This window comes from Pempheris klunzingeri, chromosome 11 (genome assembly GCF_042242105.1).
Source record: "Pempheris klunzingeri isolate RE-2024b chromosome 11, fPemKlu1.hap1, whole genome shotgun sequence".
In the NCBI taxonomy this organism is placed as follows: domain Eukaryota; kingdom Metazoa; phylum Chordata; class Actinopteri; order Acropomatiformes; family Pempheridae; genus Pempheris; species Pempheris klunzingeri.
The window spans coordinates 136,736-208,824 of NC_092022.1; the positions used below are offsets into that span (position 1 = coordinate 136,736).

Genomic DNA, 72,089 nt, shown 5'->3' on the forward strand with positions numbered 1-72,089 from the left:
TATGGTGGAGATGAGAGCCTCTATATTGTACCATTATTTTCTTTGTAAATGTGCACATAGAGTTAAGTTGTGCCCAATCCCAATGGTTTTGTCGTGAATTAAAAAAAATTTAAATGATACATTTGTTGTAATGATTAACACTTAAGCTTCTGTAAGCACAGATGATAAAGAGAGTTACAGCATGATAGTGTTCATAACTGTTTTTCTGTAGCCTTGCAGGTGACTAGAAGCATTTTCAGATTTGGTGAAAACATGTATACTTTTATTAAACACACTGAAACACTTATATATATATATATATAGTATATATAGAAATACACTTTCATATGTCATAAAACAACAAAGAATATTTAAAATTAACACTCCTTGTACTGCCCTCGCTACGCGTTCTCTTTGGCGTGGCTTGACAGCCAGATAACAGCGTGAAGTCCAATAAACCAAACAAGACTGCTTCGTGAACTTCACAAATTTGTAAAACTGAAACATGACAGAAACATAAATCAGCATATTACATAAATGCACGTTATACACAAACACATATCAGCACGAGGAAAAGTTAGCTGCAACAAACCTGTAAGCTAACAAGCTAACAGAGCACGTTAAACACTTGGATACCATTCTCTAATTAGACCTTATTAACATACATCGGCTTACTCACTGTAACACACAATGTACTTACAGACAAATGGCTTCCAAGGCATAAGCGTGTCGAAAACACTCAGCACCACACGAATCATACACGTCTCTGCCTTTCTGCTTCACTGTACAATCTGACGGTCTGCCGGCTGAATTACCGCTCACCAGCAGGTGGCAGTGTTGTGCACCACGGCTCAATACAACTGTTATGAACATTTAACTGCTTTACAATTATTAATTCAAACTACTGCCATTAAAGGCAGCACACTCCCCGCTTGATATAATAACATTATATCACAACAAACACAATCAACTTAAAAGGCAAAGTCCTGTCGCAGCAACATACTTAAGAGTCACTCAGTCTCTGAAAGAAGAATCACAGTCTCTGAAACTGGTCTCAGGAAAACCTTGGCTGTTCCATCCTTCACAGTCCGAACCTCCACCTTGCGGACCCTCTGGTCACTGCTGGGCAAGACGTTAACAATCAGTCCCATTGGCCACTCATTCCGGTGGGCCTGGCTGTCTTTCATTAAGTCTTGTGTCCACTTCCGGCGGCTCTGTAGAGTTGACAGATACTCTCCTTTCCATCTTTTCCAAAAAGTGTCGGCCAGACACTGGACTTGCTTCCACTGTTTCCTAAACAACTGTGGTGTGTCCCAATTTCCTGAGGGGGCTGAAAGAGCGCTCACCTTCTGGGTGAGGAGCATAGCCGGAGTGAGTACTTCAGGCACATCTGGGTCAGTGGATACGGGCACAAGGGGTCTTGCATTCATGGTTGCCATCACCTCTGCCATGAAGGTGCTCAGGATCTCATGTGTGAGACGAGTAGGCCCTTTCCGCAGCAACAAAGCATCCAAAATGCGCCTGGCAACTCCAATGAGCCTCTCCCAGGAGCCACCCATGTGAGAGGCATGAGGTGGATTAAACACCCATGAGCATCCTTTCTCCTGCGGATAGTCCTTAACTCCTGCATCGTCTGTGTTTATATCCAACTCCTTACAAGCTCCTACAAAGTTTGTCCCTCTGTCAGACCGCAGAAGTTTTGCTGGACCACGAATAGAGAAGAATCTTCTCAAAGCGTTAATAAAGCTGTCCGATGACATGGTTTCAATCAGCTCAATATGCACTGCTCTGGTTGACATGCATGTGAAAAGCACAGCCCAGCGTTTGCTGTCCGTACTTCCTCCTCTTGTGCGCCGTGTTGTGATAGGCCACGGCCCAAAAATATCAAGGCCAACACTGGTGAATGGAGGTTGTGGAGTGAGCCTGTCAGCAGGCAGGTCTGCCATCTTCTGCTCCTCCAACTTTCCTCGTAGTTTGCGACAAGTAACACACTTGTGGATGACATAAGACACCAGACGCTTACTCCCAATTATCCAGTATCCAGCTGCTCGGATAGCTCCCTCCGTAATATGTCGTCCTTGGTGCGCTACTTGTTCATGGAAGTGTCTCACTAACAACGTGGCAACATGATGGTTGCGTGGGATGATCAGTGGGTGCTTTTCTTCCTCTGACAGATCCGCTAGAGAAAGACGGCCTCCGATGCGAAACAGACCATCCTTATCTACAATTGGATTTAACTTCCTGAGTTTGCTTCTTTTGAGACATGCCTGTCTATGTTCAATACAATCCAATTCCTCCTCAAATGCATCGTGCTGGACGGAACGAATGATCACGGCTTTGGCTTGTGAGAGCTCACTTATGTTGGGCGTTTCCTTAAAATATTTCCATCCTGTCTTTTCTGCGTTGTCTGACCTTCCCTTGAAGGATGCAGCGACATGAATGAGCCTGGCTATAGCTCTGTAGAGTTTTCTCCAGCTCGAACAGCGCTCCCAGCGTTGTGAGCTGGGAGCTGCCTTCGTTGCCAGAGCTGTGACCTCAGGACAGATCTCATCATCTGCTTCAGGGTCAACCAGTGTGAAGAGATGGAATTCAGATGTTTCTGCTGCTTTGTCATGATATAAGAAAGCTGGACCTGAAAACCAGTTGGTATGTTGGAGCTGGGTTGCTGGTACCGACCTGGTTGCGTGGTCTGCAGGATTTGAGTCTGTAGAGACGTAGTTCCACTGGTGAGGGTGTGTGGATCTCCTAATCCGATTTACCCGGTTGGCAACATAAACAGAAAATCTTCTGGTGGAGTTGTGAATATAACCAAGCACGATCTTACTGTCTGTGAAGAACTGTACAGAATCCACCACAATGTCAATCTCCTCTCTTATTAGCTCGTATAGCTCTACAGCCAGCACCGCTGCACAAAGCTCCAGACGTGGAATGGTGTGAGCAGGGCGAGGGGCTAATTTTGACTTCCCCATGACAAACCCAACATGGTATTGTCCCTCAGTGTCGGCAGCTCTCAAGTAGGCTACAGCTCCTACAGCTACTGTGGAAGCATCTGAAAAGATACACAGTTCTTTTCTCTGTGTTGAAGACAGTGAGACTGGAATGTAGCACCTCTGTATGTGAAGGTCTTCAAGGGCCTTTAAAGAATCCTTCCACAGGTTCCACTCTGCTTGCTTTTGTGGAAGGAGAGGAACATCCCATTCACTTTGTTCAGCTGACAGCTCTCGAACCAACACTTTCATTGTTATGGGAGCATTGTTATGGGAGCTACGAAGCCCAAGGGGTCATACAAACTGTTGACTGTAGACAGCACACCTCTTCGTGTGAATGGCTTTTCTTCACATGACACCAGATAAGTGAAACTGTCGGTTCGTAAGTTCCAGGAGAGCCCTAGGCTCCTTTGAAGAGGGAGAGGATCCACTCCAAGGTCCGGATTCTTCAGATCTTTGGCACGGTCCTCTGCTGGGAATGCTTCCATCACCTGACTACTATTGGATGCTACTTTATGCAGTCATAGGTTGGATTCTGCCAACATCTCCCTGGTTCGTGTGAGAAGGTCTATTGCCTCCTCTGGTGTGGCTACTGAGGTGAGACCATCATCCACGTAAAACTGTCTCTCAACAAACTGTCTTGCATCAGAACCATGTTCAAGCGCACCGTTTTCAGCTGCTCGTCTCATACAGTAGATGGCTACTGCAGGTGAAGGTTTGTTTCCAAATACATGCACCTTCATCCTGTGCTCAACCACGTCCTTGTTGATGTCATTTTCATCAAACCAAAGGTACCGCAGATAGTCTCTGTGATCTTCTCGGACAAGGAAGCAATAAAACATTTGCTGCACATCTGCTGTGAGGGCTATGGGTTCTTTTCGGAATCGCAGCAGAACTCCCAACAGCTTGTTGTTTAAGTCTGGTCCACTGATAAGCACATCATTGAGTGATGTTCCGTTGCACTGAGCACTTGCATCAAAGACAACACGTATCTGGTCTGGCTTCTGTGGGTGATAAACACCGAATGATGGCAGGTACCAGTGTTCTTTACCTTGGTCTAAGGGTGGGGCAGGTTCTGCTTGCTCATTGTTTACCATATTCTGCATGAAGTTGACATAATCATCCTCCATTTTTGGCTTATTCTTCAGCATTCTCTGCAGTGAGCGGAGACGATTTAAAGCTTGCTCCCTATTGCTTGGAAGGTGATGTCTAGGTAAGCGAAATGGTAAAGGTGCCACCCAGCTGTTTTCTTTATTCTGGGTTACCTCTGCATCCATGATTGCCAGGAAAGCCTTGTCCTCTATAGAGAGTGCTGGCTTGTCATCATCTTTGCACCTGTCGAATACTGAACACCCTATGTTTTCTGGGCTCATTGTGATACTTGTGTTCTCTTCACATGTGGGTGAGGTTGGAATGCAATGCTGTGTCACAACACTGTAGTTGTCCTTCACATGTATACTGTTTAGACATGGTCTGAGAAAGGATGTGCGTCCATTTTGTAATATGTTTGTTTTATAGATATTGACCTCTGATGGCTTGTGAGCTGTTCCCAAACACACTTCTCCCACAATCACCCAACCTAGGTCCAGCCTCTGTGCGTAAGGTGCGTTATGTGGCCCGTTGATCTGCTCACGTACCTTGTGCACCCGTAGGATGTCTCTTCCTAAGAGCAGAAGGATAGGAGCGTCTTGGTCTACAGGTTGAATCTTGTCAGCAACTCGCTGCAGGTGTGGATGATGGTGTGCAATCTCTGCGGTGGGAATTTCTGTCCTGTCATCAGGCACCATGTCACACTCAATTAAGGTAGGTAAGACTCGATCATGAAGTTAGATGCTCTTCTACCTGAAGTCTCAATTTTCCCAGAACAGGTTTTCAGGGTGTATGGTGTGTAGCTGGTCTTTAACTCAAAGAGGTTGAAGAACTCTGTCTTGGCAAGGGACTTGTTGCTCTGTTCATCCAACACAGCATACATTAGAACAGCTTTGGCCCTTTTTCCAGCAGGATATGCTTTTACCAGGCATATTTTGGAACATGAGCGTGCACTTCCTGTATTCCCACAAATCTCTGTACACTTGGAGGTGACAGAAGAATGTGAACTGTCACCTTGCTCCCCGCTGTCATCTTTGTTAGCCATGACTCTTTGTGTGGTTACAGGAGGTGGACCTGGATGCAGAGCTGCAATGTGCTTGTCACTGTCACATTCAAGACACTTAACAGTTATCTTACAGTCCTTTGCAAAATGCTGAGTAGACCCACAGCATCTGTAGCAGATACGATTCTCTCTAAGATATGTTTTGCGCTCCTCAAGGGTTTTGTCTCTGAAGAGCTTACACTTTTTCAGTGGGTGGGTCTTCTTGTGTATCGGACACTGACGATCTGGTTCATCCAACTTCATAACAGAACTTGTCTGGATGCCTGTTAATTCTGCAGAGATGTCTGTTTTGTGTGCAGTGATAGATGTTTTCTTACTGTTCCCCATAGGCTTTTCTGTCCTGAAGGAGGCATAACAGCTGGAGGTGGATAACATGAAGCTTGGGTCATTTTTTATCTTTGCCTGTTGCCAGACAAATTTGGAGAAGACAGTGAAGGGAGGAAAAGCAACTCCATAACCCTCCTTGTACTTGCTTCCAACGGTTGTCCATCGTTCTTGCAGGTTATAGGGGAGTTTTTCCACAATGTGTTTGACTCCACGAGCTGTATCCAAATATGACAGTCCTTGTAGAGCACCATCTTCCTTAGCACACTCTAGTTCAAGGAGAATGTCACCTAGCTCTCTCAGCTTAACATTGTCTTTATTGGTCAGTCTTGGAAAGTTTTCTATCTTTTTGAGCAATGCGTCCTCGATGACCTCTGGCGTCCCATAACTCTCTTCAAGACGTTGCCAGACCATGTTAACCCCTGCTGTGGGATTGAGGACATGTACTGCTCGAATTCTCTTAGCCTGTTCTGACGATTCAGGTCCAAGCCACTTTGAGAGCAGGTCCAGTTCTTCCCTGGGTGACAGGTTCAAGTCCTTTGTAGCACTACAAAAGGAGGCTTTCCATGACCAATAATTTTCAGGTTTGTCATCAAATTGCAGAAGACCAGCACTCACCATTTCTCGCCGGAGAAGATATTTTGCAAAGTCTTGTGCACCTTGAGGTTCAGGTGAGTGCCTTCTTTCAGGATTGGCTGTGTGCTGTATGGTAGGAGGCTCTATTTTAATGTCTCTGCAAGGCTGCTGTGTTTTGCCTTGGATAACATGGTGAGTTACAGGTTCAGTGTTATGTGCTTCTAAATGTCTTGTAATTTTATCAGGTGAGTATACAGTGTCCTGTTTTAGAGGCAGCTCCAAAAACAACTCTGACTGCTGCTGGATGTACTCACTTGTGCGCTGGATTGAGGTGAGGGGCTCCTCTTCAACACAAGGTTCTTGGCTTAGCTTCCCACTCTCAACATCCTCATAAGCTGTAAACTCAGCTTCAGGGTTAGGGTCAGTCAGCCTTTTGTTTAAGCATGCTTGCTTCTAATTCTGCCTTATGTTTCATCATGTTAGCTTCTTTTTCTGCATATGCTAGTTGAGCTTGGGCAGCTTTTGCTTTAGCATAAGCTTTTGTGGCTGAAGAGGCAGCTGATGAAGATTGCTGAGAGCATCTGGTGGATGCTCTAGATGACTGTGACTTAGCATCGAATGCTCGAGGGTGCTCCTGTCTCTCAGGTGCTGGCTCTGCAACCTCTGCTTGTTGCTTTCCACTAGCTCCTTGTTGCTGTATATAAGCGTAGTCCCTCATATAGCTCTTTCCTGAGCGTAGACACATGTTGACTGCGCGTTGTTTTCTGATGCTGTAGCCCGCCGAGCTCTTGTCTTTTTACTGTACTGCCCTCGCTACGCGTTCTCTTTAGCGTGGCTTGACAGCCAGATAACAGCGTGAAGTCCAATAAACCAAACAAGACTGCTCTTGACTTGACTTTACTTTGTGAACTTCACAAATTTGTAAAACTGAAACATGACAGAAACATAAATCAGCATATTATATAAATACACGTTATACACAAACACATATCAGCACGAGGAAAAGTTAGCTGCAACAAACCTGTAAGCTAACAAGCTAACAGAGCACATTAAACACTTGGATACCATTCTCTAATGAGACCTTATTAACATACATCGGCTTACTCACTGTAACACACAATGTACTTACAGACAAATGGCTTCCAAGGCATAAGCGTGTCGAAAACACTCAGCACCACACGAATCATACACGTCTCTGCCTTTCTGCTTCACTGTACAATCTGCCGGTCTGCTGGCTGAATTACCGCTCACCAGCAGGTGGCAGTGTTGTGCACCACGGCTCAATACAACTGTTATGAACATTTAACTGCTTTACAATTATTAATTCAAACTACTGCCATTAAAGGCAGCACACTCCTAGTGAAAGGAAATAACACAATTTAGTGTTAAAAATACACTTTCATGTGTCATAAGACAACACAATGAATGTTAAAAATTAACACTCAGAGTGAAAAGGAGTAACACAATTTAGTGGTAAAAGTACACTTTCATGTGTCATTAAACAACACTGACAGTGTCAGATATTTAACACTATTAAAGAGTTAAAATATTAACACTTTCCAAAGTGTAAATTTAACTCAAACTCTGTGAGAATTATATAAACTCAGAAGAAGTGTTGATTTTAACACTGTGTGAGTTATATTAACACTCATGATTTTGCTGTGCAGCAGTAGGAAACATTACATACCACTACCTCAGTCCATCCAGTCAGACACACAGAAATTGATTCATTCCAAATTCCCACTTCACGTCTAGTAGATACAAATGTGGGTTACAATTATGGAATTCCACATTCCAAATTCCAACTTCACGTCTAGTAGATACAAATGTGGGTTATAATTATGTAATTCCACATTCCAAATTCCCACTTCACGTCTAGTAGATACAAATGTGGGTTACAATTATGGAATTCCAAATTCCGTACAGTAATTTGGGACAATGTATTTTCTTCTAAAAAATGTATTCACCATTTTTGATCGTTGCTGTACTGATAATTGTTGTAGAGGTATTTTTGTTCAGTGAGGGCTCATATGGTCCTGAAATACTGAGTATGGCCACCACACAAAAATAATGATAACATGAACCCCCCCATGTGTTTTTTTCAATTCAATTTATTTTTTCACTTCAATTCAATTTATTTGTATAGCCCAATATCACAACAGAGTGTCTCATAGTGCTTTACAAAGTTCACTGAAATAAACAAGTGTAAGCGAACAAACAATCTAATAAAGAGTCCAGCAGTCGATGAAGCCGATGGATCAGTCCGATGGATCAGTCCGAGGCATCCTTTATGACCCTCCTTCTTCGGGAAGGAAAAACTCAAAAAACCCAGTGGGAAAAGAGAAACCTCCGGGAGCACCACAGTGAAGGAGAGATCCAGCTCCCAAGGACGGACAGGCTGTAGCCTTGGACAGACGCACATCCATTGGCTGATGGAGAACCACATCAGCGGGACCAGGACCAGGATCCATAGGAACCAGGGAACCACATCAGCAGAACCAGGACCAGGATCCAGAGAAACCAGAGAACCACATCGGCGGGACCGGGACCAGGACCCACAGGAACCAGAGAACCACATCAGCAGGGCCAGGACCAGGATCCACAGGATCCACAGGAACTTGAGAGATGAGAAAGCACAGAAATGCTCCGGGGAAGATAGCAAGTTAGAGGCAGACATTTGACTGACATGAGACATAACGATGGAGAGGAAGAGGAGGAGAGAGAATAGAGGAGCCCAGTGCACCATAGGAGTCCCCCGGCAGTCTAAGCCTATAGCAGCATAACTAGGGGCTGGTCTAAGGCCTGAGCCAGCCCTTAAATATATGCTTTGTCAAAAAGGAAGGTTTTTAGTCTACTCTTAAATGCAGAGAGGGTGTCAGCCCCCCGAACCCAAACTGGAAGGAGGTTCGACAGGAGAGGAGCCTGATAGCTGAAGGCTCTGCCTCCTGAACTACTTTTGGAGACTTTGGGAACCACCAGTAGACCTGCATTCTGGGAGCGCAGTGCTCTAGTAGGGTAGTACGGTACTATAAGCTCTTTAAGATATGATGGGGCCTGACCCTTAAGAGCCTTGTAGGTGAGGAGAAGGATTTTAAACTCTATTCTAGATTTTACTGGAAGCCAATGAAGAGAAGCCAGTACAGGAGAAATGTGGTCTCTTCTCTTAGTTCTCGTCAGAACACGAGCAGCAGCATTCTGGACAAGCTGGAGAGTCTTTAACGACTTATTGGGGCAGCCTGATAGTAATGAGTTACAATAGTCCAACCTAGAAGTGACAAATGCATGGACCAATTTTTCTGCATCGTCAGTGGATATGATGGGCCTGATTTTGGCAATATTACGTAGATGGAAAAAGGCAGTTCTAGAAATCTGTTTTATGTGGGAGTTAAAGGTAACATGTTGTAACATGTTTAACATGTTGACGGTCTAGATGAGGAGATTATTGAGGTCAATTCAGCAAGATCAATTGGAGAAAAACAGTCCAAGTACACATCAGGTGTAACAGCTGTTTCTATGGTTCCTAGGTTTGAGGTTGGATCAGACCCTGTTAAGGGCAGGAGGTGCTGAATTTTGTCCCTAACAGTTAGAATTTATCATTAAAGAAGCTCATGAAGTCGTTACTGCTGAGCTCTAAGGGAATACAAGGATCAACAGAGGTCTGGCTCTTTGTCAGCCTAGCTATTGTGCTAAAAAGTAATCTAGGGTTGCTTTTATTTTCTTCTATTAATGAGGAGTAGTAGGCGGCTCTGGCATTACAGAGGGCCTTTCTATAGGTTTTAAGACTATCTTGCCAGATTAAACGGGATTCTTCCACTTTGGTGGCCCGCCATGTCCTTTCTAGCCTTCGTGAGTGTTGCTTAAGCTCACGTGTCTGGGAGTTATACCAGGGAGCTTGTCTCTTTTCTTTAATTCTCTTCTTTTTTAGGCAATAAAGTCTAGTGTCATTCGCAGTGAACCTGCAGCACTATCGACCAGATAATCAATTTGGGAAGGGCTGAGATTAACATGGGGGTCATCCGCAGCACAGGGACACACTGGCTGAAATACTGAAGGAATCACCTCCTTAATTTTGGCAACAGCACTATCAGATAAGGATCTAGTGAGGACCTCTCTGTCATATAGTGCATAGTCTTGTAGCAAGAAATGAGTTATGTGGAAAGACTGTTAACTGTTCAATTTCAACACCATAAGCCAAAACAAGGTCAAGAGTGTGGTTAAAACAGTGAGTTGGTTCATTTACACTCTGGGAGAAGCCAATTGAGTCCAATAGTGAGACAAAAGCAGTGCTAAGACTATCATTTTCATTATCCACATGAATATTAAAATCACCTACTATAATCACTTTGTCCACACTGAGGACTAAATCTGATAAAAACTCTGAAAACTCAGTTAAGAATTCAGAGTACGGGCCAGGAGGGCGGTACACTGTGACAACCAACACTGGTTTTAGAGTTTTCCAGGTTGGGTGTGAAAAACTAAGAACAAGGCTTTCAAAGGAGTTATAATTAAGTTTGGGTCTAGGTTGGACTATTAAACTAGAGTTAAATATTGCTGCAACTCCACCTCCACGTCCAGAATCTCTGGGAATATGAGTATTAATATGACTGGGAGGAGTGGCCTCATTAAGGCTAACATACTCCTCAGGACGTAGCCAGGTTTCAGTCAGATACAATAAATCAATTTCATGGTCAGATATCAGATCATTTACTAAAACAGCTTTGGATGGCAGAGATCTGATGTTTAAAAGTCCACATTTCACTCTCCTGTCCTGTTTCATAGTGCCAGTGGTGGTATTAACTCTGATTAAATGTTTATGCTGAACTCCTCTCCTGTTGGACTTAATAAACTTAAATGATCTGAGTGGTCGGGGGACAGACACAGTCTCTATGGGATGTTGAGTGGGTGACTGTACTAATGGAGGAGCAGAGAAGTGTGTAAGACTGCAGCTCTGCCTCCTGGTCTCGACTCTGGATTGTCAGGTTTTAGGACTAATAAACTTCGCCATATTTCTAGATAAGAGCGCAGCTCCGTCCAAAGTGGGATGGATGCTGTCTCTTCTAATGAGACCAGGTTTTCCCCAGAAAGACTGCCAATTGTCTATGAAGCCCACATTGTTAGCTGGGCACCACCTCGACAGCCAGCGGTTAAATGATGACATGTGGCTGTACATGTCATCACTGGTCAGATTGGGCAGGGGACCAGAGAAAACTACGGAGTCCGACATTGTTTTAGCAAAGTTACACACCGACTCCACATTAATTTTAGTGACCTCCGATTGGCGTAATCGGGTGTCATTAACGCAGACGTGAATTACAATCTTACCAAATCTACGTTTAGCCTTCGCCAGCAGCTTTAAGTTTGATTCAATGTCGCCCGCTCTGGCCCCCGGGATGCACCTGGATTTCCGAGTGAAAAGGATTTTTTTGAACATATGCATCATCATCTAAAGAATAATGAGACCATAAAGTGTGTCTTTGCAGGCTTTGATCATCAAACTAATGTTTATTCGACCTTTGCAACACACAAACACAGAAAGCACAGCCCCCATTCTTAACAAGATTTCAAACCAGAGATCATTAGTCAAAGACAGCTAGCAGAGTCAAGCAAGCCACGTAATTTGGAAGCTTCTGAAGAGGATATTGATGGCAATGATGACAATTATGAAGTAACTACCTCAAATGAACAGTATGAAGAGGAAGATGGAAGTGATGTGTGTGTCGAATACATAGCGTCCCTCCTGTTGAAATTAGAAAGTGTTCATAATGTGTCAGTTAGATGCATTGATGAATTGGTAGATGACCTTTACTTCATAGCAAGTTCTGCACCAGTAGCTGCAATTAGAGATATTGTTGTTTCTCAGTTAAAGAAAAATAACCATACTATTGATAACACATTTGTTACATCTCTTGTTGAGGAATTGTGCAAATCCAATCCTCTAAGCAAAGCACTTGAAGCCAGTGGTCCTCTTTCATCATCATTCAGGAGACATACGTATTATAAAGAAAAATTCAAAGTTGTTGAGCCTGTTCAATACATCCTTAAACCAAATGAGAAGAGAAGTTTCTAGTATGTCCCAATTCTTCAGTCTTTGGTTCAAATTTTGCGTAAAGACATTTTGAGAGAAAAGGCACTAACGAAAGAATAGGACCAGTCATCATCTGCAGAATATAGATCATACCTTGATGGTACAGTCTACAAAGAAAATTCATTTTATTCCAAAGAAATAAGAATACCTCTTGTACTGTATGTGGATGACTTTGAGATTTGTAACCCGCTGGGAACATCAAGAAAAAAGCATAAAGTAACAGCAGTATATTGGGCTTTTGGCAACATCCCTCATGCTTCTCTCAACTCTGTATACCTGGCACTTTTATGCAAAGCAGTTGACATCAAAAGATTTGGTTATGCTGAAGTGCTTGCCCCTCTGTTAAAAGACATTGCAATCTTAGAGCGTGATGGCATATACATTTCCTCCGTTGGCAAAAAAGTGAAAGGCAGTGTTTTTTGTGTAATCGCAGATAATCTTGGTGCACACTCATTATCTGGACTTGTGCAAAATTTCTCTGGGCCCTACATTTGTAGATTTTGTGTTGGAGAGCGATCAGACTTCCAAACAAAGGAAGTGAGGTTTGATGCCTTTCCTGCTCGCACCAAAGAGGACCATGCTATTCATTTGTTGACTGTTAAAGAAAATCCTACTCTGACACAGTTATGGTGTGAAAAAGGATTGCCCATTGACTGAACATTTGCGCTACTTCCACTGTGTCTCTGGCTACCCACCAGACTTACTACATGACATTTTTGAAGGCATTGTTCCCTTAGAGTTACGACTCTGCTTCAGTGTATTTATTTCAAAGAAATATTTCACATTCAGTGAACTTAACAGTGCCATCACACAGTTTCCATATAAATGGACAGACAAAACTGACTGTCCTCAGCCAGTGCCATCAACCTTCTCTTCAAAAAAGACAATAGGAGGAATCGCGCATGAAAATTGGGCCCTTATTCGACTGCTGCCATTCGTTATTGGCCACAGAATACCTTTGAGTGATCCAGCTTGGCTTCTGCTGATGTCTTTAAAAGACATTGTTGAACTTGTTGTCGCTCCAGTCCACAATGAAGAAAGCGTTTGCTATCTTGACTCAAAAATCTCCAAACATCGACACAGATTTCAAGAAGTGTTTCCTAATGAAGGTTTGATCCCAAAGCGTCACTTTCTAGAACACTATCCTGAATTAATTAAAGCATTTGGGCCAATTATTGCTTTCTGGACGATGAGATTCGAAGGAAAACACAGTCAGTTTAAGCGGATTGTGAGGCATACTGGCAACTTTAAGAACATTATACTATCCCTGGCTGCAAAACATCAACTTATGATGAGCCACCACCTGCATTCCACTGTAGTGCCAAATCTGAGTGTTGTAAGAGTGACATCAGTGTCAGTAGATGTCCTGCATGTAAATGTTCAGGAAACAATCAGGCGTCTGTTTCCTTGTCAGTCTCAAGTACAGCTGGCTGACACAGTCAGCTGTCAGGGAACAAGGTATTCAAAAGGCATGATCGTGGTCCATGGTTCCACTGCAGGTCTTCCAGATTTTGCCGAGATCATTCAAATTGCACTTATTGGGGAAGAAGTGCATTTTATCATTAAAACACAGATCTCCTGGTATGATGAACACTATCGTGGGTTTTATCTGGAGAAGACCCACCATATAACTCTTGTTGGACAACAAAACCTTAATGATGTTTATCCTCTGTCAGCCTATACTGTTTCAGGAAAGCGAATGGTGACATTGAAGCGCCACATCTGCCTCAAGTATTGAGAATCACAGTATGATCTCTGCTTCATCTGCCCTCCTAGGCATGGAACAAACTGTGAGATTTCGTACAAGTGAACTGAAAGATAAAGATACACTTAAAGTAGTGTATACACCGCTTAACCTAACACTGACCATTGTTCCTGAGGAAAGCACTCCTAATGCATCAGATGTTTCCTCTTTTTCTGATTGTGCCTCTCTTTCTGTGGACTCAGACGATACCATCATTCTCAGGCCCCATGTCACTGAGAGGCAGAACCCATGGCCTCCTGTATTTCCAATTCCAACTTTCTCACACAACACTGAGCTGGCTTTGAGGCAAGGCAATGAGACTTATTTAATAGATGGAACCACACTGACATCACCAAGTGTAAAATCGGACATCCTGGAACAGCTGGCAGAGGCAATGTTTTCTTACACGGCTTACCCTAATGATGCTCAGAGGTGTGCTGTAGCACAAGCGCTAGTGGATAAGCATCCGTGCCTAAAGGAGCCAGGCTCTTTTAATGGAATTTATGGGTGGCAACAAAGCCTGAAATACAAATGCGGAAACTACCGGACAAAACGCAAAGCACTGGGAAGCCCTGAACTCCTGACAAACTCAACGAAACACAAGACTGAAGATGACAGAAAACCTGCTAAAAACATCAAGAAAGCAAAGAAGGCAGAAGTCAATTTTCTTCCTTCACACCCAGCTGGTGAAACTAACCCTAACCCTAACCCTTGAGAATGTGAGACTTGATCTCATTGAAGCCAGCAAGAAAAAGGACAATGTCAAGAGCATAAATTACATGATAGCCAAGACATACAGCTACAGAAGAATGGAAGTGGTTGTGCAGTCCCCAGGAGTGGCAGAATTTAAAGAAAGGTGGCCTGCCCTCTTCGAACCATTCCAGGTAAATCATTTCTCATTTTAGTGTTCCTGAAGCTACTGTCAGATCCGCGTCTATTACCGCCTCACAGCAGGTGACGAACAGCTCTCCGTTACAAGGGGCCGAGCCTCAGTGCACTAACGGGGTTCACCTGCTTAGTGTCTCACCTATTGGCTCTTTAAGCTGTTGCGAGGAGACTCGCCTAGCATATCTCACTACCTTCCTCCGAACGTCTGCCCTACTTCCACTGGTGGAGCACCCGGCAGAATAGCCTATGTGCTGGATACCACACACCAGTCACGCCCGTTAACGGTAGCTCTCCTCTTAATGATCCGGGCACTTGGTGTATTAGCTAGGATAGGATTTAAAGACCTTGTTAGGTCCTAAGGGCCTGTTGCTTTGCTGAGACTAGGGATACCTATTGTGAGTCCACTGATGTTAAAACATTATAACCTTTACTTTACATCCTAAGAATACCTAAAAAGCTCAATGTCCACAATTTATCTTTAAATGCAGGTATTCTAATTTTATTGCAAAACATAGCAGGGAAAGGCGTACAGCTTTAAATTAATTAAACACATGTTGATTGGTAATTGATTCAATACTAAAATTATTAATCTAAAAATTAACTTAACTGAACTTGACTGATGCCTCCTTGATGGTTGAATTTTAATCTGGGGAAGGAGAATAGGGAGATCCTTCGGCCGTGGATCTCTCCTTCCCTGCAGCGCCCTGGATGTCAGGATGAAATATCCAACTTCGTCCAAAGTATGGTGTTTTCACCAGTCCTTCCTTTGCTGCAGATTGAGCAAAAGAGTCTCCGCGAGTTGAAAACCTCCCCGGCCAAAGGGAAGTGGTCAGTCCCTTTTCAGACGCCGGAGCCTTCCTCAGAGAGGCCGGGGATATTCACAAAGTCCCTTTTTCTGTGGTGTTAAAGTTGCTCAAAATCTCACTTCTTGAATAGATTATTTCTGAGTCCGCTGAAGTACCTCAAAGGTCTTAGCCACAGGAATCCGCGGAAGACTGACCAAGAGCTTCCTCTTTTCATGCTCCTTTTATGTTTTAGTCTGAACTGCCTCCAAGCAGTTTGTTCCGTATTAAGTTATTATCCTTATAAGGTACAGTCTCAGGTTTAAGGTGTTTCCTGTAAGTTACTGTTAAGAAGAGGAACTCAATCTGTGGAGTTCTCAAATCTCCCTTCCCCGGAGGCATCAGTTTGAGCACCAACTGTCATTACTGATTATGCTTAATCATTCTCTTGTGTCACATACATTTCCTGATTCAGTATTATAACACTTTGTCTTCCTTTCACCTCTCTACTGTCAAATCATACAATGATCTAAAACATTTCCATTACACAAATCATCAGTACATTTCTTTACTCTTTTTAGTATTAACCTTTACTTATTTCATGATTATTAATCATCACATTTGTAAAGTACTTCATCTCTAATAAATCACTTATTAATTTGATCCTTTATAACATGACAAATCATTCATTTGTACTTCATGTATTCTGCTTTCACTCACTTCATCCCCGATTGCAACATCACACATTGCTGTTATCATGAATCACTCAGTCCACAGAGGCCTAAAAGCCTCAAGAACAGTTCTGGGCAGTGAGGGGATTCAACTTTACTTGACACTACATTTATTAAAAATAATAATAATGATTGCACAAAATGCAAAGGCTGTGTTTACACCTCCTGAAAGTCCTAAACACTTGCTGTCTTTCAGATCAATGAGGAGTTTCGGAGGTGCACTGTAGTTCCACTAGAGTCAACGTTTATGTCTCAGCTGGACAGGTACACTCCAAAACTCCTGCAGCTGTTCAGTGCAAAGGGAGGAGCAGTGGGTCAGCGCATCAAGTACATGTTGATGGAACTGATACAGGTAAGGCAAGAGTGTTTGAAGAAAAAGTTACAGCAACATATTAATACAATTAGTAATTTGTTATTCAGTTGTCTACCCAGAGGGTGAATGTTTCAATTAACATTTTGTTTATCTTAACTAATTTTAATAGGTTTTCAATCAAAATATATAAGCTCTATTTCAGTGCCCATGATCCTCAGGTCCCACTTTCCTGCATGTTTTCCTCTAAAACATGCAGGAAAGTGGGACCTGAGGATCAGGGTTGGAGAACACTGCTCTATTTAATGTAGTGAAGACCTACGGTGGTATTGGTAAACAATTAGATTGACAATGCCAGCCTGTAAGATTGTGTTTAATTATTCACTTATAACTCTAGAATCCAGTGACTTCAGTTCTTAAGAAGAGAGATGTGACCCTGAGATGTCTCATTGAATATATGGGAGAGAGTGTTGAGGAGCTCATCTCTGACTTCAAAGTAAGTATTGTTTCAGGTCAGGACTGAGGTCAGTCACTGAGTCAGGTCACTCAGTCAGGTCAGTTACTGAGTCAGGTCAGGTCAGTCACTCAGTCAGGTCGGTCAGTCAGTCATTCAGTCAGGTCAGGTCAGGTCTGGTCAGTCACTCAGTCAGGTCAGTCAATCAGGTCACTCAGTCAGGTCACTCAGTCACTCAGTCAGGTCAGTTACTGAGTCAGGTCAGGTCAGTCACTCAGTCAGGTCAGTCAGTCAGTCATTCAGTCAGGTCAGGTCAGGTCAGGTCAGGTCAGTCACTCAGTCAGGTCAGTCACTCACACAGTCAGGTCAGTCACTCAGTCAGGTCACTCAGTCACACAGTCAGGTCAGGTCACTCAGTCACTCAGTCAGGTCACTCAGTCACACAGTCAGGTCAGTCACTCAGTCAGGTCAGTCAGTCACTCAGTCAGGTCAGTCAGTCACACAGTCAGGTCAGTCACTCAGTCAGGTCACTCAGTCACACAGTCAGGTCAGTCACTCAGTCAGGTCACTCAGTCACTCAGTCAGGCCACTCAGTCACACAGTCAGGTCAGTCACTCAGTCAGGTCACTCAGTCACACAATCAGGTCAGTCACTTAGTCAGGTCACTCAGTCAGTCACTCAGTCAGGTCAGTCAATCAGGTCACTCAGTCAGGTCACTCAGTCACTCAGTCAGGTCACTCAGTCACTCAGTCAGGTCACTCAGTCACACAGTCAGGTCAGTCACTCAGTCAGGTCACTCAGTCACACAGTCAGGTCAGGTCACTCAGTCACTTAGTCAGGTCACTCAGTCACTCAGTCAGGTCACTCAGTCAGGTCAGATTATCTGAGTTGTGTCTGACCTGACTCAGTTTCTGACCTCAGTCAGGTCAGGTCAGACACTCAGACAGAGTCAGGACTTCTACATTTTGGCCTAATCTTTGTTAAAAAAAAATGAAAAGAAAAAAAAGAAGCACAGTGTAATATGTTGACCTGTGAATGACCAGATATATTTTATTATGCCCCAAAACATAAAACCACATTCAAAACTCAAAACGACTGAAACATGATGGAGTTTCCTTTCCAAATGACACTAAATTTAGTTTTTGTTTTGTTGGTTTGTTTTCGTTTTTTTTAATTTATTTATAATTTCAACAAATGAGACATTTCATCCTAATTGTGTTCTATCAGTATGTCATACAGGGAACAGCAGAGAGAAGTATACATGAGGAACTGAAAACTCAAAGTGTGAGAATCTACACTTGCCAGGAGCCAGATGCTGCTGGTATCATCATCGAGGGTGTCCCAGTGCTTACTGGCCTTGAAACTCTAGCAAGAGCATGCTGCCTACTCTTCGGATTAACATATACCCTAAATCTGGAGTATCCATGTAAACTCTCGAAGACATTTGAGGTCTTCCAAAGACTTTTTATTGGACTAGACACATTGCGCCCAAAACCAACATTCACGACACTCAAAAACCAGCTCCTTGCCTAAGCTGGTACACCCATGAATAGTTTCAGTTCCTGTTCAACAATATCATACTTGGATTTCTAGACTTATTGACGTGTCAAAGGGAGCTGTGGAGCTCAATGGACAGCACCTACTAATTCTTCTTTTGTTAATTGTCCTTATAGGCAGGTGTAGGTGGAGTTTCTGATGAATGTTTTCACTGTGACGGTTTTATCAGCTGCAGGTCAAAATTTGTATTCTGTAAATTGTTGAAATGTTCTAATATGACTCTTAAAATCAAAAACTTTTTTTTTTCATCATACCCTTGGGTATATTTGCATATGCTAAAAACACTCAGGTGTTCTGTTCAGCACTTTAAGATCAGGTCACAGATTACTTTGATCTATCTGGTTTTAAAAACAAAATTGTATGTAAACAGTTAAGAACTGTGGAGTTGCAGAAAATGCTTTTGATAACTAAATATGTTTGACACAAATACCTCTCTTAAATGTAACAGATTTTATCAGTTATTTCTTACAAATTTTTTAAAGTAATTTAAATTTTAAAAACATACAAAAGAATTTTTATTTAAAACCAATAAGATTGAGTGCATGGATTCATCCAAATCAATTTCTTAATATATACATAAAAATTTTACTTTATTTAATTAAGTATGATGTAGTTAACAACTGACTGTTTTAAGTTAGTTAAACTCATTTTTTTGGCTTTTTCTTCAAGGCTATACTAAAAAGTTTTAACACAGTGAAATACAATTTTTTGAGTTTTCCAAAATCAAAAAAACAAGAAGTTCACAAAACTACTAAAAAATGCTTGGAAAATGTTGAAACATTTTTTTTGAGTTGGACTTAAGCAGCAGTTTTTACAGTGAGTGGCCTGCTGAGGAGGAGGGAGCACGGAGAGGGACAGTGAACAGACTGCACAGAAAGAGACTGAACAGACGGGTCAGGAGGGCCGCCTCTCTCCTGGACTGCTCCCTGGACTCCATACAGGAGGTGGGTGAGAGGAGGACTCAGCAGCTCCTTCAGCAGCAGGCCGAGGCACCCACCCTGCAAGAAGGCTCTTGAAGCAGTCCTCTATTCTCCTTTTATGTGCTGCCTTTGCCTCGCTCGGCTCTGGCAGTGCTGTACAGCTCGCTGTCAGCACACCCGAAGGCAGTGTCCCTCTCCCTGAACAGGCTCTGCACCTGATTTGTCATCCAGGGTTTTTCCTTGGGGTAAACCCTGAGTGGTGATGTCCTTGCAGAACTTTATGCAATCCAAGAATGCTGTCGTGTATTGCTTCAGGTCAGGACGTGGAGCAGCACACGAAAGCATTAGAGAATTTTGAAGTATTTCAAGGGCTTATATCTCAGCAGAAATGCCACGTAGGAAGCTGGTTCCTAGACCAGGTGGAGGCCTGCACATAGATGCATAAGTATGAGGTAGTTGCATCACCCTAGATACAAGCATTGAGGAGATATAACGTATCAAAAACATTCCAAATCTACATCCATTGTTATGTGTCAGAAGAAAATTTGGAATTATTTCAAGGGCTTATATCTCAATGAGAGTGAGATGTAGGAGGCTGATTAAGTATTTCAAGGGCTTATATCAGCAAGATATTGTGTTCCTGTGCGCATGTGCTGAGTATATGCTGCCTGTTACGATTGCTCCTGCTAGTTTTCTTTGCATACAGCTCCTCTCCCCTCCCCCCTCTGGGCAGGTCTAACCACAATCTCATACACCTCAGTCCCACTTATTTGCCTCTGGTAAAAAGACAGCCTGTGACCGTAAAGACAGTGAGGAGATGGTCGGAAGAAGTGTATGTGGAACTGCAGGGATGTTTTGAGGTCACAGACTGGCAGGCACTCTGTGAGCCAAATGGAGAAGACATCGACGGGCTCACAGAGTGCATCACGGACTATATCAACTTCTGTGTAGACTCCATTGTTCCTGTAGAGACTGTTCACTGTTACCCAAACAACAAGCCGTGGGTAACAAAGGACATTAAGGCCCTCCTGAATGATAAGAAGAGGGATTTCAGGGCTGGCAACAAGGAGGAAATGAGAATCACACAGAGACACCTGAAGTACAAGATCAGAGAGGCTAAGGAGGAATACAGGAAGAAGTTGGAGCAGAAACTCCAGCATAATAACAACAGAGAGGTCTGGAGAGGGATGAGAACAATCACTGGTTTTAAGTCAGCTGGCAACAGTGGAGTTGAAGGCAGTGTGGAATGGGCCAATGAGCTTAATCTGTTCTTCAACAGATTTGATGCCCAGTCCCCTGCACTCCCTATAGACACTAACATCAACACCTTGATTGTTCTGCCCCCAACAACACCTACTCCACGCTCTCCCCCTCACCCTCCTTTCAGCCTCTCATCTTCAAGGGAAGGCCACTCTCTCACCTCTATCCCCACCCCCTCACCCCCATCTTCAGTGACTATCACAGCTGAAGATGTTAGAAGACAGCTGTCAAAACTTCACTCTGGCAAGGCTGCAGGCCCTGATGGTGTCAGCCCCAGGGTGCTCAAAACCTGTGCCATCCAGCTCTGTGGAGTTCTTCAGCATGTCTTCAACATGAGTTTGAGTCTGCGGAGGGTCCCAGCGATGTGGAAGACATCCCGCCTAGTTCCTGTGCCGAAGAAGCTGCGCCCCGGTGACTCTAAGGACTACAGACCTGTGGCGCTGACCTCCCACATCATGAAGACCCTGGAGAGACTCATCTTGGAGCAGCTCCGGCCCGTGGTCAAATCATTTTTGGACCCCCTACAGTTCGCCTACCAGCCCCAACTTGGAGTGGAGGATGCCATCATCTACCCGCTTGACCGCGTCTACACTCACCTGGACAAGACGGCGAGCACTGTGAGAGTCATGTTTTTTGACTTCTCCAGTGCTTTCAACACCATCAGCCCAGGTCTACTGGGTGAGAAGATGTCAGCGATGCAGGTGGACCCCGCCATCGTGTCCTGGGTTGTGGACTATCTGACTGGCAGACTACAGTATGTGCGCCTGAAACGCTGTGTGTCAGACAGAGTGGTCAGCAACACCGGGGCCCCACAGGGGACTGTCCTCTCTCCTTTCCTCTTCACCCTCTACACCACGGACTTCAACTACTGCACAGAGACCTGTCATCTCCAGAAGTTTTCTGATGACTCAGCAGTAGTTGGATGTATCAGCAAGGGTGATGAGGTTGAGTACAGGGCTGTTGTGGACAACTTTGTCACATGGTGTGAGCAGAACCATCTACAGCTCAATGTGACAAAGACAAAGGAACTGGTGGTGGATCTGAGGAGGACCAAGGTGCCGGTGTCCCCTGTTTTCATTCAGGGGGTCAGTGTGGACTTTGTTGAGTATTATAAGTACTTGGAGGTACACATTGATAACAAACTGGACTGGGGGAGGAACACTGATGCCCTTTATAGGAAGGGCCAGAGCCGCCTCTATTTTCTGAGGCGGTTAAGGTCCTTCAACATCTGCAGGACTATGCTCAGGATGTTCTATGAGTCTGTGGTAGCCAGTGTTATCTTCTATGCTGTGGTATGCTGGGGCAGCAGGCTGAGGGTAGAGGATGTCAATAGACTGAACAGACTGATAAGCAGGGCCAGTGACGTTGTAGGAGTGAAGCTCGACTCTCTGACGGTGGTGTCAGAGAGGAGAATGCTTCACAAAGTGGGAGCTATTTTGGACAATGTGTCCAACCCACTCCATGAAGTGCTGGTTAGATATAGGAGTTCTTTCAGTGCCAGACTAATTGTACCACGATGCACTACAGAGCACCACAGGAAATCATTCCTGCCTGTGGCCATTAATCTACACAACTCCTCACTCTGAGTGTACATGTTGTTGTATGTTATTACTATTATTATTATTATATGATTCAGCTCCTCATTCTGAGTGTACATGTTGTTATATATTATTGTTGGTAGTAGTAGTAGTGGTAGTAGTATTATTGGTATTATATAGTACAGCGCCTTACTATGATTGTGCATGTTATATATTTTTATTAGTAGTGGTATTATTGTTATTATTATTATTATTATTATTATAAGACTCTGGACTCACCTGGTGCAGTAATTTACCTCTGTGTAATAATAATTTTTAATACTTTTTTTTTTTTTTTTATTCATACGTTTATATATTTGTGTTTTACTTGTGTTTGAAGTGTATTCTTATTCTTATTCTTTTGGAGCTGTGTGTAACAAAAAGCTATTTCCCCCTGGGGATTATTAAAGTAATTCTGATTCTGATTCTGATTCTGAATGTCATGTTGGAAGCTCTCAGAGAGCTGGAATTTGCAATTTGAGAATTTGGAATTGAGAACTTTGAACTCATGGAAAACGCTTCCAGAATATTTAGTGTGGGCTTCTGGGGGTGGTTCTTGTGGGTCCACTGACACAAAAATGACCACTGGCCATGAGGGGGATGCCAGCTTTGAGCCAGAAGTGGTGGCCAGTCTCTAGCTGGCTCTATGGCCGAACAGGGCCCAAAAAGACTTGTTGTGTGGTGAGCTTGACTTTTTGACCAGCCATAACGTGACAACGTAAAGGGCTAGGGACGCGGGGCCAAGTGTTCCCGAAAGCTCTCAAAGAGCTTTATCACATATGTCAGAACGACATCTGTAGCTCATTGTTTTCTTTATTTATTTACCAATTCATAACAGCGCTATCTCAAGAAGACCTCTCTCCTGGACTGCTCCCTGGACAGTGGGCCAAAGTCGTGTCCACCTGCTGAGGAGACTGAGATCCTTTGGAGTGTGCAGGACTCTGCTCAGGACTTTTTATGACACTGTGATGGCGTCTGCAGTCTCCGGCCGCCTCTCTCCTGGACTGCTCCCTGGACTCCATACAGGAGGTGGGTGAGAGGAGGACTCAGCAACTCCTTCAGCAGCAGGCTGTACATTCTGTAAGATTTATGACACTGTGGTGGCGTCTGCAGTCCTCTATGCACTGGCCTGCTGGGGAGGAGGGAGCAATGAGAGGGACATTGAACAGACTGCACAGAAAGAGACTGAACAGACTGGTCAGGAGGACTGGTCTCTCCTGGACTGCTCCCTGGACTCATACAGGACGTGGATGAGAGGAGGACTCGGCAGCTCCTTCAGCAGCAGGCCGAGGCACCCACCCTGCACAACACCGCAGCACCCAGCACCTCCTAACGGCAGAGACTATCACCGTCTTATCACTATTATAACCACACTGTTAACCCAGAAATTGTTTATAAGCAAATTTTCTAAGTAAGGTTTAATTTAAAAAATAAGTTTTGTTGGATTACTCAAACTATTTTAGTGAAGTTTACTAGTAGAATGTGATGGCAGAGTGCACTCAAAGTTCTGAGTTATGAAAATGTATAATATCAATTTTTTTTAAATACAGGGTTCACTAAAAATGTTTAGTTTAATCAACTTGAAACTGAAGTTTAGAAACAACTGAAGTGAACTGATTGGCTGGTTACCTCTAAATTAGTCTGGACTTGTTTGAGGGAGAATCTGCCATTTTCTTGTTTTTACACAGCTTTCCCTTACTTAATAGAAATGAAGTAATTTGAAAATTCTCTGGATTAAGCAATTTATTTGCTGTGCACAGAGGGCTGGAAAATCTTACGGTTGACAGTGTTTAAGACGATTCTCTTTTCTTCACATTCTGGAATTTGGTGAGTTGTTTTCTCTTCTATATTTAAATGTTGTCACTGAAGCCTAAAATTTAACTGAGAAATTTTTAATTTCTGTTAATTGTGGTACATACACATCCTGTCGTGTAACCTCAAAATATTGTCACGTTATTTGGTCAAGGTAGTTGACAGTAAAAACAAATCATTTTCCTTTTTTGGGCCCTACAGGTTACACACTTCCCAACAAGCAAAGTTTCTAATTTTATTCAAAAGGTAGATATTTTGAACATCAGTCCTAAATGCTTTGGAAATAGGGTTAGTATGAATGGAGTATGGAGTATGAAAAAGTATGAAAAGTATAGAGTATGAAAACTATTGTTTCCTTTGCTATTGTGTCCCCACAACTAAAAGTTTATTGAAGATTTGATTTTTCTGCAGTGCTTTAAGGCCAACTAACTGTATAACTATTTTCAAAAAAATTATAACTGGCATGAATATCTTTGTTTCTCTTGTTACTCAAATTTTGTAAGACCTTCATGACAGAGATGTGTTGAATGTTCCGGTGGGTATCCTCTGCTCTGAAGAAAGTGGTGCCCAAAACCCATCGCTGCTGAACCCAAGCAGAGCAGGGGTCATCATAGAGGGCAGCCTTGTGATCGATGACCTCATCAACCTACCTCAGGCAATGTGTGTTTTGTTTGGCCTAACATGTGCCCTCCATTTGGAGTATCCAAAGTGTATGAAGAATACACTCACCTTCATTCAGCAAGTGATGCTCAACCTGGGTCAAGTGTGCTACCACCCAAACTTCAGACTCTAAAGAATGCACTTGCCCTGTAAGATTGATCATAGCACCAGAGTGTTCATTGTGTACGTAAAGTGCAAGTTTTAGTTCAAGCTAGATTTATATGTCTATGTTGTAGTTCAACAATATAATAGAAACATGTTTTATTTTCATAAAAGAGTTCATGCTGACTGGTGAGCAGCAAGCATAAGACCTTAAAAGGTGCACAAAGAATGTAAGTCCTTTAATGCTGTTGACAGAGGGTCCTTTTCATGTGATGGACAACACTAGCATTACCACATCTTGCACTATAAGCATTTGTTTAGATAATTGTTCATTGTCTTGTCAGAGGTTAAACTCTGTTCTTCCTTTCTTGTTCTCCTTAAGAATATTAGGAGTTGCAACTGATGTTCAAAATACAAAAATGTTTTAAATTGAGATATCTTACATCTACAGAGGTTGTAAAAGCTTTGTTCTACTCTGTGCAAGAGCAAGCACCACAAAACTTTTTCATGTAATGTTTTTTTGGCCTATTGCTACATAGCTACTTTTTATTTGGCAATGTTAAACAAAATTGTTCATTTAAATCCCTGCATTTTGTGTTTATTAAATGTTTTTTATTAACACAAATAACTATTTTGGTTAGAGATGGGATTTTGAGTTTGATTAACTTAAAAAAAGTTGTTTAATCAATGATGAATTAATCTGATTGCAATTAAGAAAATTAGTCAGTTTACCTTTAAATCTGTTGTAAAATCAACCCCACTATCCAACCATTCAACTCAGCATTTCAAGTACAAATAACTTGTCTTTTAGTCCTTTCTACTTAATAATTTAAGTCCAATACTTTTAGCATTAAAGTTAAACCTATAATCAAATAATTTAAGTGCAATCACTTGCCTCAAATTTTTTAAGTAAACTCTACTTATCCGGGCTGACAGTGCAATAGCTCACTTTGTAAATGTAAACTATACAGCTGTGTACATTCTGTAAGATTTATGACACTGTGGTGGTGTCTGCAGTCCTCTATGCACTGGCCTGCTGGGGAGGAGGGAGCACAGAGAGGGACAGAAAGAGACTGAGCAGACTGCACAGAAAGAGACTGAACAGACTGGTCAGAATTCCAAATTTCAATCTATAAATGCTTGAACATGGATGAAAAGCTGGATTTCCTTTCTATACAGGAAGTAGAGTTTTTTTTTAAAGTTTTTTTTACAAATTTAGATTTAATCTGAAATGTAATTACCTTCCAGAATTCAATCTATAGATTAGCTCTTGCATATAGATGAAAACCTGTATTTCCTGTGTAAACAGGAAGTAGGAAGTGACTCACCAGCAGCAGCAGTAAGAAGCACATGGTGAGTAATTTCATGATTTTTCTTCTAGAAAACATATTGAAACTTGTTTCACCACTGGTGTTATTGCAGTATAACATCCCTATGTCACAATTTTTAATGTTGAAAAACACAAATTTAATTGAGTTTGTGTTGGACAAGAAAATGTTACAATATAACTACATAATACATACGTTTCAGACTAATTTGTCATCGTTCAATGTTTCTGCCTCTGTAATTCAGTATTGAATATGCGATCACCAACAACCAGACAAATTCCATAAGTGACACGCGGACTCCTAGTACCTCCCATTGGTAAGATGCAATGGACGGATGGACGGATGGAACAGAATGATTGTTAAGGAACTATGTGAGACTGATGACCTTGCCACCGGTTTGGTGCTGGACCCACTGCTGGGCTTCAGCACCCATAAAATGAACATTAGTCCTCCACCAGTGTTACCATGTTGGGATCATCTCAAAAAGACCCTGATGCAATTTCAGCTTATTTGTGATTTCAATGCAACATTTGAGGCCCTGACAGTGGGCGAACTGGCTGGTAACTACTTTCAATCTCTGGCCATCGTCAGGAGCTACTACGGCAACATGTGTATTGCTATCTCAGTGCCTTCGCGTTGGACGGTGTCAAGATAGAGTCCTGTGACAGATACTCAAGATCAATGGAGCAAAGGTAACTTCAACAAAGCACTGGTTTGCAGGACAGCATCTGGAGTTCTTGCTGGCCTGCACAGCAAACTTGAGTCCCGCTGACAGCCAGATGCTGAGGGCAGGAGTCAATGACTTCAGTGTGATGTATTCCAAACGCCAACGTTGCAGTCAGCTGTTCCTTGGGCCTGCAGTTTTTATTAACCATGACTGCAACCCAAACTGCAAGCTCCATCCTGGTGAGAAGAATATTGCTTATATTGAAGTGATTCGACTGTAGCAGCATAGAAATTGTGCTGCCATTATTCTACTCTGACGGTGCCAATTGGCAGCACCATAGCCAACCACTGATGGCGCCATGGCTATTTAAGGGGTGGATTTCCCCCTGCTGGCTCTCCCTCTCTGCTTCCTGGTTGGTTGCGTCACTGCCGGCTCGACCACGCTCGTATCGGGCAGGTAAGGCGGCTAGTCTGCTCACCTTCTGTGTAGGCCTGTGGGTTATTATTAATTGCTGTGTTGTACTGCAGGGCCCTTGGTTCGAGTGCCCCGGAGTTTTTATGGATCGTGTACCCTGCTCACTGTCGGCACGGTGATTTTTGCGGTCAGGTGTGTGGCGTCAGCAGCTGACTACACAGTTGGCGCTGCTCGTAGCTGGGGATCGCTGCTGCTTTATTGGGACCTGCTTTGTTGGGACCTGCTTTGTGTGGATCGCTGCTGCGTTGTGTGGATTGCTGCTGCGTTGTGTGGATCGCTGCTGCGTTGTGTGGATCACTGCTGCTTTGTGGAGATCGGTGTCAGTGAGTTTCCTCGGCGTGTCCGCTATAACGCGTCGATTTCCATCATCCATCTGGTGGAGAGGTTCTATTTCACCAGCTGTGGACCTGCCTTCTTAAGACAATTGCTTTTCCCCTGGCTTACATCACTCGCAAGTATTGCGTGGTACTCTGGTGTGCTGACTGTTATTAATTGACTGGCTTGATTGGAGCCCTTTTTAAAGTCTGTTTGTTGGCAGTGTGGGTTGCATTTTTGTTTTCATTGCCCTGCTCCGTTGTCTTGATTTGTTGTATTGATTATTTTTGTATTTAGATTTATTTGTTTAGATATTTCATTTGGGCAGAGTTTTTCTTGTTTCTTACCTTGTTTATTTTTCTTTGTATTTTGAGTAATTTATATTTGGCAACTGGTAGTTTTGTTTAGTTTAATTGATTTCTGCTGCCATTTATTTGTTTCCAAGTTTTTGTATATTGTTTGTTCTGTTGGATTATTGTAACCCCACTAACCTGTGTGTGTGTGTGTGTGTGTGTTCCTTTTGTTTTAGTTGCTGAGGTCCGGTGGTCTGGTGGTGGGATCCCCTTTTGTGTGCTGTGCTCCCTGGGATTCGGGTATCCTTCACGTGTGTGTGTGTGACTGTCACAGCTGGGTGTCTTCTCTTTTTTTTTTTTTTTTTGTTGGGATTCACCGCTCCATCAACTCGTGCACCGGTATCCTCAGCTTTAATTTAGTCCCTTAGTTTAATCCCCGTGTGAATGGTGTGTTTTTATATCATTTTAATCAAATTCTGTTAATAAAACTTATTTTGTTTGAGATTGGAACACTTGCTATTTGAGTGAACGGACCTGTGCGCCTTTAAAGGTGCATCATTCAGTTCTTTGGGCTGAAATCCCAAAGTGGCGTTGTCTGGCAACTTGATTTGTTAAATAGAGTAAGAACGACTATTTCTTTATTTTCCTGACCCTCCGCTCGCCACACGACCAATCTCACCTGGGGAGGAGTTGACATATTACTATGGTGATAGCTTTTTTGGGGATGGAAATGAAATGTGTGAATGCTGCACCTGTGAGAGTAATGGAAAGGGTCACTTCAAACACCAGGGGAAGCAGCATGACTCGGAAACAACAAAGGACACTGTGAGCCAAAACTATCACCTGAACAAGAGATATATTTGTCATCACAGAGAGAAGAGTGGTGCAGGCCTAACCTGCAACACAATAGCAAATGAGAAGTCTGAGGATGCAATCTCAGAAAGTCAAAGCAACAAGTACAGCAGCACTGAACCTTGCATCACTGACACACCTCAAAATGCAACTGCTGAGGCAGGAGAGGAAAGGTCCATGAGAGCTGAGAGAGAACAATACCTCACAGTTAACCAAAATAGGTCATCAGTGCCACAAGGTGTAGGAGCAGAAAAGACCTCTGAAGACAGGGAAAGAAATGAGGTGGTGAAGCCAACTTCTGGACCGGCAGACAGCAGAGTCAAAAAGAAGAGTGTTCACAGCCCAGAAGAGTCCGGGAGGACGACAGGAGAGCCTTAAGTGTGAAGGTAACAGAAGCACGAGGGAAAGATTTTCAAAACTAATGATAAATTAAAAGTGAGGAAGTGAAAGAATCAATCTGTTGGACATGTGCTGTGGAAAAAAAGTTAAAGAAGTATGTTAGGACAAGATTGCTGTTAAATGATCAGAGACGATGCCAAATCATGTTAATAAACAATCAGCAGGTTAGCATGTGGAAGATATTGTCGTTAAAGAGGCAAAGCGTTGCTTGACTGTACTGGGGCGGCTGTGGCTCAGTGGTAGACTGGGTCGTCCCTCAATCAGAAGGGCGGGGGTTCGATCCCCAGCTCCTATGGGTCAACATGTCGAAGTGTCCTTGGGCAAGACACTCCTGAAGCATGAAAGAAAAGTCTCCTCCAAATTACATTCCTCCTGTATGAATGATGTGTGAATGGGTGAATGAGGATGTCATGTAAAGCGCTTTAAGTAGTTCAAATAACTAGAAAGGTGCTATACAAATGCAGACCATTTAGTGCTTGTTCTGATCAAAACGTGAAAAACATTCATTGTGCTTGCTTTTCTTCATAGCTTGTAAGTTGTTTCAGCATTCATCTGGAAGAGTTGTTGAAAAGATGGTAAGTAGATAAAAACATGTTGTTACTTTACATTAGTATGCTGAAGACACAGAGCCTCAATTTGGTGCGTCACTTTTATTTGTCCACAGAGGAAGAAACTGTGTGGATTGTGTTTCGGAAACTTCGCCAACTTGAAGCAACACCTAATAGCGTGTCACACAATTCCAAACAAACAGGAGTTTCAACTTCTAATGAAATATGGGAATGCACGGTGAGATTAGGAAAAGTGTATATTTATACACTAACCCAAACCTAACATTGTCTCATCTCATCTCATTTTCTATACCGCTTATCCGTAAGGGTTGTGGGGGAGCTGGAGCCTATCCAGCCACTTCCTTCAACCAGTGTTTCTGGGACCCAAACCCCCTCTTCCCTTTCTTCGTATCAACTTCCTTCATCCATGAATCCTGCATCCTGTGAGAGTGACCTACCTTCATCCAACCTTCCGGGACACTCGAGTGGCCAGAGTGAAAATGTGATTGGCTCGATGTCAAAGGTGTGCTCATGCAACTCCCGCTGGGAGCAGGTTGAAACCAGGTTACAGCTGCTGGAGCAAAAGGTGGACCGAATGATGACAATGCAGCCACAGACACCAAACAGCACACCACGTAAACCACCTCTATCGGTTCAAAAAGGGGAACATTTAGGAAAAGAAAAGAAGTGCGGTCCTTTATTAGGTAAGGCAGGGGTGTCAAACTCAATCAAAGAAAGGGCCAAAAAACACGGTCTAAGTCGCGGGCCAAACAGGCTCAACATTTAGTGAAGACTCTAATAGTGACTCTTTTATTATAGTATATAATATAATATAATATATATATATATATTCTATCCAGAAATATGAATTTAAACAGCCAAACTTCAACAACTTTTCCTCAATAAAATAAATAGAATTTTAAATAACTGTTTTCTTTTTTTGTACTTCTCCTGCTGTAGTGTCGTCTTATATTTATATTCTTTAATTATAGCCACATCAGCTCCACAAACAAGACACACAGGTTTACCTCCAATATCGACAAACAGGTAAAATTCTGCCCCCCACCTGCTTTGAAAGTCTCTGTTTTCAAAGTCCACTTTTCATTTAGCCATTTATTTTGGGGGGGCTAGCTTAATGGTGCGTCTCCACTAGTACCTACTCCGTACCTACGCCGAGTAGAGCTGAGTAGGTACTAGTGGAAACGCGCCATAAGTGTCGCTATAACAGCGCTGAGCGAGGCATTGATCGGTGTGTCATTATACCTGCGGGAGGAGGGGCTGCTGCACAGGTCATTCTTAATAGTCACATGAAATTATCTCGCGGGCCGTATATAATTGTATTGCGGGCCTTGAGTTTGACATATGTGAGGTAAGGTTTCCTTTCCTTTCAACTAGAAGTTTCTGAGAGAATTTTGACAGTTACAGAAAATTTGTTTCACCTTTGTTTTTGTATTTGGATTGTACAACTAATGTTTACTGCTTTTTATTGCAGAAAAGATTGTTCCAGACTGAAAAGTTTCGCTTGGGCCCACGGACTGGAAGGAAGGACATGGAAAATGCAAGGCAGTCCTCATGCCATGCTCGTCGCTTTTGCCTTTACATGGCTGCTGGCCTCCCATCCAGTTCCATCTCACATGACCTAAGGTTCCTCAACCAAATGGACAAGTTGCGTGCGTGAGTAATATTTTTCTTGACCTAAAATATGCTAATTATCATAGATATCTTGGCACAAATGACATATTCTTATCTATAGCTTTCACTTTGTAATCTATGATGTTTCAAAGTAGGTGAAAATTTGGATGTTGCAGTATGGATTGAGATATTTTGTGGTGGAAGATCAAGTAACTTGTAACTGTGTACCTTTTTCCATAGCTGGCCAACCTACCTCTTCTTCCTTGGCTCTTGACGAAGGCGGTCGCACTCTCCCCTCTCTCTCCTTCCCTTATCTTTTCCTGCTATGCTCTCAGTCTTGTCTTGACTAGGAGCCTCTCTCTGCACTGTTCTCTAAAACTCTAAACCTTAACCATGGAATTAGTGAACTGGTCTCTCCATGCAGTTGATAAAATTTTCAGCACCAGAAGAGTGGTGCCCGGGGAACCGGCATGCCCTCAAGGAACATTTCCAGCTGGCTACATGGTCGACTCGTGGGATAAGTGGAGGACCATGTGCCTGGCGGAACTATCCATTGAGGTCGTGGAAGATGTTTATCTGTTTGACTTTGACTTTTCTTTATTTGATCCCCCATAGGGGGAAATTTTCATGTTACAGCAGCAACAATTGAACAGGGAGAGTGAAAAGAAGCAATAGTAGAAGAAAAAATAGCAATAGCAAATAAATATAAATATAAATATATGGCTGTGATGAAATAAATATTTACACTATGGGATATTTGAAATAAATATTTACACTATGGGATATTTACACTTGGAACCATGATAATAGGTGTTCTGCTGATTGGATTATGCATTGCACTGATGTATCGTCAAAACTGGAAGACGGTGGCAGCAGTCAAGGGCCCTACTCCGCTGCAGGCCATGATTGAGGATTTAGGCAGGGCTCAGGCCGCGGTCCTCAACCACACGGATAACATCTTGGAGAAGCTTTCGGCTCTGCAAAAAGGATTGGATCGATTGAGTGACCAGAATGGACAATAGAGTAAGCCAAGTCTATTGAATATGGCTGTCTCGCTCTAACCCAAATAATCTAATCTGAATTGGCCTCCCCTAAGCAGTGGCCTTGGCCAAGGTCACTACTGGAATAATCTCCCCTCTGAGTTCACTGCAGCTGGGACGCTCTTCCCCATGCCACCCCCATCCACCTGATGCTTGTTGGCTTGTCTGGAACCAGACCAGGGACGTCTCCATGGCAACCACCATGTTATCGCCGACAACTGCGAATGAACTGAGGCAGGTTTTGGGAACTGATGAGCAACACATCAGGACTTACTCCTGCCCTACATCCAACGCCTTCGCCAGCTTCCACCCCTCCAGTACGAGGGGCGTGGTCCAAGGGTTCGCCTATCGGGGCTGTAGCCAGCAGCCTGCCTCCTGCGGTGCTGGAATATCTCCACTCCCCTTTTCCCCTCCCCTGTTGCAATGTTGTTATTGTCATGTGATGTGCTAAAAATTTGTGCTGAGGTTTTTTTTACCGGTCCCACACTGCACTCCACGAGTACAGTCTGGTGTCGCATGTTTTTTCTCCTCCCCTCTCTCTCTCCTCCTGTTTTCCTCCCCACTTTCCCCCCCACTGTAAAAATGGACTGCTGGCATTTTACACCTTGCCCAGGGACAACAGTTGAAAAATAGCTTCCTTACGCTAATACTGGCACATTTACAGAAATGTTCACTAATGTGTACCGTCCCTGTTAAATAAATAAATACCTTTTTCAGAAGGGATATGCACCCACGTCAGTGAAAAACGTGTTGACCGACGTCGTCATGTTCTGCAGACATTGAAAACTCATTTCTGAGTGCGAGTAAGCTGAAACCCAAAGAACTTGAAGAACATTCAATATGAAATGAAGAGGATTCAGGCTGAGGTCCAAAGAAGAGTTGTCGTCCACCGGCAGAAAGTGTTGCGGAAAAAGACAGGTAGATGTTGTCACCATCTGTTATCCTTGATATTGCGTTCTTTCAAAAAAATAATTATTTTGTGTGCTGTATATATGTTGTCATCTTAATAAACTGCAACTTGGAACCTCATAAATGCGTGGTGCCCATCACACTGTTTTTACAGAAAATCAGCTTGATGCAGACCAGGAAAGCCAATTCTTGGTGATTGCCAGGAAAAAAATTCCTGAACTGTTTGGTAAGTAGACTTAATCATCCATCCATCCATCATCTATACACCGCGTAATCCTCATTAGGGTCGCGGGGGGGCTTGAGCCTATCCCAGCTGACTTAAAGCGAAGGCAGGGGACACCCTGGACAGGTCGCCAGTCTATCGCAGGGCTACATATACAGACAGTCACTCTCGCATTCACACCTATTAGAGTTACCAATTAATCTGAGCATGTTTTTGGTGTGAGGAAGCCGGAGTACCCGGAGAAAACCCACGCATGCATAGGAAGAATATGCAAACTCCATGCAGAAAGATCCCAGGAAGGCCGGGACGCGAACCAGGGATCTTCTAGCTGCAAGGTGAAAGTGCCAACCACCAAGCCACTGTGCAGCCCTAGACTTCACATTGTATTCCTTCTTTGCAAGCTTTCATTCTTAACAAGCTGTATTTTTTTTATGCATATCTTACTATGTTTTGTAGAATGTTTTGGCCGCAATGGAGCTCCTGACAACAATCATGCCTTGATCACGGGGTACATCATGTGCTATCTGTGCATCATTACTGGACACAGATCCGTGGTACTCACAAACATGATGAAGGAAAGTGTGGTCAACTGTGAGAGATGGGATCATGGAAACAAATTCCAAGTTCTGGTTAGTCTTTTTAAGGGGGAGGGACCATGTGATAAACAGTTAATTTGTTGAATTAACCTTCCTCTTGTGCTAGCTTTCTGTTACCATCTCTTATGTTAACGGTTCAGCTTTGACCCGTGTCTTAAATCAGCTGAATTAAGAATAAGAATAAGAATAAGACCGACTTTATTTATCCCGGAGGAAATTGTTGTGCCAGAGTGCGGTACAGAGGTCGTCACAACAATACAAAATATTAAAATACAAAAATTGAACAGAAACTTAGACACAATAAAATACAATTAAATTAAATAGTCTGTCCCTTTTTAAAACAAAAAGTACAGATTGAAAAGTACAAATTTGTGAGAAGTGTCACAGTGTGTGAGGTGAAGTGTGCAAAGTAAGTGAAACTATACAGAATAGACTTTAACAATTAAATAAGATATGTGCAAAGTGCAAACTGCAAAACGGGAGACAAAGTGAAAGGGAATGACCTTCACGGTTATTGCACATGATTCTGCTGAATGAGTCCGTTACGTGTCCCTCCTGCTGGTGGAGGAGGCGTTATACAGTCTAATAGCCACAGGTAGGAAAGACCTCCTGTGGCGTTCTGTGGTGCACCTTGGTGGTCTGAGTCAACGACTGAAGGTGCTCTCAGTGTGGCGTGCAGGGGGTGGGAGGTGTTGTCCATGATGCTGAGCAGCTTCTTCAGCATCCTCCTCTCAGACACCTCCACCACAGACTCCAACTCGACTCCCAGGACAGAACCAGCTCTCCTGATGAGCTTGTTGAGTCTGTTGGCGTCAGCTGTCTTCAGTCTGCTGCCCCAGCACACTACAGCGTAGAAGGTGACGCTGGCTACCACAGAATGATAGAACATCTGCAGCATGGTTCTGCAGACATTGAAAGATCTGAGCCTCCTGAGGAAGTACAGTCGGCTCTGACCATTCTTGTAGATGGCGTGGGTGTTTCTAGACCAGTCCAGTTTATTGTCTATGTGGACACCGAGGTACTTGTAGTCCTCCACGATGTCCACCTCTAATCCGTTGATGGTGATGAGGTTTGGACAGGTCCTCTGCTTCCTGAAGTCCACCACCAGCTCCTTTGTCTTGGTGACGTTGAGCTGTAGATGGTTCAGTCCACACGACTCCACGAACCTGTCCACCACACTCCTGTACTCAGCCTCCTGGTCCCTGCTGATACAGCCCACGATGGCAGAGTCGTCTGAGAACTTCTGCAGGTGGCAGGACTGTGAGCGGAACCTGAAGTCTGAGGTGTAGAGTGTGAACAGGAAGGGAGACAGGACCGTCCCCTGAGGCGCCCCCGTGCTGCTCACAATGGTGTCCGACGTGATGTCCCGCAGCCTCACATACTGTGGGCGGCCTGTGAGGTAGTTGGTAATCCAGGCCACCAGTGGAGCATCCACCTGCATGTCCAAAAGTTTGTTGCCAAGGAGAGTAGGTCGGATGGTTTTGAACGCACTGGAGAAGTCAAAGAACATGACTCTCACAGTGCTGCTCCTCCAGGTGAGAATAAACTCTGTGCAGCGGGTAGATGATGGCATCCTCCACTCCAATATGGGGCTGGTACGCAAACTGCAGGGGGTCCAGCGATGGTCTGACGACTGTGCGGAGGTGCTTCAGGACGAGCCTCTCCAGTGACTTCATGACATGTGACGTCAGGGCCACTGGTCTGTAGTCACTGTGCGTGTTGGGATGCTTCTTCTTGGGCACAGGAACCAGGCATGAAGTTTTCCACCGGTCGGGGACAACCATCTGGCTCAGGCTCAAGGTGAAGATGTGCTGGAAAATCGGGGGGAGGAGGATGGTCGAAGAGGTGCGAATTGAGTGAGCAGTGGGGGAAGCATCATGAGAGGAGCTGGGGGGAGGGTGGGCAGAGGCTGCATTGTCAAACCTGTTGAAAAACAGGTTTAGCTGATTGGCCTCCTGTAGGTCTCCTTCCATCCTCTGGTCATCCTTCTTACCATGACCAGTGATGGTTCTCAACCCACTCCACACCTCCCTCATGTTGTTTTGCTGGAGCTTGTTCTCCAGCTTCTTCCTGTAACAGTCCTTCCCCTCTGAGATCTTCACCTTCAGTTCACTCTGCACCCTCTTCAGCTCCTCTTTGTCTCCACTCCTGAATGCAGCCTTCTTCCTGTTCAGTGTTGCCTTGATGTCCTTGCTTTGTTGTTCGGGTAACAGCGCACAGTCTTAGTGGGGATGATGTTATTTGTGCAGAAGTTGATGTACTCTGTGATGCAGTCTGTGAGTCCTTCAATGTCCTCCCCCTGCGCGTCACAGAGAACATCCCAGTTGGTCACCTCAAAACATCCCTGGAGAGTCTCTTCTGCTTCCTGTGACCACCGCCAAACAGTTCTGGTGGTCACAGGTTGCCGCTGGACTGCAGGAATGTAGCGTGGCTTTAAATGCAGTATGTTATGGTCAGCTCTGCCAAGTGGAGGTAGAGCTGTGGCGCTGTATGCGTCCTTAACATTAGCATACAGAAGGTCTATTGTTTTGTTGTCCCTGGTTTTACAGTCCAGAATTTACAGAATTCTCAATAGAAGTCCACCTATCCACTGTTATGTGCTAATTTTCTGCATTTTATTTCCTAAGGTGGATGAACACAAAACTGTGCGGTCATTTGGTCATGCTGCACTCAGCCTTAATAAGAAGGAGTTTGGGTGGCTTCAACGCCTGAGTGATGGCAAGTGCTGTTGTCAAGGGAGCAATTATGTGTTCCACACAGTACTTGGCAAGCAGATTGTGAAGCCCTCTAACTTCCTGAATCTGGCTTGGGGGGACTCTGGGATGCCTAGTACCATAACGTTTAACAAGATCCGGAGTAGTGTCTCTGCTCAGGTAAGAACTAGATTTAGGTTGGAATCTGGCTGTAGAATAGAATTTGTAAGTTGTAACGTGGTCATTGATTAGAATTTCAAAGTTGGAATAGTTGGGTACTGGAGTTCAATCAATCAATCAGTCTTTATTTATAGAGCGCCAATTCATAACAGCGTTATCTCAAGACGCTTTACATAAAGAGCAGGCCTAGACCAAACTCTTTAATTAGAGAGAAACCCAACAATTCAGGAATTCAAAATTAAGGATTCAAGAATTCCCACATGAGCAGCATCAGATATTATATTGAGCAACAGTGGCAAGGAAAGAAACCTCGAACAGACCCAGGCTCAATGTGGGCGGCTTCTGTCAGGGTCCATGTCCGGATTGGACAGAGTGAGAGAGAGAGGGAGACAGAGAGACAAACAGAGAGACAGAGACAACACAATCAGCAACCAACATGCTAACAGTGACTATAGCACTTACAATAGGAGTGTGACTAATAAATTAGCATTAGCAATATGGAAATATTGAAAAAAGGTTTATTCCTGTCAAAAGGGAGTTTTTTTCTTGCCACTGTCACCTTAGGGCTTGCTCTGGGGGTTCAGGCCATTTGGGTTCTTGAATGAACATGAATGTTTGCAGCTCGGTAAAATTGGGTGCGCACACAATTTAGGGGGTGATGAGTGACTGTCATACGTGGACACGTGGAAGGTTACAATGGGGATGTGGAGAGACTGGCAAGCGTGAGGCTTCCTCATCATCAGAGAACGAGCTCCCATCAGCTGGAACTTCCACGGCAAAGAGGAGATTGACTTTCTCGCATAAATCAAGGCAGTCTGAAGTCCGAAAGAGTAAGCCGCCACAAACTGTTTACACACTAAGTGCTCTGTGGTGGTCGACAGGTTGAGACAACCTGTTGAAGATTATTTTCTGTACAAAATGAATGCAACTGTGCCAGCACCCACAGTTGAAGAGGAGCCAAGATATGAGTCTGAGCCCCTGACTACAATGACCACAGGAAGTGTGCAAGCACCCCTGCAGAGCAGGCTTCATGCAGATTATTTTCAGAACAAAATGAATGCAACTGAGCCCCTGCACAAGCAGAGCAAAGAGTGTAAGAATTCACCCCTTGATGAGCCATCAGCTCAACCAGCACCCCAGGCTGAGTAGAGCGTCATGTGCATGGCAGCACCCACAGTTGAAGAGGAGCCAAGATGTGAGTCTGAGCCCCTGACTACGATGACCACAGGAAGTGTGCAGGCACCCCCTGCAGAGCAGGCTCCAGGGTCAGTGCCAGCACCCACAGTTGAAGAGGAGCCAGGACGTGAGCCTGAACCCCTGACCACGATGGCCACAGGAAGTGTGCAGGCACCCCCTGCAGAGCAGGCTCCAGGGTCAGTGCCAGCCCCCCTAATTCCCATACAGTAGACACCCGAATGCATGCGAGAATCCTCAGTCAAAGGTCCTAAGTCCTAAGACTTTTTGGGTCACGTTTACTTAGGTTTGAGAGGTTCAGTGATGCTGATCAACATGTTAGATGTACCCATCATGTTTTTTTTGTTTACCCTAACCCTTTGTTTGTTTGTTTATTTTTCCTATTTAAACATGATATTTGACATAACATAATTTGGAGTAGGAAAGAAAAATCACAGCAAGATGAAGAAAATACATTTATTTCTAATGTATGCCGGCACTTTATTTTATTTGTGACTTTTTTTCTATTCATTTTATAAACATAGTCTTACAAATAAAAAAAGGAAAATCTTTTGTTTTGTTTTTTCATTTGCATCCCATATTACATTACATTTGTTGACAGTTGCTTTATTGTTCAGAAACTCACACACCTTTTTTCCTGTAAAGTTACAATGCCTCCTAAATCAGAGACATTAAAATGTAAAGGAATGGATTTATGGAATATGGGTGCGCTCACAGGTTGTAATGCGGAAGTGACAAATGAGGCGCTAACCACAGGTAGGGTGGGGTCAGTGCACCTAAAATTTGACTCAGAGTACTTTGTGCTAAACCCTATCACATATGTCAGACAAAGTTGGTTTGGCAACTTATGAAATTTTAGAATCACAGAGGTCATAGGTCAGTGACCGCCATATTGTTTTGATCTCCACGTTCGCTGCGTCTACATGGTAAGTTGGTCTCTTACAAAAGCTGTTTTTTTTTAACCATTTTTGCCCATCTGGAGAGTTTTAACTAATTCGTAGTGTTTTACAAAGACCTTAGGCACAAGTTGGCATGGTTCTTAAAAGTCTTTTGTTTAGGGACTTCTGGTGGAGCGGGTAACGAAGATGGCTGCATAAAAGAACCCTCCGTCACCGTTCACCTCGTCCCCCCCCAAAAATAGTGTTTTTATAGTTCAAAATATAGTCAACAGGTGCGTGATAGATTATTACAACGAGGGAGAATGCAGTCAGTACAGAAAACCTTGCAACAATACGGTCTGAGAAGCCAAGGTCAATGACAGGCTCCCGAAGACACGGAGGGAAACATGGCTACCATGGACCTACAGGCTGGTATGGCAACAGAGCTAGCCACCATTAAGGCACTTCTACAGGGCGTTGCCTCTGACATGAGTGGACTAAAATCTGGCATGGACGCGGTTCATACCCGGCCACGCTGAGCGTGGTTATTGAAAATATCCGACATACCTTCACTACACCTGAGGCAGCTGAAGATTTCTTCTCAACAGGACCTTGAAAGACTTATCCAATGCCTGCTGGCGGATTTACTATGGATGACAAGCTGTTTCCACGCTGGTTTGGTATGCAAGTCAATATATATGTTATAGAAGAACATTGACGGATATCTCAGGGATGCGGTGTTATATCCCAGCCAGTTGTTGACAGAGACTTTTACTACACTTCATTATTCTGTGCTTGCATTGTTGAGATAAAGAAGAGTTCGAGAAGGCCTTGAACAGTGAGAAGCCAGGACACCTGCGCTTCCCACCAACCGCCCCTGCAAGGAGGAGAGCAAGCAGGGTGCGGCAGAGGACTGCTGAGAGGAGGAACTTTGCTTATACATGTTACATATATGCTTGAAAGATACTGAGACTGCTCAGTGCAGATGTAGATCTTTGCCTGTACTCCTTGCTTGTTGCAAGTAAAACTTTGAACTGAGATCTCTGTCTCTGAGAGTTTATCTTGTGTGTTGGGAAATTAATGGTACGAACTAACAGCGAAAATACAGTTCTGGTCTTATAGAAATAATTTCCTGACAAAGGATAAAAGTTCATGATTGTTTAATTTTATTTCTCGTCCCTCTCTGAGACTGATATATACCTAAAAGACTGGTAGAGGGCGCTCATACCATTGCAAAGAGTAGTTTGATAATTATAGGTAAGATGTCTGAAAGTGATTTTCTGGTTGACTGTTAAATGCATTATATGTTGAATTAGTTGGTTTAGCCAAATACGTTTTGGGCACTCAGACCTCATTAAGGACAGAGTAAATTAAAAGGGCGGGGTTAAAGCAATGTCGGGATACTAATAGATGACGTTCTGAATCGCAACCTTAGTCTGAGCTATAAGCGGGGGACGGGGGGGCATGGAGGATCCGGGACTTGAGGTTTCACGGACGCACTATGTTCTTGTTGTTTTAGAGTTAAGGTCACAGAGAACCATCCTGTTCGACGAGGGTTCTCACAAATGTGCATTTTGATTTCATTTTTGTTCATTTTCCTTTAGTTTCAGGCTGTTTGACTTCCTGCCCTTGTGTGTTTTCCCGCCAGTGTGATTGTCTGCCCCGCCCTGATTGTCTCCACCTGTTCCCCATTACCTTGTGTATAAGTAGTCTGCATCTCCCTTTGTCTTGTGCCAGATTGTCTTGTCTTGTCCGAGCATCATAGGTCACTTGTGTTTTTGCAAACCAAGCCATAGATTGTCATGCCATGTAATTAGTAAGTATCTTGTCCATGTAAGTATTGTATTGTATTAAAGAGTTTGTCACCAGATTAAATGTGTCTTGCTTCGTGCATTTGGGTCCACCCTGCCTCTGAGCCCTGTGCGTAATACTAGGTTTAGAGACTTAGGCAAAAATAAAACAATTGGGTAACATGGCTGACATGCTTAAGATACTGTCATGGAATGTAAAAGGGGCAAATGAGACTGTTAAAAGAAAGAAGCTTCTACTGTATTTAAAACAGAAAAAAGTAGACATCTGCTTCTTGCAAGAGACCCATTTGTGCGATGAGGAGTCTAACAAACTACAAAGAGACTGGGTGGGCAGGGTATTTTTCAGCTCAAACTCATCTAAACAGAGGGGTGTTGCTATTCTAACTTGCAAGAATCTTAATATTAAAGTCCACAAACAATATTCAGATAAGGATGGCAGGTGGGTGGCATTAGACATAGATCTTTTTGGGGTCAGATACTCCCTTATTAATATATATGCTCCCAATACAGACTCCCCACAGTTTTTTGTTGATATATGTAACAGCAAAACAAATGGGTAATTTATATGTTATAATTGGGGGAGATTTTAACCAGGTGAGGGACCCAGCACTGGACAAGTTGACACCAGCAAATAGAAGACCAACACAAAAATCTATATTAACAGTGGATACTATGGTAGAAGAACTAGGCCTGGTCAATATCTGGAGACTCTTACACTCTAATGAAAGGGAATATACCTTCTACTCAAACCCTCATTCTACCTACTCGCGGATAGACTACTTTTTGATATCAGATCATGCCCCAGTAGAGACAGTATTACACCTTGAGCCTAGATCCAGGGAGCCTATAACCCGTTGGAGACTAAATACCTCATTACTTCATAATGAAACATCTAGTAATTTTATAAAGTAAGAAATGTTGGAATATTGGGTTCAAAACGAAGGCACAGCCTCAAACCCCGGTCTAGAGTGGGATGCATTTAAAGCCTACTTGAGGGGCCGTCTGATACAACACTGCTCTTTTCTTAAAAAGCAATCTGTTAAGCGCCTTCAGGAATTAGAAAAAGAAATCAAGGATCTTGAGAAAATACATGCACATCAACCAAACTTAACAGTACTCTCGCATCTAAATAAGCTTAAGTTTGAATTGAATTCCATATTGCAGAAAAAAGTAGAATTTGCATTATTTCAGTGTAAACAGAGGTACTATGAACAGGGGGAAGCTGCTGGAAAATTTCTGGCACAGAGGGTAAAACAACAATATAGCTCTACTCTAATACCTGCTATAGAGAATGAAGAAGGAATATTGGTGACGGACACTGGGGAGATTAATGAGACGTTTAAATTATTTTACAAAAAGCTATACACCTCACAGTGCAATACAGACCAGGACGACATAGATAATTTCTTGTCACGAGTACATTTGCCATCCTTGTCTGTAGAAGAGCAGAGAGGTATTGGAGGAGATATTACACTTGAAGAGGTTAAACAAGCTATAAGAAAACTGAGTGCTGGGAAGTCACCTGGGGACGATGGCTTCCCGACAGACTATTATAAGGAGTTCTCTGACCTGCTAGCTCCAAGATTACTCAAGGTATTTCAAGATGCACTTAAAAGGGGTAGTGTGCCGGAGAGCATGCAATCTATAGTAATAACACTTATCCATAAAAAAGGAAAGAATCCTCAGCAATGCAGTAACTATCGCCCGGTCTCATTGATTAATGTGGATGCAAAAATATTGGCAAAAATTTTAGCTACAAGATTGGAGAATTATCTGCCAACTCTTATTCATTCGGACCAGGTGGGCTTTATTAAAGGGAGGCATTCTGCTGATAATGTTCGCAGGTTGTTACATTTGCTATGGCAGGAAAAAGATAGTGTTGAACCCAGGGTTGCCTTCTCTCTAGATGCTGAGAAGGCGTTTGATAGAGTCGAGTGGGCATACCTGTTTCGCACACTGCATGGGTTTGGTCTGGGCTCCTCATTCATAAATTGGGTCAAATTGCTGTATCATTGTCCCAGGGCTTCAGTCTTAACAAATGGAAGGAGGTCTACACCTTTTTCACTCTTTAGAGGTACAAGACAGGGCTGTCCCCTAAGCCCATTAATTTTTGCGCTGGCACTGGAACCTTTAGCAATCGCCATTATGTATTATATAATTATTTATCCTGTGTAACACAACAGATTCAATTTTGCCTTTTTCTGGTTTTGTCTACTTGCGTAACCCCCTTTTTTTCTTTTTATTTATTTATTATTATTTTTATATGTATATGTGTGTGTATGTGTATGTATGTGTGTGTATATATATATATATATATATATATATATATATATATATTATATTTGTTTCATGGTTCTCAGACTGTTTAAGTTCTGTTGTTGTGGAAAAAATGGAAAAACTAATAAAAACTGTTACAAAAAAAAAGTCTTTTGTTTAAATCTAACTTTTTAATAGGCACCTTTGATTTCGCTAATTAGCATGCTAATGTGCTAGTATAATAGATTGAAACAGGATCACAATGAGGTCAGCTTCCATATTTTCATCTAAAAATATTTACAAAAATCCACAATTAAAGCTATTCAAAGCTAAATTTTAACATTGTTTTTCTTTTCCTTTATTTATTAGTCAAAATTTCAAAAAAGATGCCCATCTCCAGAAGATTTTTGAAAAGGACGTTGAAAAGGCGTCATCAAAGACTCCTCATCACCAGGCTTGAGCTGTGGTATTTCTTCCTTCTTGTCTCACTTTTGCCTGTCACTTATGGATTGAAGATAGGCTCAAAGTCAGTGTCACCTACATATGTGGCAGTGGGAGAGAGTGTGACCCTCAACTGTCACTTTCTCCTTGGTCCTGAGGACCTTGGAGTGCTGGATATTGCATGGAGCATGAAGCCTTCAGATTTTGGTGAAAACGAGACACTAGTCATCTGGTATGCTGGAGGTCACATATATGATGGTGATGATCCATTCAGAGGCAGAGTACAGTTTGTGTCTTCTGATCCTGCAAGTGGCAATGCTTCAATAAGCATTACCGATTTGAAACCTACAGACGCAAACACCTACCAATGCAAGGTTCGGAAAGTTCCCGGAATCAACTTCATCATCATTCGCCTGGATGTGATGGAGAGGCCAACTAGACCTGAATGTTACCTGGAAGGTTTGTTTGAGGTGAATCACAAGGTGGTGCTCAGATGTAAGAGCACAAAAGGCAGCCTCCCCATGTGGTACAAATGGTCCAAGGAAAGCGGAGACAAGAGGATCCCCCGTGGTGCCATTGTTGATTCTGTGCAAGGTGAGTTGCACTTAGCAATCACTGGAGAATCTGTCTCAGGGACGTATGTCTGTGCAGCTCAAAACCTTGTGGGTTTCGAGACATGTCCGTTAACACTCCAGTTCAACCCAGCAGTTGATGTCAACATTCGAGCAGCAGTAGCAGCAACCATAGTCGTTCCGCTCATGGCCCTCATCATCACTGCCATTGTCATTGTCCTCTGTCACAACAGAAAAAATCGGGAGGATTTAGGCAATAAGATCTCAGAAGATGAACTGCCTCCCCACAAACGGCTGTCTAAGGAGAGTCACCAGATTGTGCCAAAAAATGTCCAGTACATAAAAGAGGTGTGTAATATCTAATGACTGCACAATGAAAAATTTGATTTTGTGTTTTTGATGTAATACAAACCCTGAAAGATGACTTCTATAGGTGGCTTTAATGTAGGTGAATTTGGATGTGTGTCAATAATTGTGAACATGGAAGACAGTACATGTAATTGAACAAATGGAGCAACTGTAAAAATCGATTTACTCAGTCATGTTGTCTATTTTTGTACAGGACAAAGTGAAGGTCAACATGGCGAGGAAGCAAGATGAAAAAAAGCCTGAGGTGAACCATGTGTATGCGACAATGAAGCCCGTGAATGACCGTACATATGAAAAAATGAGATCCATGAAGACTTTCTTTTTTGTGGAAGGGGAAACAGGTTTTTAAGGAAAATTGACTGTTCAGCATACACAAATTTTGGGTACTGCACAAGTTGCACAGTTCTGCTGTCAGACCAGGTCTTCCATACAACATTACATACATACGACAGTCATGTTTGGTCACTGTTGAGTTAGAAAATTTTCTGTTTTGGTAGTATGTTTATTCAAAGGCCATATTTGCTGTCACACATTTGTTGACAGCTTAGCAACAAAAAAGATTTTTTCAATATTTCTTTTGGCACAGAAAAGGTTTTTTATTTATGTATTTCATTTTGAGACAAATGCGGTTCAAAAGATTTTGAAATGCACATATAGTCAATAAGAATAATGTGAACTGTTCCAGGAATGTCCCAATGCTTGTGAGTCACTCTATACATGAGCAATAATGACTTATAATGGAACCACAACAATCACAATTCTCATCTGGTGGGTGTGTAATGGATGAGAATTTGGAAATACTTCAAAGGTTGAGATTTCAAAGAGAGTGGGAGATAGGAGGCTGACTGTTGGAATGAATGGAAGCTTGCAGACCGCTGCATCAATGAGAGGTAGTTGCATCACTCTAGATACAAGCATTGAGGAGATATAACAGATCAAAGACATTCCAGATTTACATCTACTGTATTGTGTCAGAAGAGAATTTTGGAGAATTCAAGGGCTTATATCTCGGTGGAAATTACATGTAGGAAGCTGATTCCTGGACCATATGGAAGCTTCCAGATAGGTGCATCACGATGAGGTAGTTGCATCACCCTAGATACAAGCATTGAGGAGATATAACAGATCAAAGACATTCCAGATTCACATCTATTGTATTGTGTCAAGAGAATTTTGAAGAATTTCAAGGGCTTATATCTCAGTGAAAATGACATGTAGGAAGCTGATTCCTGGACCAGGTGGTCACAATGAGGTAGTTGCATCACTCTAGGTACAAGCATTGAGGAGATATAACACACATTGTAAAATTCCACTTTCTAATTGGGGCTCATAGAAAACGCTTCCAGAATATTTAGTGTGGGCTTTTGGGGGTGGTTCTTGTGGGTCCACTGACACAAAAATGACCACTGGCCATGGGGGGAATGCCAGCTTTGAGCCAGAAGTGGTTGCCAGTCTCTAGCTGGCTCTATGACCGAACAGGGCCCAAAAAGACTTGTGTGGCGAGCTTGACTTTTTGACCTTTTTGACCTTTCTAAGCTAAATGGCCATAACGTGACAACGTAAAGGGCTAGGGACGCGGGGCCAAGTGTTCCCGAAAGCTTTATAAAGAGCTTTATCACATATGTCAGAACGACATCTGTAGCTCATTGTTTTCTTTATTTATAAAGCACCAATTCATAACAGCGCTATCTCAAGAAGCTTTACATAAAGAGCAGGTCAAGACCTCTCTCCTGGACTGCTCCCTGGACTCCATACGGGAGGTGGGTGAGAGGAGGACTCAGCAGCTCCTTCAGCAGTAGGCTGAGGCACCCAACCTGCACAACACTGCAGCACCCAGCACCTCCTAACGGCAGAGACTATCACTGTCTTATCACTATCATAAGCTGTAGCTCACTTTGTAAATGTAAACTATACAGCTGTGTACATTCTGTAAGATTTATGACACTGTGGTGGCGTCTGCAGTCCTCTATGCAGTGGTCTGCTGGGGAGGAGGGAGCACGGAGAGGGACAGTGAACACATTGCACAAAAAGAGACTCAAAAGACTGGTCAGGAGGGCCGCTTCTCTCCTGGACTGCTCCCTGGACTCCATACAGGAGGTGGGTGAGAGGAGGACTGACTCAGCAGCTCCTTCAGCTGCAGGCCGAGGCACCCACCCTGCTCTTGAAGCAGTCCTCTATTCTCCATTTATGTGATGCCTTTTCCTCTCTCATTCCCCTCTTCAGGACGGCTCTGGCAGTGCTGTACAGCTCGCTGTCAGCACACCCGAAGGCAGTGTCCCTCTCCCTGAGCAGGCTCTGCACCTGATTTGTCATCCAGGGTTTTTCCTTGGGGTAAACCCTGATGCTCCTGTCCACAGTGGTGATGTCCTTGCAGAACTTTTTGCAATCCAAGACTGCTGTCGTGTATTGCTTCAGGTCAGGACGTGGAGCAGTACACGAAAGCAGTAGAGAATTTTGAAGTATTTCAAGGGCTTATATCTCAGCAAAAATGACACGTAGGAAGCTGATTCCTGGGCCAGGTGGAAGCTTGCAGATAGTTGCATAAGTATGAGGATCACTCTAGATACAAGCATGGAGGAGATGTAACAGAACAAAGACATTCCAAATTTACATCTATTGTATTGTTTCAGAAGAGAATTTTGAAGAATTTCAAGGGCTCATATCTCAGTGAGAATGACATGTAGGAAGCTGATTCCTGGACCAAAAGGAAGCTGGGTGCATCATGATGGGATAGTTGCATACAAGCATTGAGAAGATATAACGAATCAAAAACATTCCAAATTTACATCTATTATGTGTCAGAAGAAAATTTGGAGTTATTTCAAGGGCTTATATCTCAATGAGATATAGAGGTAGGAGGCTGATTAAGTATTTCAAGGGCTTATATCAGCAAGAATGTCATGTTGGAAGCTTGCAGAAAGCTGAAATTTGGAATTGAGAATTTGGAATTTGGAAGTAGTTCAATGGCTTCAAGGGTGGCTCTGGCTCAGTGGTAGAGTGAGTCGTCCCTCAATCAGAAGGTCGGGGGTTCAATCCCCGACCCTATGGGTCAACATGTCGAAGTGTCCTTGGGCAAGACACTGAACCCCAACTTGCTCCTGAAGCATGGCTTCAGTATATGAATGAGTACGAAAGAATAGTCTCCTCCAAATTAGATCCCTCCTGCATGAATGATGTGTGAATGGGTGAATGAGGATGTCATGTAAAGCGCTTTGAGTAGTTGAAATAACTAGAAAGGCGCTGTACAAATACAGATCATTTACCATTTACCATTCTCGGCCTGATGAGCTTGTTTATAGAACTTGTTGTGAAAACACTGGAAAACAGCCGGGACCTTGAATGTTTTGCTCTGTTTATATTTAGAATGGTAAATATTGCTAGTTTACACAGCACAAAGGAAGTTATGATGCTGTGTTTTGGTGCTAAGAGCTGAATGTCTGTTTTAGTCGTCTCTCGGCCTGATAAGCTTGTTTATGGAACTTGTTATGAAAACTCTGGAAAACAGCTGTGTTTTGGTGCTGAGAGCTGAATGTCTGTTTTAGTAGTCTCTCGGCCTGATAAGCTTGTTTATGGAACTTGTTATGAAAACACTGGAAAACAGCCGGGACCTTGAAAGTTTTGCTCTGTTTATACTTAGAATGGTAAATATTGCTAGTTTACACAGCACAGAGGAAGTTATGATGCTGTCACATACTGTCACATACGGTCACTTCCTGTCTTCCTGTTCCTGTTATGGTAAGCGTCATTTCCGGCTATCAGAGTTTCCGTGTACTGTGCTATCAACAGCGTCTCATTCCTTTTTCTCCACTGGATCTATTTTCACGCTTTACTGTCTTAACCACTGTAGGGATGCTTTTCTGTGGTTGTAGCAATGAAGAGAGGAGCCCAAGATTCATTCAAGAAGTTTATGTAGGTGTACGAGCTCGGAGTCCAACATCACAGGCATAGATGAGACTAAGGAATACAGAGTAAAGCTACCACATATATAGGATTCTACAAACTATATCTGGTTTCGGATACATGAGAGCATGTCCCAAGATGGACTTGATCTTTCCTTAGAACAACCAGTTGTCCAGACAAAGCGGAGTCGGAAGAGTAGTATGCTGACTTGAGAGTAACATATATACCATGTAAGACAGTACATTTAAATTTAAAACCTGCACACATATTTCTCACTTCTTGTGGTGATAATTTCGTTATTTCTGTAGCTTTATACTTAAATCACTAGCTAGCTTATTAAAGCTAAAACCTCTACAATGGCTTCTCTCTCTCCCTCTCAGTCTCATGCTGTCTCCTGCTCAGTGTGCCATATGTTAAGTCACTCTTCTGCCTCCTTTAGTGAAACCTGTGGTACCTGTAATAAGTGTAGTTTATTTGCTGTACTGGAGGCGAGGCTTAGTGAGTTGGAGGCACAGTTCCGCACCATGGAGCATAAGTCAGCTGTAGCTAGCCAGCCCCCAGTAGCCGGTGCGGGCCGACCTAGCTTAGCTCCTACTCCCCCGGCGGTTCCCGCGCAGCTGGGAAACCAGGGCGGCTGGGTGACTGTCCGGAGGAAACATAGCCCAAAGGAGAAGCCCACGGTGCACCACCACCTTCAGGTTTCCAACCGATTCTCCCCACTCAGCGACACACCCGCTGACAAACAGACTCTGGTCATTGGAAGCTCCATAGTCAGGAACGTGAAGCTAGCGGCACCAGCGAACATAGTTAAGTGCATCCCGGGGGCCAGAGCGGGCGACATAGAGTCAAATTTAAAACTGCTGGCGAAGGCTAATCGTAAATTTGGTAAGATTGTAATTCACGTCGGTGTTAATGACACCCGATTACGCCAATCGGAGGTCACTAAAATTAATGTGGAGTCGGTGTGTAACTTTGCTAAAACAATGTCGGACTCCGTAGTTTTCTCTGGTCCCCTGCCCAACCTGACCAGTGATGACATGTACAGCCGCATGTCATCATTTAACCGCTGGCTGTTGAGGTGGTGCCCAGCTAACAATGTGGGCTTCATAGACAATTGGAAGTCTTTCTGGGGAAAACCTGGTCTCATTAGAAGAGACGGCATCCATCCCACTTTGGACGGAGCTGCGCTCTTATCTAGAAATATGGCGAAGTTTATTAGTCCTAAAACTTGACAATCCAGAGTCGAGACCAGGAAGCAGAGCTGCAGTCTTACACACTTCTCTGCTCCTCCATTAGTACAGTCACCCACCCAACATCCCATAGAGACTGTGTCTGTCCCCCGACCACTCAGACCTTTTAGATCTATTAAGTCCAACAGGAAAGGAGTTCAGCATAAACATTTAATCAGAGTTAATATCACTGGCACTATGAAACAGGACAGGAGAGTTAAATGTGGACTTTTAAACATCAGATCTCTGCCATCCAAAGCTGTTTTAGTTAATGATCTGATATCTGACAATGAAATTGATTTATTGTGTCTGACTGAAACCTGGCTACGTCCTGAGGAGTATGTTAGCCTTAATGAGGCCACTCCTCCCAGTCATACAAATACTCACATTCCCAGAGATTCTGGACGTGGAGGTGGAGTTGCAGCAATCTTTAACTCTAGTTTAATAGTCCAACCTAGACCCAAACTTAATTATAACTCCTTTGAAAGCCTTGTTCTTAGTGTTTCACACCCAACCTGGAAAACTCTAAAACCAGTGTTGGTTGGTAGACTTAGTCCTTAGTGTGGACAAAGTGATTATATTACGTGACTTTAATATTCATGTGGATAATGAAAATGATAGTCTCAGCACTGCTTTTGTCTCACTATTGGACTCAATTGGCTTCTCTCAGAGTGTAAATGAATTATTATTATTATTATGTAAATGAACAGTTGCCATTTGGTTTGAGCGTGATTACAGCAAGATTTGGAGGGTAAGTCTAGCTGCAAAATCTTATTTTGTATTGATTTAATGTGTTCCATTGAATATATAATTGTTTTATTCACTTCATATCGTTATGTTTTACTTTTTGTCAAGTATTTAGTAAAGATAATAAGCCTGAGCAACAACAGTATGCTAGCTAAATAACACAGGTGTACACTTGAACTTCGTTGCATTAATTTAGTAAACGTTTACATGTCGTTTTATTTTATTTTTGTCCTCTATTCAATCCGTCAGTGTGTTTTTGTGTTGGCGCTTATTAGTAGCGCAGCTACAAAGAGCCGGGTAGGTTAGCTGTAGTTTAGCCTGGAAACGAGACAGGCCGCGGGTCAGAGGCCGTCAGCTCTCTGTGTAACTTCATGCGGTATCATACGTTATTTTCGGCGCCAGACTGTGCAGTCATTATTTTAAATTACGTACACACTCTTGCTGGCATGTCTCAGTGCTTTCAGAAAGCGGTTATTTGCTGCCGCCGCCTTTGTAAGTTCTAACCGAGCACGAGCACCTGACTCTGGTGCAGGGCCGGAGGAAAGCCGACCCTTGTGCTGTGCGGGAGCTGCAGCGGTGATAGCCGCTCACGGTAAGATGGCTGTTAAATGTTAAAGCTGGAAGTTATGGAGGCGACGGTAATTAACTGTTGCGGTATAAATTATTTTTTAACTCTCCTGGGGGCTAGCGCAAAGCTAAGTTACCCCCCTCAGTTGTGCTAATTCAGTGTGTTAATCGGTTGCTCTGTGAGTAGATTGAGCTGCTGCAGCTAACGCTGTTGTCCCTCTCTGTTTTCGTTGTTCTTAAACAGAGAGCTATTCAACCTAAGCATGGCATACAGACCCCACTGTTTCCTGTTCAGTAATATTAATGGACTAATATTTTTTTCTTTACGTCCCCCCCATCCCAGACTTGTGCTGGTAGTGTCAGGCCAGGACTCAAGACTCACTGGACTACTTAAGGTGAGCTATATTTTTTTATTTTCAGCTGTCAGTAAGGTCTTGTATTAAATTAATAAAGAAATGTAATAGAATGTAATTCCAATTAATAACAGGGCTCTGCAATAGGCTGATGTGTTATATATACATATATATAAATGAAAGTATGGTATGGTCTGCAGTAAATTAAATATCAATGGACTCAAAAACTAAGCTGAATATCCGCAGTGACAGTTAAGGTGAAGTGCAGTGGAGTGCAGGTGATGTGGCATTTTATGTAATCTTGACATAAAAATCTAATCTTAGCCACAACAATTTACTAATCAATGTCTGTTTAAACTTTTAAATGATTGATAAACTGAAAAACCTCTAACAGAAAGACAATTGTTTGAAAAGTTAATTTTTGCAAAGATTTTGTGGAAGTCTTCAACCCTTGCAGTGAGAGGATATTTAAAGAATCAGTTAATATGTCTAAAAATAGCTGTACTTAGAAATCATGCTTGTTTGTTATTATTCTTTCTGTTCATACTCAACTCAAAGACCACCCACTGAAAAAAGTTTTGTAGTTTGACAAAATACTGATTTGAATTTACTTCAGAGTGCAGAAATTCATTCTGTAGTCCAAATATGAGACATTTACATTAAAATTTGATGAGTTTGTTATGAAGCTTGAAAAACGTATACAATAAATTATTTGTTAAAATTTATTTGATGCCAGTCTCCTTCCTGACTTGAACCAGTACTAGAACTACTGTATACAGTGCCGTGAAAAAGTATTTGCCCCCTTCCTGATTTCTGTGTTTTTTGCATATTTATCACTCGCAAAGGTTTCAGTTCATCAAACCAATTTTAATATCACACAGAGACAACCCAAGGAAATACAAAATGCAGTTTCTAAATGATGATTTTATTTACCAAGGGGGGAAAAAAAATACAAACCTATCTGACCCTATGTGAAAAAGTAATTCCCCCCCTTGTTAAATCACAAAGTAAGTGTGACTAACCACAGTTTTGGGAAAGCTGAGTTCAATTTCACAGGTCACACCCAAACCTGATTGCCACCACCTTTGTTGAATCAAGAAATCACTTAAATAGAATCTGTTAGACAAAGTGAAGTAGGCTACAAAATCTCAAGAACAAACGCATCATGCCACAATCCAAAGGAATTCAAGAAGAAATGAGAAAAAAAGTGATTGAAATCTACCAGTTTGGAAAAGGTTACAAAGCCATTTCCAAGGCTCTGGGGCTCCAGCGAACCACTGTCAGAGCCATTATCCACAAATGGAGAAAACTGGGAACAGTGGCAAACCTTCCCAGGAGTGGTCGACCAACTAAGATTACTCCAAGAGTGCAACGACAGCTCATCCAGGAGGTCACAAAAGAACCTAGAAAAACATCGAAAGAACTGCAGGCCTTGCTGGCCTCAGTTAAGGTCAGTGTTCACGACTCCACTATAAGAAAGACACTGGCCAAAAATGGCATCCATGGGAGAGTTCCCAGGTGAAAACTACTGCTGTCACAAAAGAACACAAAGGCTCGTCTCACATTTGCCAAAAAGCATCTTGATGATCCTCCTTTTGGAGAAACATTCTGTGGACTGATGAAATTGAACTCTTTGGAAGGTGTGCAGCCCGTTACATCTGGCGTAAAAATGGCACAGCTTTTGATAAAAAGAACATGATGCCAACAGTAAAGCATGGTGGTGGCAGTGTGATGGTCTGGGGCTGCTTTGCTGCCTCAGGACCAGGACAACTTGCTGTGATTGACGGAAAAATGAATTCTGCTGTTTACCAGAAGATCCTGAAGGAGAACGTCCGGTCATCAGTTTGTGCCCTCAAACTCAAGCGCTCTTGGATCATGCAGCAGGACAACGATCAGAAACACACCAGCAAGGCTAAAAAAAAACAAAATTAAGGTTTTGGAGTGGCCAAGTCAAAGTCCGGATTTAAATCCAATTGAGATGCTGTGGTGTGACCTTAAACAGGCAGTTCATGCTAGAAAACCCTCCAATATGGCAGAGTTGAAACAATTCTGCAAAGAAGAGTGGGCCAAAATTCCTCCACAGCGCTGTGTAAGACTCATCACCAATTATTGCAAACGCTTGATTTCAGTTATTGCTGCCAAAGGTGGCACAACTCGCTATTAGGTTCAGGGGGCAATTACTTTTTCACATAGGGCCAGATAGGTTTGGATTTTTTTTTGTGCCTTAATGAATTGAATCATCATTTAGAAACTGCATTTTGTATTTCCTTGGGTTGTCTCTGTGTGATATTAAAATTGGTTTGTGATAAATATGCAAAAAACACAGAAATCGGGAAGGGGGCAAATACTTTTTCACGGCACTGTATATATTCTTCTTTTTTTACTTGTCCTCTGTTGCAGCTCAGAGAACTTTGTCTGATAAGTTTAAAACCAAGTCTAACTTTGGAAGATTCTCACTTAATACTTAATTACTTGCTCAGACTACTGAAGCCTCATTGTATTTTCATACTCGTAAAAAATTATTAGAGTTATAAACAAAACAAGGCTCTGTTGTCTCCGCATCATGTATGTTGAAATCACTTAACATATTACAAATATGCAGCTATTGTGGACAGAAGGAACAATTGCAAACAGCAATAACATTATCAATGAACATCTAGAGATGTTTTAAGGACCTTAAAACTGTGACTTTTTCATTCTTTAGCAATGGACTTTTGTGTAGAACTGCATCAGATCAACTCGTGTTTTTCCGGAAGTATTTACACTCACAAAGATTTTGGTATTAAAGTCCATCTCTTGCTGTTTCAGTGTTGCACTTCATGTGGAGATGCAAAGACTGCAAGACAACATTTAAAAGAAGATCTAAACTGCTCAAGCACTATAAACTGAATCATAGGCATTATGGATGGGGCTTTTCTTATCCCTGCACCTATTTAAGTTGTCCATGTAGATTCAAGACCTGGAATGCTTTACTGAGCCATTTATCAAGAAATCATCCTACCCAACGAACAGTTGCCAGAGACTTAAACACATTCATATGTCATACTTGTGGGCATAATCAACTCTCCACAGAAAGGGAATATTTTCAGTATATCTTTCAGCATCTTAAAAATAAGGAGACTGTCAAATGTGTGTTTAAGAACTGTGCATATAAAACAAACAATTATGAGAACTACAGAAGTCATAAATACAGAAAACATTCTGGCACAGTGAATGAATTTAAGCGTGGGATAGTTGAAACAAAAAACATACATTCTGCTGAAGAATCTTGTGCCCAAGTTGCTAGTGATAATCCAGATGAAGAAAGTACCATAGAGTGTAATGCAAATTTAGATTCTGACTCTGAAAACTTAGACAAGGACATTGAACTTAAACTTGCATCAGTTCTTCTAAAGTTAGAAAGTGTCTTTCTTGTGTCAAATGCAGCTTTAGATGAGCTCTTGCATGAGTTAAACTATTTGATTGGATCTCTGTCTCTTGCAGGTACTCAAAAGACAATTAGGCAAATATTACAAAACCACCAATGCCAAATTGACCCCTCAGTTGTTGAAAAACTAGCCAGTACCCTCTGCGAAACAAACCCTGTTAAAAAAGCAATTGGAGATAAAGGTTCACTTTCCAGTGCTTGGAGGCGAAAAGCATACTATAAGAGCCACTTTGATGTAGTGGAACCTGTAGAATATATACTTGATCAAAGGAATAATAAGTCATTCCAGTTTATTTCAACTTTACAGTCTTTGCAGCAAATTCTTGACTGTCAGACAATCTTAGATCAGGCTGGTAATTTAAATACTATTGATAAACAACTACAGACGACTTGTGTACACATATACAAATCTTTCTTTGATGGTGCCTTTTTCAGAGAAAATGGGCTCCTGTCTAAGCAGGAAAGCATTTCACTGATATCATACATTGATGAATTTGAAATATATAATCCTCTTGGTACATCTAAAAGGAAGTATTAAATGTGTGGTTTGTATTGGGTTTTGGGTAATTTACCACCTGGTTCTAACTCCACTTTGTCCTCCATTTATTTGGCTGCTTTAATCAAAAGTAATGACCTGAAGTACTATGGTTATGAGAAAGTGTTAGAACCTTTAATTAATGAGCTTGTAATTTTGGAACGGACTGGAATATTTGTTAAAAAGTTGGGCGGAACAGTAAAAGGAACAGTTCAATGTGTGGTTGCTGACAACCTTGGTGCACACAGTATCGCTGGATTTGTGGAAAATTTCACAGGGTCGTATGTTTGTAGGTTTTGCACTGCAGAAAGATCAGAATTTCAAACTACGGAAGTTAGAAGTGGTGCTTTTACTTTGAGAACCAAAAACATTCATGCAGATCACTTACGTTTTCTTGAGGAAAATGAATTGTCCAGTTATTATGGTGTGAAATCAAATTGTGTTTTATCACAGAACCTGTCATATTTTGACGTTACCACAGGGTTTCCACCAGATATTGTGCACAATCTTTTTGAAGGAATTGTTCCTTTTGAACTTGCTTTATGCCTCAGTGTATTCATAAAAAAAAAAAAGTATTTCACATTATCTACATTGAATGAAGCAATATCATCATTCAACTTTAAGTGGACTGACAAAACTAACCAACCTCATCCGGTAGCTGTTTCGGGGGAAATGCACATGAAAACTGGAGTCTAATCAGATTTTTGTCTTTGTTGATTGGGCAAAGGGTTCCCTGTGAGGAGCCAGCTTGGCAAATCTTAACAGACCTGAAAGACATTGTTGATCTGGTTGTCAGTCCTGTTCATACTGAGGAATCTATTGCATATCTTGACTTTAAGATTTCAGAGCACAGAATTAGATTTCAAGAGGTTTTTCCTGACTGTGACCTTAAACCCAAACACCATTTCTTGGAGCATTATCCACACTTGATCCGTAAATTCGGTCCACTTGTAGCCTTATGGTCAATGCGCTTTGAAGCAAAACATAGTTTTTTTTTTAAAGTTTCAAGGAATATCAGGTGCTTCAAAAATGTGCTCTTTTCACTTTCAGAGAGACATCAGTTTCAGATGGCACTTAATTTACATTCATGTAGAATTCCCAAGCCTCCGTTGGAAGTGGCAAATCTTTCCATTGTTAAGATTGATGTTCTTGACAAGGAAATTGCAAGTGCTCTAAGTCAGAAGTCCTCAAACGTGGATACAGTGTGCCTAGCTAAAAGTGTGACATATAATGGACTAAACTAAAGAGTTCAGTGAAGTTATCCAAATTGTGATACTGCAAGACAAATTGATCTTCATAGTCCAGAAGCTCAGTGGGTGGTCCATCGAACATTACAGATCTTATGATCTCAAAACATCACCAGGCAAGGAAGTGGAACTTATTGAGCCACAAGAACTACATGATGCATACCCACTGGCAGACTACAAAATTGGAGTAATGTGTCTTGTCACATTGAAAAGATATATCCATGTTTAAAGGGTGAAATGATAACTTATTTTATTACACAACAAACAAAGACACACTCTCAGATTGCACAATATTTGCCTCTTTGCCATGAGATTATTTTGAGGAACATGATTGCAGCCTTACACAATTGTGGATGTCACTAGATTATCCAAGTAGAAATTAACTTCAAAAAGCCCAACAGTGCCACTTTCAGCACTGCTTTTTGAGACAGTTAATGGTATCACAAAAGGGGAATTGCCTTACATGTTGTACCTGTAATATCTTGGGTAAAAATGTTTTTTTTAAAAAGTGTGTCTTGTCAATCAACCACAAATGATTGTTACTAACAGTACTTGTGTTCTCTTCACAGATTGCTATGGCTGGTTTAAAGCCTGCAAAACTGAAGGTGATTTTGGGGGAGAGCAACATTGAAAAACTGACTCTACCAAATGGCATACCAGAGTCAGTACATGAACTTCTCAGCAAGGTAAAGGATACCTTTGGATTAGAGGACAACATAAGACTGCATTACATGGATCCAGATTTTGGCAATGACTTCTTCAACCTCAATTCAACTACTGACCTTCAAGATTTGGGAACAATCAAGGTCATCCATCCAGAAACAGTTCCATCTTTGATGAGCACCGCAGAGACAGCATCATCACGTTCTTATTCACTTGACTCAGATGACTGTGGTTCATTGGTGTTAAAATCACAAGTCTTTTCCCCACCTATTCACCTACCTGTCACTGAAAAGGCCACACCTCCCAAGACGATATAGGCCAGCCCTTCAGGCCTCCGACTCCCTCTTTTCCCTCCACACCAGAACAAAGGAATGGATATTCCTGAGTTCATTGCGAGTACCTTAGTTTAACTGACCTAAGATGGATGCATTAATGATGTAAGTTTAACTAGAGACTTCATTTGTATTATAACTGTCTTTGTTTAATATTGCAAGAGTTGTGATATTTTCTTATTTATTTGTAGACAAAATCGTCCAGTCAACCAGTTGTTTTGAGAAAGTGGAAATTAGATACTTGGAACATCATGAAGGATCCTGTGTTTAAATGTGCACCCACGTCAGATGTTCAGTGAGCCTGCGCCACAGAGCCACAGTGTTTTCAATTGGCATCGAATGACACACTACTCCTTTCATACCCTGAGTCTGTGTCATCTTGAACACACCAGTGGCCAGAGGACTTTCCAATTCCCAGATTTTCATATGACACGGAGCTCCAGCTACACTGAAAAAAATGATCCCTGACCCTTTTTAAATGTAACATGTTTTAATCAAGTTTGTTTCATAGATTTTAATGTGTTATGTAGTTTTTCTTGAATCATTTAACTAATTCCAACATATTTTTGGAAATTAAAACAAGTCAATTTTACTTGAGTAAATGTAGCATGAAAAAAATATGTACATTTTAATTTCCACTTGGTGCTCCCGTGTGCGCATGCCCATACACATGCGCCATTTGCAGAAGCGTTATTTTGAAATCTTGAGCAACTGCCATGTGCTCGGAGTAAAAGATTCTACCAAGACGGTCTGATTTTGGTAAGTAAACTTTTAATAATCATTTATGTGTTTCTACTTTTGCTTTAGTCATGGTGTATTTCCACTTAAAACATAGTTTTGTTAAAGGAAGATATTGTTACAGCTATAAACTACATACAGTCAACGATTCTGAGTAACTTTAACTAGCCAAGTTTGAGTGGTTGCTAATACCTTAAAAGTAATCATTATAGTCTTTTTGGAGTTCTTTTTAATTCGTGGAGACCAGAAACAAAGTCTGCCATGTTTAATTAATAATTTATTGTCTTGCAGCTTTACATTTTCTTCTGCCGGGGCCTGCACATTTGCCATCCTGACTTGTCGTAAGTATGTGTCTGTGATTTTACAGTGTCCACAATTTAGCACAAAACTAATTATGTAAAACGATACTGGTAAGGTTTGTCGGGGTTATCACGGTAAGGGGTTAATGTTTCTACTATTAATGTGAAACCTCTTTGCTAAATGGAGCATTTTGCATTGTAAACTGCATGAACTGAAAATAACTCAGTGATGTATTTCATGCAAAAAATATGTCGACTGTTGGAATCGAGATTTACTCGCATTCCTGGATTCTTTTGATAGGGTGAAGTAGGCACGGAAAATAGTTGAACAAGCACAAGTTTAATCAGTTTTCTTTCTGCAGAAAGAGGAGATCAAATACAGCAATCACACACCAAGTGAACCCAAAAGATCTCAGCTCGTGTCTCTGTGTGTGTGCTTTTTATACAGTCAATCTGTTCCTGTTTCTGCTGGTTTGTCGGTTTCAAGGTCTAACAGTCAAGGTCTAACCGTCACACACAGTACTTCCTGTCCTTATTCTGCACACTATGTGCATGTGCCTTGATATGGAGCTGATTAAGTGGACATGATTATTACACAAATATCACACTATGTTTACCATATATGGTGGTATACCGATCCCACAATTCCCCCTTTTGATCTCGGTTACGAGATCACATCAAATAGGAATACATATAAAGAAAAGAAAACAGTGTGCAACAGAAGAAGTCAAAACATCACTCAATTTGGGAGGGCTGCAGGTCAGAAACATCGGAATCGTCGGGCTTGTGGGGGAGAGCGAGCAAAGGCATCATAGTCGTTGGATCCGCACCTCCCATTGCTCTCGTGATGATACGATTAACTAACGTCCGGATACAAGGGATACAACAACAGCCGCATAACGTAAGTAGTGCCGCAAACACTGCGATCGACAGCAAGACAGAGGAAACCAAATACTTATATTTACCAAAGACATCCATCCATTGATCCCACATGGAAGTGTCGACGCCCGAGTGCTCTTTCATCTTTTTGTTGAGCGTACGCAGCCCATCCAGGGCTTTAGATAGCCTACCACCAGTGTCAGTATTGTTAGGGATGAACGTGCAACAGGCGCCGCCAAATATGGAACATACGCCCCCTTTTTCAGCCAATAACATATCCACAGCTATTCTAGTTTGAAACGCCATTAAAGATGTCGCTTTTAATTGTTCATGGACGGCGGCAAAGCCTTCCTGGGTCCAATTACCTAGTCTTTGTACGTTATAATGCACGTAATTAATCCTATCCACATTTTTATTTGTAGTACACCACCAACAGAGGGTAGATTCAAAGCCAGCTGCAACTTGGTCCACCAATTTGTATTCATCAGGAACACCTCTAGGGACTCCTATGGCATCGATATAAGTGGTGTCGGTTTGATCCATCCATGCCATACTGCGTCTAGACCTGATCTTCGTCGGGGACAAGGATGAGGCCGTCTCTAGAACTTCATTAAGCAGTGTGTTAGCTGACATAGGGAAGATCTGCACCGGAAGGATGAGAGATACAACAGCACACGTTGCGGAAATATTGCGGGCAACTGAAAAGTCATATAGGATAGGGCCTCCACACCACCACCAGATATCCGCGCGAGTTACTGCTTTAAAATTAGACGGTGCGGTGATATTTATGCTACAGTAAGTGTGAGGCACTGAGCCCATACGGTGGCCAGTTCCATTAAAGTGAACACATGTAAAATTGCTCATTGCAACGGTTTTATCAAACACTGGTTTGGCTTTGGTGGTAGTTGTACGAGGGAACACCCGCTCCCAAACCTTACAATCCTGTATGAGTGGTGATGAATTATTCATGACGTCTATATGCAATTCCCCGAAAGGGCCGAAGGGACTACTTTTAACAAAGGACGAGGTCCCAAGCACACAACGCAGTCTTGTTTAGCGGCTTGTGCTGCTTGTTCAGCCATTAGCAGCCAATTATTGGTATTGCCTGAGACTCCAGTGGTACCCTTATACCAGTCATCGACCTTAGACACCGTTACAGTCGTGATCTTCACCGCGTCTCGTCCTTTGACTACCACGACAGCTGGGGGTGAGGGACTATGCTGTGTTGTAACGTTGGGTGAATCAAACCGAGTTCTATTGGGGCATAGGTCCAATCCATTACATTGGTCTGCAGCCGAGGGACGGTATACACAAACTCCCAACCAATAACATTCTGTACCATATCTGTGGGTAGAATGAGGCGGACAGGAGTCCAACGGATAGTGAGTGGTATCTAGGCCAATGATTAGTTGTCCACCCTGTATTGTGAACTGGGTCAAGCGCTGTTTCCAAGGTCCACTATTCCACCCATAAGAAGAGTTGGCCCAGTTAGCTGTGGTGCCAAAGGTGGAGCCCCAAGATTTATCCCATCGCTTTTTGTAACGTACCAAGTGTACGTGCTCCACTGGTCACCAGTATATCCTAAGAACGAAAAGGAAGAGAGTGAAAAGCGAGTAATAAAAGCCGAACTATTGGTGTTGTAACATATTCGGAGCTTTTCACCACCGTCCGTGTTTTTACAGGGATCTGATTGGGAGCTGTTCGGACACTGACCCGGGGTCTCGCGCTTGCGACGTGTATTATTGGCCAAATGACCCTCGGGTACCCACCAAAGGATAGACCCTACTAAAAGTATAGATAGGACACACAGCACTCCCAAAGTTTTCCATGACCCGTACATATTTAGAGAAAATGTAATATAGAAATGAAAATGCAAGCAAAACTCTCTAATGACTTAACTGAACTGTCTGTGTATCCTGAGCAGGTTTACTCTCAGGAGCGATTACCACTTTCTCATCTGTTGTAAGTCATTCAACTCAATGCAGCGTTAAAACAATAAACATGCAATATTTAACAATTATAGTGTTGAGTCACTCATGAGGAGGTGCACAGGTGGTAGCTTGGCGCGCTACGTGTTGGAGAGACAGCTCACTTATTCAAGTACTGTCTCCCGTCATGGAAGGGTAGACTACCTTCCCCCTTTTGGCCACCAGGGGATTATTCTGCCCCACTACGTTTAGGTGGGCTTTCCTTGGTGCTGGTTGATGAATGATGTTGTTCCTGTAGATCCCTACAGGTGTCACTCAGTGATCTTTGAGGAGCTTCCGCAGCTGCACTCTGGCTCCAATGGTACCAGAGATCTCCTTTTCCTTTTGTCCTCACCGTATGTAGAATCCTCCCTATTTCCTGGGGTGGTCCAGCCCACCTATGTTCAGCTTATTGTTGTTCAGTCATTTTCAGAAGGACCCACTCTGCCTGTGGCGTGGTGTCTTTGGGTCCGTGTGCGCTGCTATCGCAGTCTGCGTATTCTGCAATGAGACTTCGTACTCAGAGAAGTACACTTTATGGGTTAACCCTTCTACTACATGTGGTCCACTGAACTTTATTCCCAATTCATTTTTGTCTGTGCACAGATTTTGCCAATTTATTTTTAGAGTTTCTGATTCAATCTTTTTTTTTTTTTTTTTTTTTGGTACACCGTACCGAATCGGTGCTTTAATCACAACAACTCCTCTTTCTTATACAATTCTTAAATTTTTGACTGTGTCTTTACACACAAATATGTACCTGAGCCTTCATACTGGCTCAGTCCTGTCTGTATAAACAATGATTTTTTCTTTACCTGCTTCAGTGACTAGAGGAAAAACGTCCAGGATATGGTTTCACCGTTGGTCTGGCATTGTACATGTTACATTACTCACAAATGTGTGCATGATGCTTTACCAATTTCTCATCTTTTGAGCCACTCCTACATGTCCTACCCCCTTTTGCTGTCTCTGTTGCTGTTTGTGAATCAATGTTTTATATATTAATCTGTCAAAGAAAATTATTTTTCTTAAGATATTGTCTAATCTGTCAAAAATTATTATTCTTCTAATTTTCTTATTTTTCTAATCTGTCCTAATCTTTCCCCCTTTTCTCTGGAACAGAATGTCATCTGTTCCAGAGACATCAAGGAGAATACGTGAGCGTAAGAAAGCCAATAGTACATGTGGTATTGTACATGTCCTCACATAACAGGTTGACAGCCGCGGCCACACCCTATTTGGCAGAAATAGTAGCAGCAGTGATGTTCAACATAACATGCAGAACGCCACATGAGGTAGATCAGGTGGGGAGACGTAAGGGTGGGGCTGGGAGATCCAGGGGTTGCAGAGTAGGACTGAGGGGATGGTAACACCGTGAAGTGTTGGCGTGTGGTATCAACAGAGGTCTAGCCTGGTATTGTCCCACGCGAGCAGTTCCTGTATCTTTACATGGTAACGTAGCACCGTCGGGGAGACACACTTCCAGTCCATCAGGTGAACATAGGAGCATAGCATTAGCTGTTGTTAATGAGTTCTGGTGGCACAGGGGCAGAGGGCTGTTTTCCATTACCAGGGATTGTGTCCACGTCCACCTCCCTATCCTCTGGAGTATGAGTACATATGTCGTCCCTTGCCACGAGATGTGGGTTGCCAGTTCGGTCAGGGACAATCTTATTGTCCGATGACCTAAGAAAACAGTCTTGGTTTCTCCTTCTGCGTCGTCCTTGTCCCCCTTTTGCTCTCCAGCTCCTCCCACTCACCCCATAGAATTGGTGTGCTCAAGAAGGCACAGGATAGAGGTCAGATTGTTGACCAGGTTGTGACTCGGCTGTCAACATGACGTTAAGGGTGTCAGTGTTTAATTTATGTTGGTGTCGCTGACCGTATGTCCAGCTTTGGCTAGTTGCCTATTTCAGCAAGTATTTGCAACTTCGCAAGTGGTGATGTGATCGCTTGTTTAAATCAATTCCGTTACTGGTTCCGTTTTTGGATTTAAGTCATACATGTTACTTTCTGTGAGGTACTGAAGGAGGTTCTGTTTTTTCCATCCTACTTCATGTCAGGCATTACAATGGTGTTTTGGCAGTGGGATATTTCCCTCATGGTCTTTATTATGTCTATGCTATAGTGTAAGAAAGGGTCATGGTTGATTATGATAAGTGTCCTTGTATTCGATTCTTAATTGTGTCAGCCTTCAGCTAGTTTCGTGTTGACATTGTGAACCTTGTGATGCTTAGTCACCTGCCTATGAACCTATCACTAATCCGTCACTGCTACATGAGAGTCCTACTATCTGAAGAGTATCATCTGTGTTTTGTAAGACTGAGGACAGCCCAAGTTATTGGGGTGGTAAGACATGTGTGAGTGTCAGGTGTGATTGGAGTTACCAATTATTCCGTGTTACATGCTCCGTCAGGTTTCATTCAGATACTTCACTCTTTGCCACGTGACCGCAAGCTTCGTCCATTCCCGTCGTTGTTCCTCCTGGTACATCCACGCCCCTTTATCCACGTGTTGTCTGTAAGACACTCTCCGTCTTCCCCTACTCTGTCAACTATCCTCTCAAGGTTTCTACTTTCTAGCTTTCTCCCGCCTTCAACCTCCTAGACTATTCCCTTTTTATCAACTCTTCCACATGTTCTCCTGTATCAACTTCCTTTTTGTCTTTCTTTGTTATCTGTGGTTGTGACCTTCACAGTCCTTATCCTATTTATCTATCTGTTGGTGGTATGTATGTCATAATCCTCAACCTCCATCGTCTATTCGCCTATTAAATTCTCCTTCCATTCTTATTTTCATCTTAACTCAGAGGCCAGGTGGTTTGTATGACACTTGCGTTCCGAGCAACCAGCCCTTGAGCAGGTCAGTTTATGCAGCCAAACAGTTTGTATGACACTTGCGTTCCGAGCAACTGTTCTGATTGGCTGAGACAGGTGGTGTTTTATTCACCGCTGAGGTTTTCCCTCCAGATAGATTCTGTTGACACCGTTAAGGTTTCCTCTATCTGTGTTCTGTCTCAGTCAAGACACTGCAAAACGTAACTTCTCTTATTGACACCTCTGAGTTTTATACTTCCCACTCCCTCTTATTTGTCTATTTTCACACACATAGTTCAATTAATATCACATTGCATTATATACAGCATTATAAAACAACAAACTATTTGTACATTAACTTCAGGCCTATTACATTGAACTTCTTTTCATTTAGGGACTATAACCCAGGGCCTCTAACCCACCTTGTATTCCGCAGAATATACTACTTTAGGGGACTCTAACCCCAGGGCCTCAAACCCAAATTTAGAGGACTATAACCTCAGGGCCTCTAACCCGTTCCGTGGAACATTCTACTTTAGGGGACTCTAACCCCAGGGTTCCAAACCCAAATTTAGAGGACTATAACCTCAGGGCCTCTAACCCGTTCCGTGGAACATTCTACTTTAGGGGACTCTAACCCCAGGGTTCCAAACCCAAATTTAAGGGTACCTCAGTCCCTAGGGCCTCTAACCCAGCTTGTACCGGACCTCGTCAGATCACGGTGGGGGTTTGCCACACCCAGGTATCACTTCTCTTTTACTCTATTTGTCTTCCATATACACTTCTTTTTATCATACTTATGCCTTGTTCTTTTGGTCAAACTTAAACACGAGAGTTCAGACAGGACACAGTTTCCTAATTGACAGAATTCGTTTAAACAGGTTTCTGCTTACCTTTTCTGTTTTATTTGGCCGGCCTGTGTCCTTGTCTCTGCTCGTGTAGAAGTTCTGTTAGTTCAAATAGTCCGTCCTCCCTTTCAACCCTATCCCGGACGAGCCCCCAAATTGTTGGAATCGAGATTTACTCGCATTCCTGGATTCTTTTGATAGGGTGAAGTAGGCACGGAAAATAGTTGAACAAGCACAAGTTTAATCAGTTTTCTTTCTGCAGAAAGAGGAGATCAAATACAGCAATCACACACCAAGTGAACCCAAAAGATCTCAGCTCGTGTCTCTGTGTGTGTGCTTTTTATACAGTCAATCTGTTCCTGTTTCTGCTGGTTTGTCGGTTTCAAGGTCTAACAGTCAAGGTCTAACCGTCACACACAGTACTTCCTGTCCTTATTCTGCACACTATGTGCATGTGCCTTGATATGGAGCTGATTAAGTGGACATGATTATTACACAAATATCACACTATGTTTACCATATATGGTGGTATACCGATCCCACACGACGGTTTTCTACTGCCTTAGAATCATGTTTTCTATGACAAGACGGTTGTGTGTTGAGAAATTCGCATTCGAATTGAGATAATACAAGTAAGAGCGTTGTATTATAGGTTGCTTGTTGCCTTAAGGTCGCTAGGCTAGCAAGTGTTTTCAGCTTCGTTTAGCATGAGTTTTTAACATTAATCAGCCATTACATTTATTAGTAAACCGGCTTTAATCTGCGGGAGTTTCTGAAGGCATATATAACGTGCTTTGCTGCTACGGAGTAATTAGTGTCACACGATGTCTTCATGCAGAGGAAAACAAGGGCTGCTTCAGGTGATAGAGATGGTTTGTTTTTCAAGGACAACAGTGTTTTATCAGGCGGTGAGTTGCGAGTGCTACTGAATTTGTATGTTGATGATTTTGAGATATGTAATCCACTTGGCACATCACGTAAAAAACATAAGATTTGTGCTGTTTATTGGACTCTCACCAATTTGCCACCTGGTTGCCATTCTTCATTGTCTTCCATTAATTTGGCTTTGCTCTGCATGTCTGAAGATGTGAAGAGTTATGGATATGAAAAGATCCTAGAGCCCTTGTTGAAGGATCTTGTGATGTTGGAAAGTCAAGGTATTTTTATTGCTCACCTGGGGGATTTGTTATGGGTACAATACAGTGTGTCATAGCTGACAATTTGGGAGCACACGGGATTGCTGGCTTTATTGAGAGTTTTGTAGGTGAGTACATTTGCCGGTTTTGTGAGGCACAAAAGTCTGAAATTCAGGAGACGGAGGTGAGTTCAGATGCGTTTACTCTCAGAAGCAAAGAGACACATGAAATGCATGTAAGTTTAGCACAGGCTAAACCATGTTACGGTGTTAAAAGGCTGTGTGTGTTCTCTGCACATCTTTCTCATTTCAATGTTTGCACTGGCTACCCTCCTGACGTTGCACATGATATCTTTGAGGGCATATTACCAGTTGAGTTGGCATACTGTCTAAATCTGCTCATTTCAAATAAGTATTTCACACTTGACGAACTCAATGAGTTCATTTTGAAATTTCCATACAAATGGGTAGATAAGAGTAACAGGCCCCACGCTATTCCCAGGACATTCATGCTGAAAAAAAGTATTGGAGGAAATGCTCATGAAAATTGGAGTCTCTTACGATTCCTTCCATTTCTGGTTGGGAAGTTGGTACCCCCAGATGAGCCAGGTTGTTCGACACACACGCTGCTTTAAAAACATACTCCTGTCCCTGGCAGTGAAACATCAGTTCATGATGGCATATCACTTGGAGTCTAGCGCAGCCGAAAAGGCTAGCTTGACTGTCTTAGCTGTGTCCACTGTCTCTGTTGACATTTTGCATCAGGATGTACAGAAGGCTCTGAAGCTTAAATACCCTGATATTACCCACATTCAACTCACAAAGAATGCATCTGTTAATGGAGTCAACTACAGGCATGCCATGGTTGTTGTTCATGGCACATCTGGTGGCTTGCCAGAATTTGCAGAAGTTGTCCAGATGGTTGTTGTGGAAAATAGCTTGAGCTTTATTGTTAAAGAGCTAAGTGCTTGGTATAGAGAGCATTTGAGAGTGTTTGAGTTGTGTCCTACATTTAAAGTATCCGTCATTCAACATGATGCCTTGGTAGACCAGTACCCCTTGGCATATTATTGGATTGGAGGCCGACGAATGGTGACACTTAAAAGATTCATAAACGCACAAGGTTAGATAATAATTCATGTTGTTTTTGTTGCATGAGTTCATATACTAATACACAAGGTAACAAGAGGGATGCCTAAAATTTCTGCCTTGAGGACCAATTTTGTTTAGTATAGATAGAAAAATTTTTAAGAATTGTCTTAACAGAAATTAACCAGTCTTACATTTATCTCATCACCCTCATGTTGCCATTTCTCTTGTAAGTGTGTATGCATTTATTTGTGACTAACATAACGTACATTCAAAACTGTTCAAAAGGAAGAACTGCAACACAAAGCACCAAAAAGCAAAACATAGTTTCGGGGTTTTTGGTCACTTTACACAGAAAGTAATTGTAAAATAAATTGCATTTTAACTGTACAACTGTGTTGCAGTATGTTCCTACTCTGCCTTACTCTCCAATAAAAAGCTATACTTAAGTGTCAGTAATACCAAGTACTAATTTAATAACATGTTTTTATTCTCTTTTGATAATTAGATTGAGGAATGGCAGAGCATCTGAAGCTGAGAGTCATCTTGGAGGAGGATGACTTTAGAAGACTGGACCTTCATTCAGGAATGCCAGAAACTTTGACAGAGTTATGCAATACAATTCGCCAAACATTTGGAATTGAAAGAGACTTTAGTATTCTGTTTATGGATCCCGACTTCAATAATGAGTTCATGAATGTTGCATCATTACAAGACATTCAAGACAGAAGTACAATCAAGCTGGTGTACATACAGAATACCCCATGCACTCCTGGGCCATCTGAAAGCTCACCAGGCATTCACAGTACTCTCAGTGTGTCGTCATTGTCCTCGTCCAACTCTGACAGTACCATCATTCTGCAACATTCAGACAGTGAGCTGAGAGCATGTGCATGGCCAAGTGCATTTCCCATACCATGCTTTCCATACAACGTGGAGGTGCAGCTTCAGCGTGGAAATGAGACCTTCAGAGAAACTGGCAATACTCCAGGACTGAAGTCTGACATCTTAGAGAAGCTAGCTGAGGAAATTTTCCAATATACAGCATATCCCCAAAACTACCAAATAGATGAGGTAGCAGCGGCACTGATCAAAAAATGTCCCTGTTTGCAAGAGCCATCTGCCACTGGTTACTATGGCTGGATGATAAGCCTGAAATATAAAATGGCTAACTACAGGACGAAGATGCGAAACATTGGCTGTCCTGAAGTGACTGTAAATGCTTTAAAAAACAAACCAAGAGATGAATGCCATCCAGCAAAAAATGTAAAAAAAACAAAAAAGGCTGAGGTCAACTATTGTCCTTCACACCCTGCTGGCGAAACAGATGAAAGTCTCGAAAATGTGAGAGTTGAACTACTGAATGATGTCAGACAAAGAAACCATGCATCAACCATCAGGGAAAAGATGGCAAAAACATTCTCCTTCCGAAGAAAAGAGGTGGTGCAGGGAAATTCCACTGCTGGAGAGTTTAAAGCCAGATGGCCCGTGCTTTTCCACATTGATGAGGTAAAACATGCTTGCTTTTTCCTATAGTATGCGTCTTCTCATTATGCAGTTTCAGTGTGTGTTCAAATTTAAAGACTGACACAAACGGTGACTGAAAAACACAGTGTTGAGAAAACAGTGATTGGTGATGCAATGCAGGTGCTTGCATTATTTAATTTTGGCCACCTGGGGGCAGAAATAGCCCATTTTATATCAATTAATGTGTTTAATATTCAGTCTTTTAGCTTTGGTTTGGTCTCTACCCACTTCTGAGGAAATAGTATCTAGCTCTTTATCCTCTAGATGTTTCGCTTTCTCCACCAACTGTACTGCAACTATGCCTGTCGCTGTTTGCACCTTGTCTCTACTCCTTTTTAAAGAAAAAAAAAATAGAAATGCAGCGTTGGGTTTCTTTTACCGCATTAACAGCTTACAGTTGACTAAAACTGGGGCGGCTGTGGCTCAGTGGTAGAGTGGGCCGTCCCTCAATCAGAAGGTCAGGGGTTTGATCCCCAGCTCCTATGGGTCAACATGTCGAAATGTCCTTGGGCAAGACACTGAACCCCAACTTGCTCCTGAAGCATGGCTTCAGTGTGTGAATGAGTATGAAAGAATAGTCTCCTCCTAATTACATTCCTCCTGTATGAATGATATGTGAATGGGTGAATGAGGATGTCATGTAAAGCGCTTTGAGTAGTTGAAATAACTAGAAAGGCGCTGTACAAATGCGGCCTGAAAAGCTTGTTTATGGAACTTGTTATGAAAACACTGGAAAACAGCCAGGACCTTGAAAATTTTGCTCTGTTTATACTTAGAATGGTAAATATTGCTAGTTTACACAGCACAGAGGAAGTTATGATGCTGTGTTTTGGTGCTGAGAGCTGAATGTCTCTGAATAAGCTTGTTAAACTATTCTGAGTGTTTCCTGTACAGAAAGTCAGGGCTGCCAGCACCTGGAAACACATTTCACCTCCTGTGTCCAAAATAAGCTTAGAATGGCGAAAGAACACCAAAATGAACATATGATGAATATCAATCAATCAATCTTTATTTATATAGCGCCAATTCACAACAGCTTTATCTCAAGACGCTTTACATAAAGAGCAGGTCTAGACCAAACACTTTAATTAGAGAGAGACCCAACGATTCATGAATTCAAAATTAAGGATTCAAGAATTCCCACATGAGCAAGCATCAGATGTTATATTGAGCAACAGTGGCAAGGAAAAACTCCCCTTTAACGGGAAGAAACCTCTAACAGACCCAGGCTCAATGTGGGCGGCTTCTGTAGGGGTCCGCGTTGGATGGAGGTTGGACAGAGAGAGAGAGAGAGAGAGACAGACAGAGAGAGAGACAGACAACACAAACAGCAGCCAACGTACTAACATTGACTATAGTACTAGCAATAGGAATGTGACTAAAAGATTAGCAGTATGATATTATTGAAAAACAAGACTCATGAAGACTTCATGATTCATGAACCAGAGAACCACATCAGCAGGACCAGGACCAGGACCACGATCCACAGGAACCTGAGAGATGAGAAAGCAAACCAACTATCTTCAAAAACTTGACCCAACTAATGTAATTCATCATCGTTCACTATTCTGAGTGTTTCCTGTACAGAGGTTCAGGCCTGCCAGCACCTGGAAACACAATTCATCACCTGAGTCCAAAATAAGCTATAGCTATTATGAGTTTGTCCTGTATAGAAATTCTCATCTACCATTACCTGGAAACACAATTCATGTGTCCAAAATAAGCTTAGAATGGCGAGAGAACGCTAAAATGAACACAGACAAATTATCTGGAGAAACTTCATCCAACTAATGTAATTCATCTTTAACTATTCTGAGTGTTTCCTGTATAGAAATTCTCATCTACCATTACCTGGAAACACAATGCACGTGTCCAAAATAAGCTTAGAATGGCGAGAGAACGCTAAAATGAACACAGACAAATTATCTGGAGAAACTTCATCCAACTAATGTAATTCATCATCTTTAACTATTCTGAGTGTTTAATGTACAGAAATTCAGGTGTGTAAGCCCCTGGAAAGACAATTCAGCTCCTGTGTCCAAAATAAGCTTAGAATGGCAAGAGAACGCCAAAATAAACACATGTTGAAAACAGAAAAATTAGGATAGGATAGGATAGCACTTTATTAATCCCTTGGGAGGGTTCCCTCAGGAAATTGAAGTTCCAGCAGCAGCACAGCACCAACAGTACAATAAAGAGGAAAAAATAAATAAATAAATAAAAAATATAAATATATATATATATGTAAATAAAATACAATAACATCCAATAATAATTAATATCTAATATATACACAAGGGTAGTGTTTTGACCAAGATAAAATGTACAAAAAATTCACACAAAAATTATTGCACCTGTCTAGCACCTCCCCTCACCCCTCCCCCTCCCACCGAGGGCAAAATTGTACAGATTAATGGCTCGGGGGACAAAGGAGTCTTTCAGTCTATTTGTTTTGCATCTGGGGAGGAGCAGTCTGTTACTGATAAGGCTTCTCTGTGCGCTGATGACAGTGTGCAGAGGGTGACTGACATCATCCATGATGGTCAGTAGTTTGTCCAACGATCTCCTCTCTGCAACTGTCACCAGAGAGTCCAGCTTCATGCCGACCACAGAGCCAGCTCACCTAATCAGTTTATCCAGCCTGTTGGTGTCCTTCTTTGGTGCCCTGCCACCCCAGCACACCACAGCATAAAAGAGAACACTGGCAACCACAGTCTGGTAGAACATCCACAGGAGTTCCCTGCAGATGTTAAATGATCTCAGCCTCCTCAGAAAGAACAGCTTACCCTGGCCCCTCTTGTACAGGTGGTCTGTGTTGCATGACCAGTCCAGCTTGTTGTCCAGCCACGCCCTGAGGTACTTATAGTTGCCTACAATGTCGACCTCCTTGATTGACACTGGACGTGGACGTGGTCTGGACTTCCCAAAGTCTATGACTAGCTCTTTAGTCTTTGAGGTGTTGAGCTGTAGGTGTTTTTTGTCACTCCAGGCAACAAAGTCTTTTACCAGACTCCTGTACTCATCCTCTCTTTCATCCCTAATACACCCGATGATGGCTGTGTCATCTGCAAACTTCTGGATATGACACAGTTCTGAGCTGTAGCAGAAGTCTGAGGTGTATAAGGTGAAGAGAAGGGGGGCCAGCACCATCCCCTGAGGTGCTCCCGAGCTGCTGACCACAGTGTCAGATGTGATGTCCTTCATCCTGACATACTGTGGCC

The 72,089-nt window shown here is 42.5% G+C and overlaps 1 protein-coding gene and 1 pseudogene across 1 annotated transcript; both read left to right on the top strand.

Moving 5' to 3' along the window:
- Positions 1–26,562: 26,562 nt before the first annotated feature.
- LOC139209212 (histone-lysine N-methyltransferase KMT5C pseudogene) lies at positions 26,563–30,223 on the top strand (annotated as a pseudogene).
- Positions 30,224–48,826: 18,603 nt separating this feature from the next.
- Positions 48,827–49,773, top strand: LOC139209216 (uncharacterized). The gene has a single exon (XM_070838847.1). It carries the CDS (start codon positions 48,827–48,829, stop codon positions 49,700–49,702), a length of 876 nt encoding a protein of 291 aa, XP_070694948.1. The 3' UTR covers positions 49,703–49,773.
- The last annotated feature ends 22,316 nt before the right edge of the window (positions 49,774–72,089 follow it).

What these genes read in the sequence shown, in the direction of transcription:
- LOC139209216 (XM_070838847.1), top strand. Translation starts at nt 48,827, where the DNA reads ATGGCTTCTCTCTCTCCCTCTCAGTCTCATGCTGTCTCCTGCTCAGTG.